Here is a 72,089-nt window from a genome sequence, read left to right as displayed (position 1 = left end):
AGATGACAAGGAAAGCTTATCTATGTCTATGTCTACATCTATATCTAGCCATATTTGCTTCTTGTTGTTTAGTCACTAAAGTGAAAGTGAAGTTGCTCAGTTGTGTCCGACTCTTTGCGAACCCATGGGCTATAGCCTACTAGGTTCCTCTGTCCATGGGATTTTCCAGGCAAGAATACTAAAGTGGGTTGCTATTTCCTTCTCCAGGAGAGCTTTCTGACCCAGGGATTGAACCCGGGTCTCTTGCATTGTAGGCAGACACTTTAGGCTCAGACGGTAAAGTGTCTGTCTACAATGTGGGAGACCTGGGTTCGATCTCTGGGTCGGGAAGTTCCCTGGAGAAGGAAATGGCAACCCACTCCAGTACTCTTGCCTAGAAAATCCCATGGACGGAGGAGCCTGGTGTCCATGGGGTCGCGAAGAGTCGGACACGACTGAGTGACTGACTTCACTTAGTCACTAAGTTATATCCAATTCTTTTGCAACCCTATGGACTGCAGGCTACCTGGCTCCTCTGTCCATTGGACTTCTTAGGCAGGAATACTGGAGAGGGTTGCCATTTCCTTCTCCAGGGGATCTTCCCAAATCGAACTTGCGTCTCCTGCATTGGCAAGAAATTTCTTTACCGCTGAGTGAACAGGGAAGCCTGTCTTTCTCTCTATCTATATATCTCAGATTATAAACAAAGAATAATTATAATATCACCACTTTGCAACTCTAAATGAATTACTGCATGTAGGCAACGATCATCAATGAGAAGGAACAGCCAGACAGAAAGTGTTGTGTATTACATGTTCAGGCACATGTTGTCTGGTTGTCTCTCTTTTGATGATTGTAAATATCATTGATGTTTCCCTTTTACTACTTTTGCTTGATTTTCCTACTTTGTGTGTGTGTGTTAGTTGCTCAGTTGTGTCTGACTCTTTGTGACTCCATGGACTGTAGCTTGCCAGGCTCCTCTGTCCATGAAATTCTCCAGACAAGAACAGTGGAGTGAGTAGCCAGCCCTCCTCCAGGGGATCTTTCTGAACCAGGAATCAAACCTGGGTCTCCTTCATTGTAGGCAGATTCTTTGTCATCCGAGACACCAAGGAAGTCTTTTTTCTACTTTATAATAAAATATTCTAGAGCTCTGTCTTTGAATATTCCTTACATAAACTTATTCCAGCTCATGACTTTAGATGCCATTGATATAATGATGGTTTCCAAATTGATACCTTCAAATCAGGTATCACCAAGCTAGTGTAACCAACTGTTCATTTAATACACAGTCATGAATGTTGTATTTTCAAATGTAACATATTTGCAGTTGCTATAGGTTATATTTTGTCCCATTCCCCCCCACCCCCCAAAATATATATATATATAAATGGCTTGGACAGAAAGTTCGTTCAGGTTTTCCCATAAGATATTATGGAACAAACTTTTTGGCCAACCCAATACATATAAAAGTGAGAAAGGTGGAAGTGTTAGTTGGTCAGTCATGTCTGAATTTTTGCGACCCCATGGACTGTATCAGGCTCCTCTGTCCATGGATTTCTCCAGGCAATAATACTGGAGTGGATACCCATTCCTTTCTCTGGAGACTCATCCTGATCCAGGGGTCAAACCAGTCTCTCCTGCACTGCAGGCAGATTCTTTACCATCTGAACCACCAGGAAAGCCATATATATATATATATATATATATATATATATATATATATATAGCAGCTCAGTTCAGTCATTCAGTCTTGTCCAACTCTTTGCAACCCCATGGACTGCAGCACGCCAGGTTTCCCTGTCCTTCACCAACTCCCAGAGCTTGCTCCAACCCATGTCCATTGAGTTGGTGATGCCGTCCAACCATCTCATCCTCTCTCCTCTCGTCCCTTTCTCCTCCTTCAATGTTTCCCAGCGTCAAGAGTCTTTTCCAATGAGTCAGTTCTTTGCATCAGGTGGCTAAAGTATTGGAGTTTCAGCTTCAGCATCAGTCCTTCCAATGAATACTCAGGGTTGATTTCCTTTAGGATTGACTGGTTTGAACTCCTTGCAGTTCAAGGGACTCTCAGGAGAGTCTTCTCCAACACCACAGTTCAAAAGCATAAGTTCTTCAGTGCTCAGCTTTCTTTATGGTCCAACTCTCATATCAATACATGACTACTGAAAAAAACATAGCTTTGACTAGACAGACTTTTTCATCAAAGAAATGTCTCTGCTTTTTAATATGCTGTCTAGGTTGGTCATAGCTTTTCTTCCAAGGAGCAAGCATGTTTTAATTTCATGGCTGCAGTCACCATCTGCAGTGATTTTGGAGCCCCCAAAAATAAAGTTTGTCACTGTTTCCATTGTTTCCCTCATCTATTTGCCATGAAGTGATGTGATGGGACCAGATGCCATAGGACTGGATATATATAGATATATATGCATGTGTGTGTGTGTATATATATCTTTATGTCATCACACTCAGAATGTCACTGAGTCTGTCACACAAATGTTTCCTATTTGGAAATAGGGTTGCTGCACATAAAATCAGTTAAAGTAGGGAAAAGTAACATGAAGTTATTATGGTGGTATGACTGGTTTCCTTATAAGAAGATGACCATGTGAACTCACAGAGATACAGGGAGAATGCCACATGCCAGGAGACAGATTGGAGTTTTGCTACCACAAACGGAATGCCTGAAACCAGAAGCTGGAAGAGGCAAGGAAGGGTCTAATAGAGGCTTTGGTGAGAGGATTGCCCAGCTGATACCTTGATTTCAGACTTCTAGCCTCCATTGTTGTGAGAAAATATATGTATGTAGTTTTAAACCACCCTATTTGCACTACTTTGTCACAGCATTCCTAGTAAAACAATGATGATGATGTAGTCTCTCAGTTGCGTCCGACTCTTTGCGACCCCGTGGACTGTAGCCCGCCAGGCTCCTCTGTCCACGGGATTCTCCAGGCAAGAATACTGGAGTGGGTTGCCATTTCCTTCTCCAAAGGATCTTCCCAACCCAGGGATTGAACCTGGGTCCTCTGCATTGCAGGCAGATGCTTTATCCTCTGAGCAACAATACAACAGTCTAATTACTGATTTTCCATTTTCCCCAAACCTGCTCCTCTCTTAGTCTTCAATTTAGTAACTCCGATTCCCCCCCCGCCCCTTCATATGTTTAGGATCAAAACTTTGAACTCATGTTTGATTATCTGTTTTACATCTACCATGTTTAAACCATCAACAAATCCCAGTGGTTTAACCTTTTAAATATGTTGCAGGGAAGAGCTAATTCTGACTCCATGATGGATCTATTTCTTTAACTTTGTTGTTGCTGTTGTTCTGTTGCTAAGTCATGTCCAACTCTGTGATCCCTTGAACTGCAGCACGCCAGGCTTCCTTGTCCATCTCTATCTCCTAACTACCTTAGAATAAAGTCAGACCATGTCTTTCACTGCTCAAGGTCCTACAATGGCTTTCCAAATTAGACAGAAATTAAAGCCAAAATCCTTACCATGGTCTAGATGGTCATTCCTACCACTTCTTATACCTCTTAGACCTCACCTCCTACTAACTTTGTCCCCACTCCAACAATGTATGATACAAAGCCTACTTGTTTGCTCTTATCTATGTCAAATATTCTTTCTACATATATCACACAATTCATTTAAATATTCATCTGTTTAAATATAGTCTTATCTCTAAGACCTTGCCCGACCTCCCTTTTTCTATTATAACAGCTTTACTCCTCCTCTTCCTCCTTCTCTGCCTTATTTTTTTTCACAGTGAAAAGTGAAAATGTTAGTCTCTCAGATGTGCCTGTCTCTCTGCGAACCCATGGACTGTAGCCTGCCAGGCTCCTCTGTCCATGGAATTCTCCAGGCAAGAATACAAGTGTGGGTAGCCATTCCCTTCTCTAGGGGACCGTCTAGACCCAGGGATTGAGCCGGGCTCCCCTGCATTGCAGGCAGATTCTTTACCGTCTGAACCTCTCCAACTGGCACAATATAAAATTTCTTTATTATTTTTCTTCCACTAAAATGTATCCCTCATTGAAGCACATTTTAATCGTTTATTCACTGCGGTATCTCAGATTCTAAAAGAAAGCCTAAAACACAATAAGTATTTTATAGATACTTGTATAAATTAATAATTACAAGGGAGACATATCATTCATCAATCTGAGCAAACAAGCTATTTTAAAAGGCTATGTATATTTATTACATGCATGTGAGATAAATATTGTAGCTATAGATGACATGTTTCTTCATCTAAACTTGTCTATCAAGACCAGTTTTTGGAATGAAGCAGTTTGATTTATTTCCTTATTTAAAGTGATAAAGCTGTATTTTTTTAGTGATAAGATTCAACATTTCACTATATCATATCTTTCCTTTAAATTATGCAATTGAGTAATGATGCCAGGGTATTTGTCAAGAATTCTCTCTAATCTAATTAAATTTCCTTTTGTCTAAAATAATGCATTAGAAATATGTAAGATTTTATCAGTGATATACTCTACTCTCTCATGCATTTTCTTTGTATAAATTGTGTTGCAAAATGAAAACATAAGCAACTCTGAACCATCAACTCACGAATAATCTATCTTCCAATTTAAAATGTGATATTTCTATTCAGTAAACTTAATACTCTTGACTATATAAGTATATTAAATAATAATATCTAATTACCAACCATTTCATATTCTTATGAAATGTCTTTGAAATGTCGAGTTTTCATGCAGAGTAGATGTCTATTGTATTTTACTGCCAAAATAACATGTTTCAAATAGTAAAACGGCAGGGGAGTACTGACCAAGCTATTAATAAAACACACCAGCTTTTAGCTGGCATAGCAGGCTTCTTTCCATCAAACATGTCTCAGCCTTTAATAAAGAAACTCAAGTGGTGTAGGTGAAAAATTACTTTTCTCACCCGGTCATCTGTCTGTCATGTATTATTCAGGTCACCAATGTTTGTCCTGAACTGTATCATTCTGTAGTTGTGTCAGGTATGAGATATGTTCAGTGTAATTCCATCAGACTTCGTGAAGTTGATTAGAACAGATCACCTTTCGGCATGGGCACGAGTTATCTCAGCAGATTGAGTGAAAAAGACTTATTTATCTTTGACTTATAATAAAGAAAGAGATGAGCAAATTTATCCATTAACTTGAAAAGAGTCACATATTTGGTGTGAAAACAAACTATAGTCAGTAATTCTATTGAAAACACTATAGGGCATGGATGTTCCTTCTGGAGAAAGAAAAAGCTTATAATGGAGTCTGCATTTGATAGCATGACTTATTTAACCAAAGCACATGCATTTTATTATATTCTTTAAAATGGTAAATCTTTATCCCTGAACAAAATGACAAAATGAAATAAAATATGCCAAACCTTTGATGGTTTCCATTGCCTTTTATCCAGCATTTTTTTTGCAAAACAATTTGCACTTTGAGTTTTCAAAAAATAATCTTCAAAGTTTATGTAATCATTATACTATTATACTTTGATAATACATAGATTGATTTTTGCTAAAGGATTCTAAAACTTTTCATAACTCAAAATATTTGTGAAGAGGTTTGGACTAATCAAAAGATATGCAGGTTAGGTGTAAGGAAACCTAAGATCATGCCTGATGTGACTTGAGATCCTCATTGTTCCTCATCTAGCAAATGAATAAGTGAGTAGGACTCACGGATCCTGGAGGCAGAGAGACAGCAAAATGATATATATGTGATTATACAATAGAGCTAAGTTTGGGTTCAAATTTGAACTCTGCTATTTACTAGAGTCATGATTTAGATAAGTTTCTAAATTTGTACGTGAAAGACCATATGGTAGCATATCTAGCACATAGTAACATTTGTGTATGTGTACGTATGTATGGGCTTCCCAGGAGGTTCGGTGGTAGACTCTGCCAGCCAAGCAGGAGACACAGGAGACCTGGGTTCGATCCCTGGGTCAGGAAGTTTCCGCTGGAGAAAGAAATGGCAATCCACTCCTGTATCCTTGTCTGGAGAATCCTATGGACAGAGGAGCCTGGTGGGTCACAGTCCACGGGGCCACAAAAGAGTCAGATATGACTTAGCGACTAGACAAAAATGACCATACTCATCTGACTTTACGTCCTAAGAGACAAGTTTTTAAAATTGTTTGAAATCCACTCATAGACTTCTAAGTTCTCTCTGTGAATTATGCTATGAGATCATTCCTTTTATCTTTTATGGCTTGAAACTTATTAGTGATCTAAAGCATCCAAACCACATCTCCTCCATTGTACCTCTGGATTACCTTTGTGTGTGTGTCTGCTCAGTTGCTCAGTTGTGTCCATTTCTTTGTGGCCTCATGGACTGTAGACCATCAGGTTCCTCTGTCCATGTATTTTTCCAGGCAAGAATACTGGAGCAGGTTGCCATTTTCTAATCCAGGGAATTCTTCCCAACCCAGGGATCAAACACTTATCTCCTGTGTCTCCTGCATTGGAAGGTGGATTTTTTACCATTAGGCCATCTGGAAAGACCCTTCCTCATTTACAAAATATAAATAATAACAATATTTTAATGACTTTATTAAACATTAAATTACATTTTAGCATAGTGTAACCTTTTTAACTTATAATAAGCAATCAAATAAAGATAACATTCATGATATTTAAAAATGTGATTAACAAATTTGACTGAATAAACATAAAATACCAATTATAAATTTGGGATATTTTAGTCAATTAAAAATATTAAATCACTGAATGCTTGGGAAATAATCTATTTTTTAAAATGCATTATTAAGAGAAGAATTTACAATAGAAAGTAGGAAATATTTTGATTAAATGATAATGAAACTATGATAAAATATGTAAGATTCAGATAAAAGTATGCTTTAAGACATACGCTGTGCTGTGCTTAGTTGCTCAGTTGTGTCCAACTGTTTTGTGACCCACAGACTATAGCCCACCAGGCTACTCTGTTGATGGGATTCTCCAGGCAAGAATACTAGAGTGGGTGGCCATGTTCTTCTCCAGTTAAAATATATAAATGCATATATTAAAAAAAGGAAGAAATCAATAATCTATGCTTCTAAAACATTGTTAGCTAGAAAACATAATTACAAGCTAGGAAAAAAGAAAATATTAAGGATAATATCTGAAAAATATATCATGTGCTTTGATTAAAGAATTAGTAGTATGGAAAATGTCAGCTCTCCTTAAATTAATATATACATTCGGTGTAATCCAGTATCAAAGGCTATTTTTATGTGAAATATGTTTTCCATTCTCTTGAGTATATACCTAGAAATGGAATATTTTGGTCATTAAGGTAACTCTATATTTAACATTTTAAAGGTGGGCCCAATTATTTCCCAAAATGCTCCCTCCTTAACAATTCCACAAATAATATATTATTGTTCTGATTTTTCCACATCCATGCTAACACTTGCTATTGCCTATCTTTTCCTTTTTTGGGTAAACTCCTTAGTGAGTGCAAATTTATATCTCTTTATGATTTTGATATGTGTTTTCCTAATGACTAGTGATGTTGAATATTTTTATACACATTCATATAATCTATGTATATAATCTTTTGAGAAATATTTATTCAAGTAATTAGCTTATTTTAAATTGGGTTATTTGTCTTTTAATAGCTGAGTTGTGAGATTTCTAAATATAAGTCCTTTACAGATATGTTTTGCAAAATTTTTCTCCCATTCTGTAGGTTTTCTTTCACTTTTTTTATTTTGTCCTTTGAAGCACAACAGTTTTTAATATGATGAAATCTTATTTATCTGTTTTTTGTCACTATGAATTTGGTGTCACATCTGAGAAACTTGTCTAATTTGAGAATACAAAAATTCAATTCTAAATTTTCTTCAGTTATAACTTTGCTTTTACAGTTAAGCCTATAATTAATTTTATAGTTTAAATATAGTTATTATCCTATTTGATGTTTTTGAGGTTCTTGGGTATGCAAAATTATTTTTTTAAATAAAGTTTGGGAAGTTTTTGACTATTATTTCTTTAAATTTTATTTGTCCTCTTTCTAGACTCCCATCAGGTATTTGTTGCAACACTTGACAGCGACCCACAGGTTTCTGAGGACTCTATTTATTTTATTTGCTTGTTTATTCCTCAGACTAGAGAGTCTCACCTGACCGTTATTTACTTCGCTGATTTTATGTAATTTTCTTGTCCTGCTTTTCGAGCCTCTAAAGTGAAGTTTTCATCTTATTTAATGTACTTTACAAACCTGAAATTTCTACTTGGTTTTTCTGCCTTGTTGGTCGGTGTTTGGTAGGATGTAATTCTCACATTTTTCCTTTAATTCTTTAGACATAGTTTCATACTTAATATATGTTTAAATTCTCTGTCTAGTAAATCTAATATTCACAGTTTGTCAGGTACAGTTTCTATTTTCTGCTTTTCCCAGATGTATGGGATTTAATTTTCTGTTTTTTGTTTTTTTTCCTAAAGCTTTGCTAAGGTGTTCGGTATGCATTTTGGGCCTTGCCTTATTCCAGAAGGCAGTTTACAGTTCTACTTGCACGGAGTGGGAGGTGAGCTGCATGTGAGAGACTATGCCTTTCTCAGTCTTTCCTTGGTCGTGGGCATCACCCTGCACATGCATGTGCCTCCTGCTGCTGCTGCTGCTGAGTCGCTTCAGTCGTGTCCAACTCTGTGCAACCCCAGAGACGGCAGCCCACCAGGCTCCCCCGTCCCTGGGATTCTCCAGGCAAGAACACTGGAGCGGGTTGCCATTTCCTTTTCCAGTGCATGAAAGTGAAAAGTGAAAGGGAAGTCGCTCAGTCGTGTCCGACTCTTAGCGACCCCATGGACTGCAGCCTACCAGGCTCCTCCGTCCATGGGATTTTCCAGGCAAGAGTACTGGAGTGGGGTGCCATTGCCTCTCCTAGATTCCCAGAAATACTTATTACTTTTTCAAAGCCTACCATGGACATTTTATTTCCCAGATTTTCTTTTCTGTTTGTTTGGTTGGTTTTTGTTTTTTTTGGCCACAGCTGTGCAGCATGCAGGATCTTAATTCCCTAACCAAGGATTGGCCCCATCGCCCATGCAGTAGAAGAATGAAGTATTAACCACTGGACCACCAGGGAAATCCTCCCCAGTTTTGTTGTTTTTTTTGTACCTTTTTTGGTTAGCCTCTTATTAACCCTAACGTATCATTGTCTCAGGCAATTGTAATGTTAAACAATTTTCTCTAATTATTTTTGAACAAATCATATAGGAAAATGGTTGTTCCCACAGACAGAGATGTGAATTGGATAAATAAAATTAGTCCTGAGAAGGGAGTATTCAGTGAGCTGTCAGGTCAAACAGTAGTGGCTTTCCAGAAATGTAACACTGGGGTAGCTCCAACTCCAACCTATTCTGTTTTCTTCAGTGGCTTGTAAGGGTATTGGTTTTCAAGGCTACTGAAAATTTGGATTAGGCTGATTGAAATAGGGCAAGTGATTCATCTTGAGGTTTGACAGAAAACAGCAAAATTCTGAAAAGCAATTATCCCTCAATAGAGAGTAAATTAATTAAAAAAAATACTACTAAGCTCACTGTTCTTACCATGATGCAGCTATTTTTCTTGAACAAATGCTTCTTATACAAGCCTTTGTTAATTTACAGAATTCTGATAAAGTTAAAACTAATAAAAAAATAAGATAAGTGATTAAACACAAAAATATTAGGTATAACAAAATATATGCAGTCAGAATATGAAGAATATTTTAAAATTTAAAGTGTATAAGTTATAATAATTTATGTTAAAAATAGCATTCTTATATTTAGTCTTCATAATGACTCACACAGTAGGTATTTATTTTCCCTACTTTCTAGATAAAAACCAATGAGACTGAGAGAGTACTAGTCATTTGCTTAAAGTCATAGTTAATAAATATAGAAAAAGATACGTAAATCCATATTAATTTAGCTGTCTTAATTTAATTAACATCCATCATTATGATACATGTGTATATGTGTCTCATATAACGCCTAATATTTATTTTAAACCTACTATGTGTCAGAAGCAGAAGATATTAAGAAGAGGTGGCAAGAATACACAGAGGAACTGTACAAAAAAGATCTTCACAACTCAGATAATCACGATGGTGTGATCACTCACCTAGAGCCAGAAGCCTGGAATGTGAAGTCAAGGGAGTCTTAGGAAGCGTCATTATGAACAAAGCTAGTGGAGGTGATGGAATTCCAGTTGAGCTGTTTCAAATCCGAAAAGATGATGCTGTGAAAGTGCTGCACTCAAAACACCAACAAATCTGGAAAACTCAGCAGTGGCCACAGGACTGGAAAGGGTCAGTTTTCATTCCAATTCCAAAGAAAGGCAATGCCAAAGAATGCTCAAACTACTGCACAATTGCACTCATCTAACACACTAGTAAAGTGATGCTCAAAATTCTCCAGGCCAGGCTTCAGCAATATGTGAACCGTGAACTTCCAGATGTTCAAGCTGGTTTTTGAAAAGGCAGAGGAACCAGAGAAAAAGTGCTAACATACACTGGATCATCAAAAAAGCTAGAGAGTTCCAGAAAAATATCTATTTCTGCTTTATTGACTATGCCAAAGCCTTTGATTGTGTGGATCACAATAAACTGTGGACAATTCGGAAAGAGATGGGAATACCAGACTACCTGACCTGCCTCTTGAGAAACCTGCATGCAGGTCAGGAAGCAACAGTTAGAACTGGACATGGAACAACAGACTGGTTCCAAATAAGAAAAGGAGTACGTCAAGGTTGTATATTGTCACCCTGCTTATTTAACTTCTATACAGAGTACATCATGAGAAACGCTGGGCTGAAGAAAGCACAAGTTGGAATCAAGATTGCCGGAAGAAATATCAATAACCTCAGATATGCAGATGACACCACCCTTATGGCAGAAAGTGAAGAAGAACTAAAGAGCCTCTTGATGAAAATGAAAGAGGAGAGTGAAATAGTTGGCTTAAAGCTCAACATTCAGGAAACTAAGATCATGGCATCCAGTCCCATCACTTCATGGGAAATAGATGGGGAAACAGTGGAAACAGTGGCTGACTTTATTTTTTTGGGCTCCAAAATCACTGCAGATGGTGATTGCAGCCATGAAATTAAAAGACATTTACTCCTTGGAAGGAAAGTTATGACCAACCTAGACAACATTTTTAAAAGCAGAAACATTACTTTGTCAACAAAGATCCATCTAGTCAAGGATATGGTTTTCCCAATAGTCATGTATGGATGTGAGAGTTGGACTATAAAGAAAGCTGAGCACTAAAGAACTGGTGCTTTTGTACTGTGGCATTGGAGAAGACTCTTGAGCGTCCCTTGGACTTAAAGAGATCCAACCAGTCCATCCTAAAGAGATCAGTCCTGGGTGTTCATTGAAAGGACTGATGTTGAAACTGAAACTCCAATACTTTGGCCACCTGATGCGAAGAGCTGACTCATTTGAAAAGACCCTGATGCTGGGAAAGATTGAGGGCAGGAGGAGAAGGGGATTACAGAGGATGAGATGGTTGGATGGCATCACCAACTCAATGGACGTGAGTTTGGGTAAACTCTGGCAGTTGGTGATGGACAGGCGTGCTGCAATTCATGGGGTTGCAAAGAGTAGGACACGACTAAGTGACTGAATGAAATTGGACTGTGTGTCAGGGGCCTGACAGATACATTCAAGGCATGACCTTATGTAATTCTCATATAGACCTGAAAACTTGAAAAATTAAGTTACTTTCCCTGAAATTAATCTCTGCAATTAAGAAATTTTAAAGAAACTTAAACAATTTTTGGAATGGACCATCTTTAATATATAAAATCATTTTAAAAAATAAATAATGATTTATTATTATTTATTCTTGGGTTTTCAAGAACATTAGTAAATGTAAACATCAAAATATATTAGCTCTTTATAATGAAAACATACATCAAAGTGCCTAGGGTCAAACTGATGGCACCAAGGAGAAAATACCCAGAAATTAATATGACAAATATAGTATATCAATAAAGCCATGGCAGATTGAGTATTCAAATTGTTTTAAAACTCAAGTATGATAAAATCATTATCAATAATTTAAAAGGCAAATAAAGACCTAAATATATAGCTTTCATAGATGAAGGAAAGATTAAATGAATATAGATGTAATTGTTCTACTTTCAGGAAATAAACTTTCATTTACACAAGTGATTACCAAATCGTGTTTCTGTAAAAGTCCTAATACCATATTAGGCTTTGTGTACCACAAAGTCTCTGTCCTATCACTCAATTCAGCCACTGTAGCAGGAAAGCAGCTAGGGACAGGACACAAGTCTGTGGTGGCTCCTACAGTAAAGAATCCGCCTGCAATGTGGGAGACCTGGGTTCCATCCCTGGGTTCAGAAGATGCCCTGGAGGAGGGCATGGCAACCCACTCCAGTATTCTTGCCTGGAGAATCCCCATGAACGGAGGAGCTTGGCGGGCTGAACTCCATGGGGTTGCAAAGAGTCAGACACGACTGAGAGACTAAACACCCATGCACGTCTATATTGCGATTAAACTTCATTTACAAAAATTGTCACGGACAAGACTTGATCCATGATATCAGAGTTCAGTTCCTGACTTGTGTCAGTGAGAAACTACTGTTCTAAAATTAGTAAGCTGGTAAAAATAAACAACAAAGTGAAAAATTTTATTTGTTGTAAAGGCAAGAATAAAAGGAAAATGTGCTGCTGCAGTATATATGGTGACATACCTAAAGTTTAAATTTTCTTTATATTTGGACTCAGAAATTCTAAATTCTAGATTTAATCTAAGGAACTAGCAATATTTATTATCTAAATCTTATTATTCACCTCTGCAATTGATGTGGTGTAGGGTCAGGCCACTCTAGAGGACTGGTCTCTTGGTCTCTAAGCATCCTCTGCCCAATGAGTGCCTGCTCCACTTTAATCTTATGTACCTTCCTGCACTCTTGATCCAAGCCTCAGCTAGTTTTTTTCAAAGGGGCAGTGAGGGCATGTTCTTCTACTAGTTTCCTTGGTAACTAATGAGCCTACGTGATGCCATCAATTGTTAATTCCCCTATAACTGGTAGTATCCACTTGCCCATGTGAAGACTGCGATCATGTCCCATCCTGTCTGCTATCAGCTGCACAAGGTGGGGTGTTGGTCCAGGACCTCGTTTCAGAAGTGTGAGCTTCTGCATCCATTAAACTGTGGATGTTTCTGTTGCTGACTACCCACTCTTTTCTTCCATCTTGAGGGCTTGTAGGCCTGCAGGGTACAACCCAACACTTAGGTTTTGCATCTGGTAAAATGAAAAATAGAAAAGGATGAAAGTGAAACATTTGGGGATGAAAATTTTTGGCAGTGTCTTTTTGAGAAATTTTCCCACAATGCTTACGTGCACTTGGAAATTCTCAATCCTTATATGTAACGGCAGGAAAGAAAAAAATGTATTAAAGATTTCTCTCTTTAGCTTAGAATAACCTAGTAGAAATCAGTACAGCTAACTCTGATTTTTGCTTGTTTGTTTTGTTTTTCCCAATAAGAAAATTCATCCTATGACTTGTTCCACTTTAGTTTCTTGACCATTTTGCATGAGTGAAATGATATTGACCATCTTTGTTCTTTGTTTACATAAATAAGACCATGAACAAAAATACTAACTGAAATATGTTTAATTTGTAGTTCTTAAGACAGAGTTTTCTAGTTGACATCTTTCTTAGTTGGTTATCAATTCTGCAAGATGCATTAAATTTTTGCATGCTAAGAAGTACCCTGATAACCTACATGTGATGGCAGTTGATGAAAATCCACATGAAAAAGCAAAGGGAACGTTGAGGGAAATCATGTCATATATGTGGCTTTCATTTACTGCTCTCTAGTGGGCAAGGTTGTTCAAATGCACAAAAAGCCTGATTCTTACTTCTTCACAGGAAAATGAGAAGGATTGATCCTCTTCAGTGTGCTCCAGAATTCGGAATCAATTGGGTCCTCAGAGCTGTCACTTCCAGGCCAACTGTCAATCTCAGGCATCTGAAACTTCAGACACCTCAGGTCAATGTTTGCTTGTTAAGGTATTTCCACAGTCTATGAGGGTAGTTGCTTAGTCAGATAACCTTCAAATCTTCATAGCATTCTACTTTCTTAAAAAAAATTTCTCACCATTCCTTCTTAATGCCATAGTCCTAAAAGCACGCACTGCTATACCTATGATTAGATGTAGCCTTGTCTTTCCTAATGGCTCCAACTGACCTCCAAATAGCAAGGGAGATCTGGAAAATAACCCTTTCAAGTTCTCAAGAAAGATCTGATAAACTTATCCACTCTCAGGGTATAAGTGACTAATAATACCATGTTGTTGTTGTTCAGTTGCTCAGTTGTGTCTGACTCTGCGGCCCCATGGATCGCAGCATGCCAGGCTTCCCTGTCCTTCACCATCTCCCAGACTTTGCTCAAACTCATGTCCATTGAGGTGGGGATGCCATCCAACCACCTCATCCTCTGTCGTCCTGTTCTCCTGCTCTCTGTCTTTCCTAGCATGAGGGTCTTTTCCAATGAACTGGCTTTTCACATCAGGTGGCCAAAGTATTGGAGCTTCAGCTTCAGCATCAGTTCTTCCAGTGAATACTCAGGGTTGATTTCCTTTAAGATGGGCTGGTTTGATCTCCTTACTGTCCAAGTGACACTCAAGAGTCTTCTCAAGCACCAAACTGGGGAAAAAAATCATAGTGAATCCTAGAGATCTGTCACTTTAATGGCATTTCTAAAATATGAAGAGAGGAATAAATAAGTGAAGCAAAACATCAAGATTGTTATGATTTAGCAATATCAAATGTTATGCAGAAGTCAAATACCTTTGTACCTTAAAAGAGGAAATGGGAAAAGACTTGAAGGAAGAACTGTCTTTGACTGGTGGGAGCAGAAGGCTGATGACAGAACATTGTGTTAGTTGTTTATTATTTTAGATCATATTTGTGAATGGAAAAAAAATCTCAGTGGCTTTTATCTACCACTAACAAAGACACACATAATGTAACAGAGCTTTAGTGCATATAATCTCCTGCAACTGTCTAAAAAATTAAGACAGTGATTTCTATTTTGCCCTCAGTTTTAGGGGAGCAGTTTACCAGCATGTGGGCAGGAGTCTCTAAGGGCTTCCCCGGCAGCTCAGTGGTAAAGAATCTGCATGCAGTTCAGGAGACAAAGGTTTGATCCCTGGGTTAAGAAGATCCCCTGGAGAAGGAAAAGGCAGCCCACTTCAGTGTTCTTACCTGGAGAATTCCATGAACAGAGGAGCCTGAACAAGACTTCGCAACTAAACAACAGCAGCAGGAGTCCCTAGGCACTTCCTCCCTGACCTTTTCTTTTTCCTTGCTAAGCTTAGAGCTGAAGCAGGGTCTTCACCTGTACCCATCTTCAGACCAAGGTTTCCATGGGAGTGAAACCAAACCTACTCCCACTCCTGGATATAAGTATCTGTACTGCCTGTGTGTGTATCACACTATGTGAGAGACTGTATATCACACTATGTGAGCCATGGTGAGAAGAAGAATTGATTTGGAGACAAAGAAATTTGGTCTCTACCCTAGGACCTTTGTTAGGAAAATTCATCCATTGTATTTTCTATTATTATTATTTTGTTTATCTATATAATGAGAAGATTGGTGAGAAGGCTACTGCAAATTTCTTATAAATTTTATATTTGGGGATTCTGCAGGAAAAAAGCAAATCACTTTTTACTGCTGATGGCTTGATATTCCTTAGACTATGAGTATGTAAGTATTACAAAGTCTTGGTAATACAAATATGTGAGCCACAATATGCATAGGGAATATTTATTTTTCTAACTCTATAAAAAGTTTGGTAACAGTGTGTAGACTCTTTTGAAAAACTGGTCATTCTAAAGATTAAGTAAATTTCTATGCTATTTTGAGGAGATAAATGTGTTTGTCCCAAAATATTTATATATACTCCTAATGGATTATCAACCCTATACACACTTCTCGCTTTGCAGGAAAATGTGAAGAGACACCCAAGGGATAGGTGATTTCAGTTGCCTTCTTTCAATTTAGTGACTGTTTCTCCTATTATATCAACCATTTTCTGTTTATATTTTTCCCTTGAATTCCCTTTAAAACTTTTAGTCATTTTGACCTTTTAGACCATGTTGGGTGCAGTTACCCAAACAGTACCTTGATAACCTTCAAGCATAATGCTACCTCACTGATTCTCTCACTGGAAATAATGCATTTGGTATAGGAAGAATAAAAAGTTTCTTAAATGGGAAACATTGCCTTTGTGCCAATTGCCATGGTCTTTTAAAGATTAACATTTAGGGTGAGGAAATGTTTTAAGTGAGAACACTGAACAGGTTTTATTGTAATTAGCTTCTATATTCAGATTAATTCATGAGTTCATTGTCAACTACTGAAATGCCCATACTAGATAAGGTAATCCATCCCTCAGGGGAAAGAATTAATTCAAAGTGTCATGGATATGAACACAGAAAGCACATGGAGAGAAATATTCAGACTGATGGGGGAAGGGTAGCAGGGTTTATTTTTACACTTTTTTTATTTTAAGCACTGAATACCTTTCTATCTTTTACCTACAAGCTTGAGAGACTATTGTTTGTTTTTAAACCATCTATTTTTTAGCAGCTTTGATGCAGTATAAATTAAATGGTAAAACAAGTTTATATGATATTGCAGTGGGAGCTTGTCTTTCTCTTCTTACTTAAATCTTGGATATCTTTATATTTTTAGCTACATATCTGGGAGTCTTTTTCTTTTCTTTTTTTTTTAATATCTGTTCTTTAGCCATTTTGATTAAAAGCAAAACAGCAGGAAGATGTGGAGGGGTGAGAGGATGGGGAAGTTTTTATTTTTATCTTGTTTTAATTCTGGAATATCCATTATTTTTACCTATATGTTTGGAATGTCATTGTATTTTAATCGCCAACTTTTAAGCCACTTGATTAAATGAAAAAAAAAAAAGAAAAAAAGCTTCTATTATTTGTGCTTCTGTTGAGCCACAAATAATTAAAAAGCAATTCCACTCCTTGGAGAAATGCAGTCTGCTTTTACAGCACATGCTTGTGGCCTAAAACAGACAAAATAATGTGCTACTACCAGAGACAATTTGAGTGGTGCTTAGAAAAATGTTCATCTTCACAATCTATTCTTTCTTTTCAGGCAATGATCTTTTCACAACATGTACCCTGACAGCCTAATGAGTATGATTTTTTTTAAACCCTATTTTCTTCCTTCTGCTTAGTCTAAGAAACCAACGACTTTTTTGCCAAGCCTGAGATCTGATTGAGAAGTCACTGCCCCGACTCTTATTTGGATGAGAGTTTGAAAAAATTGAGCTTGTTTGTTTTACTTCTCCTGCGTCTTCTACCTGTGTTGACTTTGGGATTTGTGGCATTTGTTCTCAGCATGGGTTCAGCATCTTTAGCAGAGCTGCTCAGTTGTCTGGTACCATACAGAAATCACTAGCTCTTTTGAACTAGCATTTGAGTCTCTAAGGTTAGAAAGCAGGCTCACATTTCTTGACAATGACCTTTAACTTGTATAAGTACTGGCGGAAGCAGTGGAAACAACAGAACAAAATAACTGGGCATATGAGAAAGACATTTTTTTGGTTGATAATATTTTTAAAAATCATCAGTCATTGTGTTTGTGTGCTGTGTGCTCAGTCACTCAGTTGTGTCTGACTCATTGCGACCCCAAGGACTATAGCCTGCCAGGCTCTTCTGTCCATGGATTTCCCAGGCAAGAACACTGGAGTGAGATGCATTACTTTCTCCAGGGGATCTTTCCGAGGGTTTGACCCACGTTCTAGGATCTTTCCAACCCAGGGGTCTCCTGCATAGGCAGGTGTATTCTTTACCACTGAGCCTCCTGAGAAGCCCTCCCTGTGTGTATTTGTAATCAAAATATATTCCTTTCAGATATTTGTATAAACTTGTGTTTTGAATGGACTAAAACATACTATTCTGAATCTTCCTTACAGCCAAATTCAATCATACTTGTTTCTTTCTAGGCTTCCAAATTGAGATTTACTTAATTAAGAATATTTCATGAATGATGGCCTCTGGATTGAACTCATTTCTCCAAACTAAATGACAGCATGGCTTTTGTGTTTGCATTTCACTTAAACTTATTCTTTGTATTTCACCTGCCTGCATCTTTAGCTTCTTCTCCTCACTCATTTTTGTTTTTTTGAACAAACAAATAAAACTTGATAATTCAGGTACAATTATAGATGTTAAGTAAAACTATGAAAGTGTTATTAAATTTCACATCCTACAGTATTCTTTCATTTTGTAACAGACAGTATAACAAAACTATATATGTATAAATATTAATATTGTATGCTAAAATGCTTACCACCAATAGCCAGATGGCTTTCAAATTTGATGTTTAACAGGATTATGATGATAACAAGAAAATAATTTTACATAAGGAAAGGAAACTATTCAGGAACATTTTTATAAAATTTGTTGTGAAATTATCTTTCAATAGAGGCTTAATTCCTTAGCTTTAAAAGTAAGACTCCTTTTTTTTGCTTAACCCTGCACCCATATCTGCACAAACATGTTTGGATAAATCCCAAAATAAATTCTCTGAAATATAAGTAGTACCGTGTTTATCCATTCTGTGTATTGATGTTACTACACAATAGTCTTCTGGAAAGATCAGGTTGTTGATCCTATAAAACAGATTATGCCCCCTGATTGTCTCCTAAGTGAACGATATTCATGGGACTCTGCATAGTCTATGAAACCACGTTTTTGAATTTAAAAATGGGTATCCAAAATCCTTAATTCCAATCTTGGCAAATGTATTGTTGACTTCCCCTTGCAACCTCATTTCATTTAATTTACTTACAATTAGCTTAATTACTTTGGTTTGCCTGTTGAAATCAGAGCATTTGCAAACTTCATGAGGGTGCCATGTAATTAATGCATTGAAATTGTGGATTAAATAATAATGAAGTGCTTCCAGTAACTGAAGTATTTATATAATGGTTACTTTGTCGGGTATGTATGCACAAATCCCATCTCAGGGGATGTATCAGTACTCATTAGTGGCTGTTTAAAAGCTCTCTTTTGATACCCAAAAAGAACTCAAGTGAAGAACTGAGTGTAGTGGGTTGACATTCACAGGAACTGTGCACTGAATGTGTAACATTTGAACCCTTAGTAGCTGGTAAAAAATCAGAGGTTTCTCAACTACATTTTGTAGATGGTTTTAGCAGGTTATCACCAAACAAGACACAGAGCTGAGTGGACTTTCTACCACATAAAAATGCCAACTGTAAAAGAAAAACTGGTTTATTTTGCTATATAATTACAACTGGATAAGTATTAATACTGTGACAGCAATCCAAAGATGATAATATAGCGCTACTCAAGCCTTGCCAAGTGCGTAACACATTTACAGTAGTGGACTTGGTAGATCAAGGTTGTATCAGTTGTGAAGAACAAAAGAAACCTCCACCTTGAGCAAGAATCCTCAGGAAGGCTTTTTAGGTATCCTTTACTCTTTGGAAAAGAGAAAGCTGAACACATTTCCTGCAAAATGCAACTGCTTTCATTTAAAAATAATTAGAAAGGTAAGCAAGAAACAATTATCGCAGTGCTATTTGACACAACTGAATAGTTGCATGCACTAATGAAAAGCTCCTTAGCAGTGTGGAAAAGCCATTGGCTTTGGAATAAGATGCTTAAATCTGAGCTTTGGCTCGGAGTTTTCTCCCTCTGTGACCAACAGACAAGAAATTTAAATTGTTTGCACTATTACTTCCTTGTCCGTACAATGGGAATGTTAATATCATAAACACAGGACTGTTCTAGGAGTTGATGTGAGGTTTGAAGAATTTTTACATTAACTGTAAAACATTTTTGACACATGCTAATTTTTGTTAGTTATAAATTCAAGCCACACTGGAATTTCACACTTTGACTATTCACATTCCTAGTGTGGAGGTTCCATGTATTACTTAGCAATACACTTCAGAATATGATGTTTTTATATTTGGAATCCTAAGATATTACATATAAAAGCATCATCTCTGGTTATTCAGCATTTTCATTTACAAGTGAGGATATTAAATGCCAGAAACGATTAAACTGACTTACTTTAAGTCACTTAAGTTTTTAGTAGGAAAGCAAGACTGGAATCATCTGTTAATGTTTGGGTCACTGTTCATTTTTTGTACACTGCCATTCAAGAAGTGATTATTCTGTCTCTGAAAGAGCTTTGTCATCAGAACTTGATAAGCTTTAGCTGGGCTACTTTCAAGAACAATAACAAAATCAAAAATTAAAAATATCAATATTTAAATAGAAAGTCAATATCAGTTTAAAAATAGAAAAATTCAAATAAAAATCTATAGATTGTTACTTAAATTCTCACTTATTTGTGATTTTTATATACTTTTATTTTTAGCAGTGGTATTTTTAATCATTAATTTTGCACTTAGAATGTTCTAGCAGTGATAGTTCAAGTTACAGGTATCCTTACAGTCTGCAAATATTTCTAACTTGAAATTTTCTGTTTTGAGTTGAATTTTTTTTCATGTTTTCAAGACTGATTCACAGTGAACAGCTGTTTTTTTTGTTTGTTTGTTTTTTCTTTCAGGAAGTAAGCATCCAAGTCCTGGAGTTTGCTAAGAAACTGGCAGTGATGTACATCCAACTCAGTATTGTAAAGTATGAGAGATGTGAGCCAAATTCAGAGGAAAATCAGTTTTTCTAGTCTGATGTCTTGCAGAGCTGAGTTAGGTGCATAGTTCTCATCTTAAATAAATTTGGGAATTCCCTAACTAAACAAAGAAAAACATATTTTTTGACTGCACTGCTTTTCAGAGTCTATATAATATAGTGCATGAGTGCTAAGTTACTTCAGTCATGTCCAACTCTCTGTGACCCTATATACTGTAGTTGCCAAGTCCCTCTGTCCAAGGAATTCTCCAGGCAAGAATACTGGAGTGGGTTGCCAAACCCTTCTCCAGGCTCTCTTCCTGACCCAAGGATTGAACCCACATCTCTTATGTCTCCTGCATTGGCAGGCGGGGATTTTTTTTTTTTTTTTTACCACTAGTGCCACCTGGGAAGCCCACATAATATAGGTATATATTATGAAACTATAACAAGGGGGTCGTCAATCTTTAAAACAAAAATGTAAGCAGTGTAGCCAGCAAAATCAAGTTTACTCCAGAAAAGCCTAGGGATGGTAATTTGGGATTGCAAACTATGGTGAAGTTTATGGAAGCCTGGAGAAAAAAGGAGAGGCAGATTGTTTTAGAAGAAAGGAGGAATTTGGGCAGGGATGTTTTGAATGAAAGTCCATTGGAGGACAGCAATAATTCAGAGTTGTGATGACTTCCCACTGGCTGAGTTATAGGGTGTTCTCATTGGGTGGGTTGTTACTGAGCGAGGAGAAAATCTTTCTTCTTCCTGCTGGGTTTCTGTAAAGCAAATTGAGAGGAGTAGCATGTGCATGAGTTCTCACCTTTCAGGGGTTCCCAGTTCCATTTTGAATTGCATTCCTTTATTTATTTTCACAGAGATATATCCAACATTTTTTTTGTTTCATTTGACCATTGAATACTGTTTGTTAACACACCCCTATTTCAAGATATGGTCAGGTCAACAGATACTTTGCAAAAGAAAGTTGCAATGACGTCAAGAAAGATTGCAGTTTTATCATTTTATTATATATTATTCCTGCTCCCAGATGCCCCATTTTTATTTTGCCTTATTTATCCTTGTAGTGTCATTTAAAAAGTTGTTTGGTACCTTTCAAAAGAATGAGTAAAGACAAGTCGAGTACCTGTCTTTTGATAGTCTAACTGCTATGCTTCACATCCCTCTAATGGAATTCCCAGGTGGCTCAGTGGTAAAGAATCTGCCTGCGAATGTAGGAGACCCAGGTTCGATCACTGGGTTGGGAATATCCCCTAGAGTAGGAAATGGCAACCCATTCCAGTATTCTTGCCTGGAAAATTCTATGGACAGAGGAGCGTGGCAGGCTAAAGTCCAGGGGTTGCAAAAGAGTCGGACATGACATAATGACTAAACAGCAACAGTGCTGGTAATGTCAGTTGAACAGATCATTTTACATGCCCTCTAAGGAAGAAGGCAAGAAAGAGGCTTTGTTAAAATAGGATGAAGTACAAGCCTTAGTAAAATAAAATTTTTGGAGAGAAGCACCATATATTAGCTAAACCTCTGACATTCAAAACTGAGTCATAAGCAAATTCAATTAATTTCAGTTCTCTAAGCACTTCAGTTCCAAACTCAAATAACTGTCGCTATGAAGTTTAAAGCTTTGCATAGACTATTTACCCCCACTAAGGTATGCAACAATAATTCACCATTGTCATACTGTAGTTAAATTAATATTTGGTATTGGGAATTTTGTTGTTCAGTTGCTCAGTTGTGTCTAACTCGTGACTGCATGACTGCAGCACACCAGGCTTCCCTGTCCTTCACCATCTCTGGAGGTTGCTCAAACTCATGTCCGTTGAGTGGGTGATGCTCATCCAACCATCTCATCCTCTGTGGTTCCCTTCTCCTCCTGCCTTCAATTTTTCCCAGTATCAAGGTCTTTTCCAATGAGTCAGCTCTTCGTATCAGGTGGCCAAACTATTGAAGCTTCCATTTCTTCATCAGTCCTCCCAAAAAATATTCAAGGTTGATTTCATTTAGGATTGACTGGCTTGATCTCCTTGCTGTCCAAGAGACTCTTAAGAGTCTTCTCCAGCACCATAGTTCAAAAGTATCAGTTCTTCAGTGCTCAGCCTTCTTTATGGTCCAACTCTCACATCTGTATATGACTACTGGAAAAACCATAGCTTTGACTATATGGACTTTGTTGGCAAAATATGGTATTGGGAATAGGCTGTAAAAGAAGAAAGGATTGAGATAGGGTGAATGGAGACTCCAATTTAAATAATGTAGTCATGTGTTTTATTAGCACATGCACTAATTATAAGTTTATTTAAAAAAAAAGATGGTGAAGAATTTATTAGACTTTTAAAAGTATAGTATTATTTTCTTTTTTATCCTTAAGTTGCTCACTCAGTCGTGTCCAACTCTTTGTGACCCTGTGGACTGTAGCCTACCAGGCTCCTCCATCCATGGGATTCTCCAGGCAAGAATATTGGAGTGGGTTGCCATTTCCTTCTCCAGGGGATCTTCCTGACCCAAGGATCTAACCCAGGTCTCCCACATTGTAGGCAGATGCTTTAACCTCTGAGCCATCCTTACCTATAATTAAATAAATTGTTTGATAAATATCAGTAAGACAGAAGACCACATGCAACTATTCAAAATAATTAGGACCATTAAGATTTGTGCCAGTAAAATAAATAAATCTTTATGAACATAAAATACAGCATATGCATTTGAATTCTTGTTGTACCTTCCAAAATGATCACATATTACTTTACTAACATTGCCAAACTTTTATTATAACTTTCTTATTTGTGTATACTAATAACATTCTTCAATAACATCTGGCATTAGAAAAGCAAAACATGTTGGCTAGAGTACAAGTAGATAAATTGTTTTATCTTGTCACTAGCCCATAAATAATCATTAAAAAAATAGATTACCATCCCCTTAATGTAAGTTTTAAGATATTTTCATATAGGGAAATATCCCTATGGGCATTAGAAAGTCTCCTGCCTCACTTTTACTACAAATAGACAATGCACATGAAAATGAAGCCTTTAACTTGTGGACAAACCTGGGGAAGGAGAAGGTAGGATGAATTGAGAGTAACACTGAAATATACATATTACCATATGTAAAACAGATAGCTAGTGGGAAGCTGCTGTATAACACAAGGTACACAACCAGGTGTCTGTCACAATTTAGAGGGATGAGGAGGGGAGCAGGGTGGGAGGGACGTTCAGAGGGAAGAGATATAAGTATAGATGACTCATGTTGTACAGTAGACACCAACACAACACTATAAAGCAATTATCTTCCAATTAAAATAAAATTTAAAAAGAGGCCTTTGTAATTTTTAAATTATAATTTGTTATAAGACTTAGTAGGCACTCAAAACATAATTGATATTTCTGGTAACTTAAGTTTTATTTGGCAAATGTTGAAGGCTTCCTCATACTTATGACAGTGAAAAATGAATAGAATTAAGTATTGGAAACTTTTGTGATGTTACATTTATAATTATCTCTATGAATATTCATGGATCTATTTAGCAAAGAGAGGTCAGGTACATGAAATCATGTAATTCAAAGTACAGGATGAACTTAAACATTTGCAGTTTTTAAACTATCGAGGCTCCTAATAGGATAGTTTCTCTGGTTAAAAATATACAGCAAAAATATTTTCAGGTTTGCCATTCCCTACACAGTACTTTGGTCACCTCATGCGAAGCGTTGACTCATTGGAAAAGACTCTGATGCTGGGAAGGAATGAGGGCAGGAGGAGAAGGGGACAGCAGAGGATGAGATGGCTGGATGGTATCACTGACTCGATGGACGTGAGTCTGAGTGAACTCCGGGAGTTGGTGATGGACAGGGAGGCCTGGCGTGCTGCAATTCATGGGGTTGCAAATAGTCGGACACGACCGAGTGACTGAAATGAACTGAACTGAACTGAACACTGGCTTATACTGGAAATTCTTGTGAACAAAAATGTTAATTACCTTATGAATGATTATGTAAATCTATCAGTACTGAAAACTATAATTTGAATAGCAGAGACTCAACAAAATCATTAACAGTACAGAAGACACGCCAAGGAAAAAATTCTAAATACCCTATCACATCATTAAAATAGATGCCATTATTTGTTTTGTTTTGCTTTTCTCTTTATCAGGCAATGCAAAAATAAGTGTGATTTTTTATTTTAAGATTATAATTAATATCGATGTCATTATTTAGTGATTTACAGCTTACTAAACATTGTCATAAGCATACCTACCCTTCAGGTAATTTTCACACTCAATCTTGTTGTTAATATTAAATCTGTTTTCCAGAGATTAAACAGTAGATGCCAAATTACACATCAAGTAATGGGTGGAGAGCCAACTCCACCCATAATGGCCCCACTTTTTAAATCAATTGATTGATAAAAACATTATTAGAATCTACTTTGGGCCAGATTCTGTGCCAAAACATGGGAATATAAGGTGAAGGGACAGCCATGGTTTTCTTTACAATGGAATTTACAGGTCAGCAGCCAAATTCTGCATTTTTTCTTTGTACTATTCTCTCCTATTCAGGTTACATTGAATCCCTCATGTTAGAAAGCCATTTTAGTCATGAAAAATAGAAAGTGATCCTCTTTAATAGGCAAAAGATATTAAATTTTTATGAAAAAGGATATACTTCATTTCAACAATTTCATTCATCAAATATATCTACGAGGTGGGCATTCACCTGGGTGCTGGAGAGAAGGGGATGAATAAAACACGAGCCCTTCATTAGAAACTAATGGGAAATACAGACAGAATAATTTGAGTGCTAAAAGAAAATACAGGTACTTCCCTATGGGAGAGTCGAAGACTACGAGTTTCCCATGTTTATATCCTTGGGTCTTTGAAACGTGCCACATAGTAGTATTTTAACAAGGATTTGTGGAATTAAAGTAGCAATAATTTCTTTATAAGGAGAGTTAAGGAAGAGCTTAAGGATAAGTTGGCATATAAACTGGCATCAAAAATGTAAAATGTTAAAATAACATCTCATCTATATCTAAGACTAAGAATGTAAAAGTCGACTAACCAGGGATATTTGTTTTTTTTTTTTTCACTTTTAAAGTAAAATGTTTCAAATCCTAAATTGCCCATAATCCAATAAACAATCAATATCCTTTCCTGAAAGAAATAAAGAAATGTCATAAACCTTAAGAAATGACTGACTTATAATACAAACTTTGTGTTCCTCATTCAGCAGGTGTATAGTTTTATATTTTTATTGATTTGTTTTGGTTAAATTCAGTGATCATAAGGATTTTAAAAGTGTTTTCTGGAGACTTTCCTGGCAGTCCAATGGTTAAGACTGCACTTTCAGTGCAGGGGTCAAAGGTTAGACCCTTGGTTGGGAAACTAAGATCCCATATGACATGGGCATGGCCAAAAAAAAGAAAGTGTTTTCTAATATTTGAATTATCTTATTAGAGTCTGTCTCAAAATAGAAAAAAAATTAAAATTTCAACTTTCAAGCTTTTTTTTTTTAATAAGAAAACACTCCACATTAAATTATATTATTTTGCTTGTGAGAGCAAAGAGTCTACAACATTTTCACTCTCTTATATTCCCAGAATTTTTCATAACAAACTTTTTGTGTTGGTCCACAAATACAGAAGAGCTTCCTGGGTGGTTCAGCATAAAGAATCTGCCTGTAATGCAGGTGATATAGGAAAGGAGGGTTCAGCCCCTGAGTTGGGAAGATCTCCTGGAGAAGGAAATGGCAATCCACTCCAATATTCTTGCCTGGAAAGTCCCATGAACAGAGGAGCCTGGTAAGATATAGTCCATGAGGTCACAAAGAGTCAGACAGGACGTAAGTGATCCAGCAGGCACACATGCACAAATACAGAAGATACTTAGCATTTATGAATTTCAGTTTAATGGAAAGTTGATCAGAACAAGGTCAGGTTCAATCCTTCAGAAGGATTTCTAAATACAAAACGTTAGCTCATTTGGGTTTCTGACAAAATTTAACTTTGAATGCCATCAGCCTTGAAATAATTTGGTTTTGTTCCATTTATGACTATGGGCATGCTAAGTTTCTTCAGTCGTGTCTGACTGTTTGCAACCCCTTGGACTGGAGCCCACCAGGCTCCTCTGTCCATGAAATTCTCCAGGCAAGGAGAGTGGAGTAGATTGCCATTTCCTTCTTCAGGGGATCTTCCCACACAGAGAGGGAACCTGTGTCTTTGCCTCCCTTGCATTGGCAGGCAAGTTCTTTACCAACAGTGCCACCTTGTTTTTGTTACATTTATGACTATAGTGAAAGATCAATTATTTTTCCCCAACTTATCTTGCTTCCTTTTGCTCAAAACTGTTAAATGGAAAGGGGTGATAAAGCTGTTTAGTTTCAACAAAGATGATCTAGCTATTTTAGACGAAGAAGCTGGGCAGAAAAGTCTATGAATTTGTCAAAATCATGAGCACTCAGAATCTGACACTCCAGAGGCCTCTGTACACATGGAATAAAGAAACTATCCAAGCACAAGCTCACTTGTCTTCGGATCAAGGTGTTAATGGCAGTTTTGTTGCTATGAGTTGTTTTCAAAATCTTCATCAATAAACTTGATCAGTGACCTGCAAAATTCATTAAGAAAAATGCTTTCACTCAATTTTATTTTGCTTACCCATATTGTTGTTCATATTTCACTATTCCCACCACCCCTTTATACAGGTATTTAAAAAAAGATGATTTATAGACTGATTAGAAAATATATAATATTTTCCAAGTATTGGGTTTTGGGATTCTTAACTAGGATGATTTACCTCTAGCTATACAATTGGTCAAAGAAAAAGACATAACAAAAATGTGTAGCTGAAGAACATTAGAGTACATTGCAGCATAGTGTCTCAGCACTCCTCCCAGGGAATTCCCTGGAGATGGTCCAGGGGTTAGGGCACGGGCTTGATTCCTGGTCAGGGAAATAAGATCTATATACCAGGGGTATAGCATGACCAGGAAAACAGCAACAACAAAACAAACAAAAACTTCATTCCAAGACCATGTCATCTACATTATTACTGCAATAATTTACCCTGCTGCTGCTGCTGCTCTGCTAAGTCGCTTCAGTCGTGTCCGACTTTGTGCGACCCCAGAGACGGCAGCCCACCAGGCTCCCCCATCCCTGGGATTCTCCAAGCAAGAACATTGGAGTGGGTTGCCATTTTCTTCTCCAATGTATGAAAGTGAAAAGTGAAAGGGAAGTCGCTTAGTTGTGTCTGACTCCTAGTGACCCCAAGGACTGCAGCCTACCAGTTTCCTCCATCCATGGGATTTTCCAGTTAAGAGTACTGGAGTGGGAAGCCATTGCCTTCTCCTACATCCTTGCATTTTTAGCCAAATAACAAACAGTAAAGACAAAATTTATGATCTCCATTGTACAACAAAAAAAGATGCATTTTTCTAATTTCATAAGAACTTTGATGGTCAGCAAAAACATATACCTAGGACTTAAAATTATCTTCTAAATACTATTCACTGGCTTTTTTTCCCAACTGAATTATGAATTTTAATAAGACACAGACTAGGATTTAAATAATCTCTTTATTCCCTATATCCTGCCCAATTATTAAGATGTGTTCAGTAGATGTTGGATGAGTTGATATCCCAAGTTTCTTATCACTAAACTCCAATGCTCCTATATCCTCTCACAATATTATCTCCATGAAGAAGGGAGAAATAGATGAGAGCTGTTTTAATTTTCTTACTAGGAATTTCATCCTGTAACAGTTGGAACTGCTGAGGTGTGAGAAGTTGATTGTAGAGTCTAAAATAAGAAGTACAGTCTTTTTCAAACACATGTGCTTGTTTATTGGGCTTGCAGATAATATTAAAGGAATATTCTTTCTAGTTCTTGAAAGGATAATTTGGCATATAAGTATACATTATATAGGATCCCCTGGAGAAGGAAATGGCAACCCATTCCAGTACTCTTGCCTGGAGAATCCCACGGAGGGAGGAGCCTGGTAGCCTACAGTCCATGGGGTCGCAAAGAGTTGGACACGACTGAGCGACTTCACACAATCACACCATATATATAATATATATATATATTTATATATAAAATCTCTCCCACAGTCTGAAACCCTTTATAATGGTTTTGACTTAGAAAACTGCAGTGTTAAATGGTTATCAATAAATCAGCTGATAATTTGAGATTTGATTTCCAAACATGAGAGGAGAATTTGACTTGAAATCCCCTTTGCTTAATAGCTAATTCCTTAAGATATATAATCTGGCTATATAGTAAGAAGTTGTTCCGCAATAGAAAAAAATGAATGAAATCTATCAGCTGATGATCATCAGTTAGCCAACTTGATTCTTCTTCTGCATAATTGAAAGGCTTTTCTCAGACAATTTAGAAGCAGCTTCCTGACATAGAGTTACTTTTCTACTAAGGATCTCTGAGGTTGTTTTTAATCAGGGCTATAATTTTAAAAGAATGGGAGAGATACTGTTTGTAGAAATGCAACAGATGTAGCTGTTGAGTTGACCATTTCACGTGGTTCAAATTAATTAAAAGTTAAGTGTGGATTTTTTAAAGTTAGGAAGTACATTCTTGTTTATGGAGAATCATAAATTATGCATACTTATTTTCAAGTTACACATTGTTTTCAATATTACACACTAATATACAATTTGAGAACTAACCTCAAAAATATTCAGTACTGTATTTTGTATTTCAAATTTTAGAAATAGCCATTGATTTTAGTACTGTAAAATACTACTGAAAGGACTTCTGCCTACTCATACTCTGGCTTCACTCTGTCTTCACATGTTTATCTTCAAGGCAAGCTGTAATTTTGTCTCATGATATTGCAAGGCTGAGATGGGTAACCAGATATGTAGGACACGCAGTTGAAATTTAATCGGAGTAATACTGTTTCTATAAAGATTTGAATTTTGAAGTGAAATTTGTTGTGAAAAAAAAAGTGTTCTGCAGCTTAGAAAATAGTAATATAATGAATATTTTGGGGGGTAGCCAGATGTGAGCTACCTAAGGGTTCCACTTATCTAAAGATGAATGTCTTTTCCAAAACTATTAAATCTTGCAGTGTTGTTAATTCTTAAGGAAAAGAAAATATTGGGAAATTGGGGTTTTAAATTAGATAAACCTTATTTTCCTGATATCATCATTTATCATTTTGTCATACTCTCTGTTACTGTTGGTACTAGTAACTCCATTCTCTTACACAATCTGAAAATTATTCTGTTGTACTGATCATCTAATCCTATTAAAAGAGACAAGAAACTCTTGTTCACACCTCTCTGGTAGATCATTAGTGAAACATTTCATCAAAACAGTGCTGTCCAATAAAAATGTGTGTGTGTGTGTGTGTGTGTGTGTGTGCGCACTAAATGCTGAGTCACTTCAGTCGTGTCCGACTCCGTGATCCTATGAACTGGAGAAATTCTAGGCCCCCCTGTCCATGAGATTCTCCAGGTAAGAATAGTGGAGTGGGTTGCTGTGCCCTCCTCCAGGGGATCTTTCTGACCCAAGGATCGAGCCTACATCTCCTGTGGCTCCTGCATTGAAGGCAGATTCTTTACCACTGAGCCACCTGGGAAGAATGAGATTATTGAAAATTTTCAATTAGCCCCATTAGACAACAGAGATAAAGTTAGTTCTCATAGTCTATTTTATTTAAATCAATAGATCCTAAATAGTAATATCACTTCAACATATTAAAGTCTCATACTCTTCATAATTTTTGATTTAAATCTGTTTCAATAAACTTTAGAGATGGACTTTGAAATTTAGTATTAACCTAATTTTCATATGTTAAAAAATTAGATTCTTCTAAAATTTTTCTTAAGCCATTTAAAATATAAAAACTTTTCTTAGATGTTGAGCTTAGAAATGTAGGGAGGCCAGGTTTTGCTGTACTGCTCTTGCTTGTCCACCTCTAAGTTGGTACATTAGTAGGTACATAACTCAAAATAGCTTCTAAAGTCTGTCTTGACTCAATTTAATGCTAAAACTCCAGGAGTTGGTGATGGACAGGGAGGCCTGGTGTGCTGCAGTTCATGGGGTCTCAAAGAGTTGGACACGACTGAGCGACTGAACTGAACTGAACTGAACTGAATCAATAAGAATTGATAAGTATAAAGAATTCATGCTGTAGATAAACTGGAAAATTTCATGAACTATCACTTGTTTTTTGAAACAATGAATAAGTGAATAAATTCCATCAAGATTTGGGCATTATTCTGCAAAGTCACAAATGATCCTTTCTTTCAATTTTTGATGGCTCATTTCCACTAAAGGGTCAGCTAAAAGACACTAACATCTGGTATCTTTTTGCACAGTGTGTAGTATACGTTTTTATTTTCAAGAGAGAATACACTGTATCTAGGACTATTCATTGTAGTCATTCATTTTGGAAAGTTGTAGATGTGCATTTTGTCATGAAATACATTCATATATTGCATCAAACTAACTGATTCTAAACAAATTGTAGTCCTCATTCATGATTTTTAATTGATTTACCTCAGCATAATCAATATTGATCAGGTATAGGAAATATGCAAAAATGTTTCTAGGTAGTGTTGTCAATATTCTATCATCTAGAAAAATTAAAATCTCCTTCACCTTTCCATGACTCCCAAAATAAAGAAGAATTATTAGTATAATAATTGTGATACTATATAAATCAACCTCTTTATACCCACTTATTTAGATGTCCCTATCAATTCTCAGCGCAAACAAATGAAAGAAGTTGAACATTTAAATCATACTTTAATTTTAATTTTGAACTTTTAGAGCCAGATTTCTTTTTAAAGACTAAACCGCTTTAAAATAGTCATTAAAATATCATTTTTCTTTTTACCAACTATTTCTAGGTTTTGAAAGAGTCTAATAAAACCTCATAGATTAATTAGTCATGACCTGAAGTCATAATTTAAAATATTAGAATATTATGTTAATGTATTATTACATCAAAAACACATTTAACTGAAGTCTAAATGAAATGGATTATGCTCTATTATTAGAACTTTGGAATAATATCTTCAAAGTCAATGCACAATGTGCCATTTTAAAATACTTTAAATGTCATTTTAACTTATTCTTGGGAAATTGAATATATGATTCATTTCTTTTTACCTTATGCAGTGCAACATTCACCTTGGTTTCATAATTGTTTGGGGAAAAACTATTTAAATCATTTTTCTTCTTTGTTTATTCTCATTATGTCCAGCTTTATACTGGGCTTAAAGTTGATCTGTAATCTTCCAGAAATACAGGTTGTTGTACTATAAGGTATATTTTGAGTAATGTTTAATTTTTTCAAAAGCCATCTCACATACCACTTGACATACCTGGGACTCTTTATATGCACAATAATGGAAATGCCTTATGCTTCATGTTGCTCTTCTTTTCTTTTGCCTTAGTGAAAAAGTAAACAAGAAGATGAGTAGATCAAAACATTTGATTGTGAAATGGTAGCCCTTTTTGTACAAAGGAGATAAACTTGAAGACAAATTATATGGATTGAGTCTTGGAGACTCTGTAGCTACAAACAGACATGCTTACTGTTGACTCACATAAGTACAGCAGCTTTATAGTGAAGACAATGTGTAAATGAAATGAAGTGCTGTTAGTTCTGTTGAACACAAGATTCTTTCAAAAAGATAGCTTAGTCTTAAGGCAATAAGCAGAAACAGTATTAACGTTTAAGTTAGACATAGAGGATAAAAAGAGAGCTGCTTGAAACTGATTATTTTGCCCAAATCAGTGGGCATTCACGCTTTGTAATTTGAGACAGGAAAATGTTAATGTGTAGTACAATGGAGCTTAAAAAAAAAATTATCATTTGAGTATTCTTTCTTCTTTTCTTCCCTACTATTACTGAGTTTACTTTAAGAAAAACTCTACAACTATGGCTGCTGCTGCTGCTGCTGCTAAGTCGCTTTAGTGGTGTCCGACTCTGTGCGACCCCATAGATGGCAGCCCACCAGGCTCCCCCGTCCCTGGGATTCTCCAGGCAAGAACACTGGAGTGGGTTGCCATTTCCGGATGAATATTTGGTAATTTTAAAAGAGGAAAGAGGTTTAGCTATCAAGTAAAATATGTTACTTATCACATGCCAATCTGTCAAAAATAAAAATAGACAAAAGTGATATCTTGCAGCCACCTTATTTTATGGCTATTATAGAATTGTGGAGGCACAAAGAACAAAAGGAGCACAATCTGGAGAGTGGAGAACAGAGAAACTCTAAAAAAAAAAAAAACAAAAACAAAACAAAACAAAAAAAACCTAAGAATCTTCAGCTGTCGCTAAGGGAATCTGCTAATTCCAGCTACAAAGAGACTAAGATTCTTTGATGGCTTTAGATAGAGGACAAATATCCCAGTGGATATGAATTTGAGCAAATTCAAGGAGATAATGAAGGACAGGAGAGCCTGGCATGCTGCTGCTCATGGGGTCACAAAGAGTTGGACACAACTTAGCAACTCAACAGCAACAATTGAGGAGAAACTAGAAGAGATTTTGGTGATTATACAGGGCTTAAGGGGAAAAAAAATTGGAGACTGAAGGAACATCATACATACTGCTGTCGTAAAGAATTCTTAAGTTCTGAAGATGTGTGAGTTAGGAAGCCAAAGTACTGAATCAAAAATTTTTGACAGTATATTTCTTTTAGTTGATCAGCAGGAGATAATTTCATACTAGGTGTTCACTGAAACATGTGGAATTACATGCCCTATGAATAGGGCAAACTGGAAGTCACCTGCAATAAGCTAAAACTGGAGCTCAGATTTGATCCAGTTCAATTCATGTGTTGATTCAGGGTTTGGCCAATATTTTTTCTGCCTAAACAGAGGAATGGGCCAACTCTTTCTGTGGGAGTTTAATTATTTTCAGCCAATAAATATTTTAATACAATAAAAGCATAACATTAAGTGACTCAGATGCTGTAGTTAACACAAATGACTTTAAATTATGATTATGTTTAAAAACTAGAGATAAAGGTAGAAAAATATGGAGTAAAAAAAAGGTAGAAAAACATGGAGAATTGCAAAAAAGAATGAGAATATATATTAAAAAATAAATTGGAATTATTGAACTGAAAAATAAAATATCTAAAATTAATTGTTGGGTTTATCAGTAGATTGCATAAAAACAGAACAGGATTAGTGAATTGGAATGCATACCAAAGAAAACTAATTTTGAAGCACAGACAGAAAATATAATAGGAGAAAATCAGATGCTAGGGAAAGGAAGATAACCGAATGAAGTAGATAAAACCTAGAAATTTCAAAAACCACTTAAATTCCTCAACTCATCATTTAAGAATTTCAGTAAAGCCCAGGCAGGATAAACACAAAGAAAATACAATTTCGGACCATTAAATTCTAACTACCAGAGACCAAAACAATAATAATAAAACATGAAAAGAGCTAGAGAAGAAAACAAAATGCTAGTTTCCTCTCATCTGATCCTTCACAGAAAATATGGAAGCCAGAAGAGGGTCAAATGTAAACTATTGAAATACAAAAAGATCAATCTAGATTTCAGAAACATATTCTTCTAAAATGATATTAAAGATGATTTCAAATAAATAAAAACTGAGTGAAGATATTGCTGGCCAGCCCACATTAAGACAAACTGATATAAAAGCAGGAAAAACGTATCACTTTTTAAAAATTAAAATTAAATGTTTTCCAATGAAAACATGAGAAGCAAGAAAAGAGTGAAGAAAACCAGAAAATGATACACATGAAAGAAAGTGAAGGTGTTAGTGTCTGAGTCTTTGCAACCACATGAACCGTAGCCTGCCAGGCTCCTTTGTCCACGGAAATCTCCAGAAAAGAATACTGGAATAGGGTACTATTACCTTCTCCAGGGGATCTTCCTGACCCAATTATTTAACCAGGTCTCCTGAATTGAGGGCAGATTCTTTACCATCTGAGGCACCAGGAAAATCCATGGGTAAATATAAATAATATGAGAGTCAATGCATAACTATTTTAATAATCCCCCAAAATATAGGGGAAAAAATGAAAGTAAAATATGTGATTAAGTTGACATCAAAAGCAAGGGCAACAGAAGAAAAAATAAAATGGAATTGTATCAAAGTAGAAAGTTTCTGCACAACAGAGTGAAGTAAAAAGGCAACCCACTGAATGGGAGAAAATGCAAATCATATATCTGTTAATGGGGTAACAGTCAAACTATATAAAGAGCTTAGACAACTCAATAGCAGTAAAACCAAACAATCCAATTTAAAATTTGGCAGAAAATTAAATTTCAGAAAACTAAGATCATGGCATCTGGTCCCATCACTTCATGGGAAATAGATGGGAAAACAGTGAAAACAGTGAGACCATTTTTTTGCACTCCAAAATCACTGCAGATGGTGACTGCAGCTATGAAATTAAAGGACGATTGCTACTTGGAAGAAAAGTTATGACCAACCTAGGCAGCATTTTAAAAAAGCAGAGAGACATTACTTTACCAACAAAGGTCCGTCTAGTCAAAGCTATGGTTTTTCCAGTAGTCATGTATGGATGTGAGAGTTGGACTGTAAGGAAAGCTGAGGACTGAAGAACTGATGCGTTTGAACTGTGGTGTTGGAGAAGACTCTTGAGAATCCCTTGGACTGCAAGGAGATCCAACCACTCTATCCAAAAGGAAATCAGTCCTGAACATTCATTGGAAGGACTGATGCTGAAGCTGAAACTCCAATACTTTGGCCACCTGATGTGAAGAACTGACTCATTGAAAAGACCCTGCTGCTGGGAAAGATTGAAGGCGGGAGGAGAAGGGGACGACAGAGGATGAGATGGTTGGATGTCATCACTGACTTGATGGACATGAGTGTGAGTAGGCTCTGGGAGTTGGCAATGGACAGGGAAGCCTGACGTGCTGCAGTCCACGGGGTTGAAATGAGTCAGACATGACTGAGTGACTGAACTGAACTGAAGAGAGTGGATCTTAAAAGTTCTCATCACAAGAAAAATAATTTTTGTTTTAAAATATGAATGATGAAGAATGCTAACTAGACTTATTTTGGTTGTCATTTTGCAATGTATACAAATATAGAGTCATTATATTGTATGTCTGAAATTAGCACAATGCTATATGTCAATTATGCTTCAATAAAATCTATGTAGTCAAATAGTTAATGTATGATTATTTAAAAAAAGCTAATTGAAATAGTCAAAAAGAAAAAAAACTAATAAAACAGATGTCTGAAATAGAAAATACTTAAGATACTCAATATAAACAAATTTATATGAAAGATTACATTAATTGTAAATGTATAAACTCTTTCAAGACAAAAACCATCATTCTGGATATAAAAGCAAAATCTAGTGATATGTAGTCATATGACACACACCCAAGATAACAAGGTCAAAAAGATTGGAAGGAAAGATGTAAAAATTTATACCAAATAAACGTGTCAAATGAAAGTTCTATTAATAAAAGACAAAGTAGACCTTAAGTCAAGAAACAGTTCTTTAATTACTAACTCATTGCACATAAGGAAGAAGTTAAAATACATGCTAAAACAGACAAAGCTCTTCTTTACTCGTTTTCTGCCTGCTATTTCATGGTTCGCATGCCACACTACCACTCACGCTTTAGCACTTATAAAGAGCTGGCAGATCCGCAAAGAAGATGTGCTATTACATGTATACTAATGTTGCCCTTTCTGTTCAATTACAAAATCAATTTAAATGTTAGTTTTCCATGAAGATTTTCTGGACTGCCTTTGGTAAGACTGGTCACATAAATCTCTATACCCATATTGTACTCTATATAGATTGTTAGCACAACATGAAAAAAGCTTTCTTTCACTTAAAAATCTGCTTCTCTCCATTAAAATGATCAGGCTTATGGAGCATTTCTAACTCATAACTGTACTCATCAGTTCAGTTTAGTCGCTCAGTTGTGTCCGACACTTTGCGACCCCATGAATCACAGCACTCCAGGCCTCCCTGTCTATCACCAACTCCCGGAGTTCACTCAGACTCACGCCCATCGAGTCAGTGATGCCATCCAGCCACCTCATCCTCTGTTGTCCCTTTCTCCTCCTGCCCCCAATCCCTCCCAGCATCAGAGTCTTTTCGAATGAGTCAACTCTTCGCATGAGGTGGCCAAAGTACTGGAGCTTCAGCTTTAGCATCATTCCTTCCAAAGAACAGGGCTGATCTCCTTCAGAATGGACTGGTTGGATCTCCTTGCAGTCCAAGGGATTCTCAAGAGTATTCTCCATCACCACAGTTCAAAAGCCTCAATTCTTTGGGCTCAGGCTTCTTCACAGTCCAACTCTCACATCCGTACATGACCACAGGAAAAACCACAGCCTTGACTAGACCGGACCTTAGTCGGCAAAGTAATGTCTCTGCTTTTGAATATGCTATCTAGGTTGGTCATAACTTTTCTTCCAAGGAGTAAGCGTCTTTTAATTTCACATCTCTAACACATGACATGCAGCTGCTTGTAAATGTTTGGTGAATGTATGAGTGAATACCAAGGGCTAAATGTCTATATAATACTGCAAATCTATCAGTTAAACAGAACCATATGTTAAGTATTTCAAAATTTAAAAAATAGTACTTTTTAATCATTGACTATGACAGGAAACAAATTCTTCTTCCTCTTCTTTTTCTCCTTTTCCTTCTCTTTCTCCTTCCTTTTAATTTGTGTCTTATTCTGGGAATCAATAAACATGGCCGCCTTGAACTGAATAGCATTCTAGGTAAATCAACAGAGGGACCCATAGGAAGAATTGGACACCCAATTCAAGACTACATTTCTATGTCCTTTATTTTTTTAAACTTTTTATTTTACATTGGAGTATAACTGATTAACAATGTTGTGATAGTTTCAGGTGGACAACAAAAGGATTCAGCCATATAAAGACACGCATATCCATCCTCTCCCAAACTCCCTCCCATGCAGGCTGCCACATGATACTAAGCAGAGTTCCCTGAGCTATACAGTAGAGCTCTGTTGGCCCTCCATTTTAAGCATTTTAAATATACAGTGTGTGCATGTCAATCCCAAACTCCCTAACTATTCCTTCCCTCCAGTCTCCCACCCTGGCAACCATAAGTTTGTTCTCTACGTCTGTGAGTCTGTTTCTGTCTGATAAAAGATGTGGTACATATATACAATGGAATATTGCTCAGTCATTAGAAAGAATAAAAGAGTGCCTTTTGCAGCAAACTGGATAAATCTAGAGACTGTCGTACTGAGTAAAGTAAGTCAGACAGAGATGGAGAAATATTGAATGGCAACCCTTATATGAAGAATCTAAAAAGAAATGATACAAAAGAACTTACTTACAAGATTACATTTCTTAACCTCCCTTTTATATAGGTGTGGATATATGACTGTTTTGTCCAGTGAAAAATGAGCAGTAGTTATGTGTACAAGTTTCATAGTCCTATTCTATACAGTAAGGTACTTGCCTCCTCAGCCTATTTTCTTCTTTCAGGCTGATTGTAATGTGGATAGGGTGGTAAGAAATGAAACAGTCATTTTGTTCTAGGAAACTGATGTTCAGGAGGTCAAAGAAATAAAGCAAAAGAAGTCTGGTATGAAGAATCAGATAGACATGGAATCAAATATTGGCTCTTACCATCTTAAGCAGTGTAATATTCTATAAGTTCCTGAATTTCTTATTTTGAAAACAGGATAATGTTACAGTGAGAATCAAATGAGATTGTTATTGTTGTGTGGACTATTATATTGTGAGAATAAGATGTGGATAAGCTGCCCAGGTCATTGTGTAACTACAGAAAAATATTATTTCTCTCCCTTACTCTTTCCTATTTAACTCCAAGCACATGTTCCATTTAGTTTTTTTTCCAAACATTTGTCAGCAGATATGTGAAGCATATTAATTATGGAAGTGTAATTTCTTCTGTCTAATCTTCTGTCAATTCTATCTAGCGTATTTTTAAATCTCCCATGTTGAAGTGTTCATGTCAAGAAGTTTGATTTAAGTCTGTTAAAAATATAGATGTTGCATATCTCTACTTCATATTTTGAGCATGTGGAATTCAGCTATAACTGTTTTAATATCCTTTGCAAATTCTAACTTTTGTGTCAGTTTAAGATTCATTTTGATTGATGGATTTCCCTTCTCACTATAGGGTATATTTCCTTGTTTGCAACCAATACAAAAGTTCATTGAATGTCTCATGCTTTGTGCATTTTGCCTAGTTGGGTGTTAGATATTGTTTTATTTCTGTAAAGTTTCTTAGGTTCTGTTCTCAGATGTGGCTAAGTAGTGTAGAAAAGGTTTGATCGTTTCACCTCTTGTTTTTAAAATGTGTTAGGTGGTTCTGGAGAAGTGCTTTGTTGAGGGTTAGTTATTCCCTACTCTTAAGCAAGATCCATCTGTGAATTCTATCCAGTACCCTTTTCTAGTCTGGTTGATAAGCTAGGTAATATTCCTGTTTGTAGCTGAATATTCCAGGGGACCATCTGTGGATAAACAGAATTCTCTCTGTACATCAAGCTCCTCTCCAGTGGTTTATCCTGTGCATGGTAGAAGCTTGATTTGACTCTTAACTCCTCAACTCATGGGGCTTTACCTGAGTTCTCCCCTCTTTTTGTCACAGCAGGAACACTTTCTCAATGTACAGTAGGGCAAGCCTGGAGTCACCTTATTTTTCTCCTGCCTTTTAATGAGCTTTATTATTTGATGTTCAATGTCTTTAAAACTATTGTTTTATATATGTATCGTGTCTTTTTTGGTAGCTCTCTGAGAAACAAGACACATGGACCCACAATTAAAATGCAATATTTTAAAAAGCAACAAATCTGTAATGGGATATATACAAAACTTTTATTAGAACACAGAAAAAGGAGCTAACGTTTTTTTTTTTTTGGCTTTTTGTTGAATAAATAATGCAATTTTTAAGGAAAAGACTATTTGTATATATTGTTATTTAGTCACTAAGTTGTGCTCAGCTCTTTTTGACCCCATGAACCGCAGCACGCCAAGCTTCCCTGTCCTTCACTATCTCCAGGAGTTTGCTCAAACTCATGTCAATTGAGTTGGTGATGCCATCCAATCATCTCATCCTCTGTCGCCCCCTTCTCCTCCTGCCCTCAATCTTCCCAGCATCAGCGTCTTTTCCAATGAGTCGGCTCTTCACATGAGGTTGCCATAGTATTGGAGCTTCAGCTTTAGCATCAGTCCTTCCAGTGAATATTCAGTGATAATTTCCTTTAGAATTGACTAGTTTGATATCCTTGAAGTCCAATAGACTCTCAAGATTCTCCAGCACCACAATTTGAAAGCATCAATTTTTCAGTGTTCTTCCTTCTTTAAAGTATAGCTCTAACATTTGTATATGACTACTGGAAAAACCATAGCTTTGACTATACAGACCTTTGTCAGCAATGTGGTGTCTCTGCTTTTTAATAAGCTGTCTAGGTTTGTCATAGTGTTTCTTTTAAGGAGCAAACATTGATATGGAAATTGTATTTTATATAATCACTTTTTTGCTGCTCTGGGTCTTTGTTATGGCACTAGGGCTTTCTCTAGCTGTGGCCCCTGAAGACTTCTCTAGTAGTGCAGCAAAGGCTCTAGAGCTCACAAGCTCTCTAGTTGTGGTGCAGGGCTTAGTTGCCCCATGGCAGCATAGGAGATCAAAGTTCCCCAACCAGGGATCAAACTTACGTTCCCTGAACTGGGAGGTGGATTCTCAACCACTGGATCACCAGGGAAGTCCCTATATAATCACTATTTTAATACAATCTGAAAGGTAGTGATGCACAAGAAATCCACCCAAAATTTAGTGGCTTAAAACGTCAATCATTTTAGTATGCTCACAATCTGTGTACCAAGGATTTGGACAGGTCGGGAAGATCCCCTGGAGAAGGAAATGGCAACCCACTCCAGTATTCTTGCCTGGAGAATCCCATGGATGGAGGAGCCTGGAGGGCTACAGTCCACGGGGTCGCAAACAGTCAGACACGACTGAGGGACTTCACTTTCACTTCACTTTTCTTTCAGGCTTTGGCCACCTCATGCGAAGAGTTGACTCATTGGAAAAGACCCTGATGCTGGGAGGGATTGGGGGCAGGAGGGGAAGGGGATGACACAGGATGAGATGGCTAGATGGCATCACCGACTCGATGGACGTGAGTCTGGGTGAACTCCTGGAGTTGGGGATGGACAGGGAGGCCTGGCGTGCTGTGTTTCATGGGGTCGTAAAGAGTCGGACACGACTGAGCGACTGAACTGACTGACTGAGGCTGGATAGTGTTCTATTTCATGTAGCATCTATTTGGATCACTTGAGCATGTTCAGTTGATGATTGCACTGTCTGAGGGACCGAAATGACTATTTTTGGCAAAGGCTAAAGGGAGACTGAGTTCATCTAAATCCTTTTGCTTCTCTTCATTCTCTCAGGGGTTCTCCATATGATCTTTTACATGCAGATGAGTGAGTGTTTCAAATGTGTGAGCTTTAAGAGGCAGAGCAGATAAATCTAAGGAAAGATATTCCATGTTTGATTCCCTATTCATACGTGATAAAAATAAAAAATCTGTGGTCTCTTTTGTTCATAGCAATGGCCCAGGGAATAAGTAAATGTGCTAAAACTAAATTTTCAGAATCATTTATACCTGTAGGTAGAGGTCCCAAAATAAGTTTCACATAATGCTACAACTTTCCAACAATAAAAATGCTTTCTATTAAATATTCTAATTTGTTAAGGAAAGCATGTAACAATGGATATTCCTGATTTATAATCCAACCACTAAAATATAACATATTTGAAATGATCAAACTCATAGCACAGTATTTTAAAGGATAAATGTGATAATAACTTCTAGTGTCTTTAAAATAAATCTATTGAGGTAGTATAAAGCATAACACCATTAATTTTATAAAAACAATATAAATAATTAAAACTACAAAAAATAAAATATTCATTTTTAAACAGTAAATCAGGTGCATATGAAAGCTGAAAAGAAGATGGTAAATTTTGGATAGCCATTTCAAATTTGAAATTGCATGTAAAGATGTTCATACAGTCACAGGTTTAATACCTATTTTTATTCTTATGATTTGCATAAGTGCTTTCCAAACTTGATTTTTAGTGTGTATTACTATTGTAGATATGCTTGTTCCCTTCATAAATAAAAATGCTATTTTCCTATAACTGTTATTTCTCTATGTCCTTAAAGTGTTGTATTGATAGACTGAGCAAATTGTGTTAGAGAACAAAGTTCAAAAGAGATAGCAACACACACACACACACACACACACACACACACACACACACACACTTCCCCAGCAATTGTGAATAGAAGATGTTAGAAAAAGAAAGGTAACATATATAGTTCCCTTGAGTTCTATACTAGGGCCAATCTCATTTAGCTTCTGTATAAATGACCTTGAAATAGGAGTAAACCTGAGCATACCTTGCTTTGAAATCAGTAGACAGAGCAGAGTCCGGATAAAGCTACAGGGAAATCTTAATAGAATATAGCTGTGACTGGGAAGGTTACAGACAAAATGTAATGTGGCACGGTCTCATTTTAACATCACATGGGAAAATGCAAGCATGTGGTGGTGGGGGGAGAAAGAGTGCATATATTTAAAGCCAGAATACAGCTGTTTTTTGAGTCCAAATAATTTCCAAAATGCTACATGTCCTATGAGTGTACACACTGTAACAATTTGTATGTAGATTTTAGAAAAGTGAAATAAATGTATAGATGTTAGCTGTTAAAACACACAATCCTTATACATGAATTAAATACTTGAAGTTGTAATAATCACCTATGAATATATCAAGCTAGGGAAATTTCTGTCGCCCTCATTTTTATCGATAAGATAGTAAAAGCTCATGTAATAGGGTGACAATGAAGAATGAGGATGTATATGGGATATTAAAATTTTACTTGTAAGTGAAATTAGGTATTTGGTAGAACAATTTAAAGATCAGTTAGTGGGTGATTGTTTCTCTACCTTTAGCCAATGTTGTTTAAAATGTTATTTCTCCCCCTGCCCACCCCCTGCCACACCCCTTTAGTAGTTGTAGTAGATGTTTTTTGAGCCAGGAAAATACTTCTGTTTGTGAAGCAGTCTCTGGTAGGGAATTTTTCAGATGGTAGATGGCCTTTAAGGTCTTGCTGTTAAATTTTTCTTACTGTTGTTAAAATTTTCATAAATAAGTTTATAGCAAAACAACTCCAGTTCATTTCCTCTTTCAAGGCTGAATTTATTAATCAATAAATACCTACTTTCTTCATATATATTCTGAATTTTTTTTGTTAATGTGTTTTGGTGTTTAAAAGTGACCATACTACAAATCAGTCTTTGTCCATTTGAGGATTAGATTGGGGTAGATGTGAAAGTAGAGTGTGAAATGATCAGAATACCTAGGTTTATTTTCTTCGCTGTAGCCTCCAACAAGGTTAAGCTGGCTGAGAGGTAGAAACTATTATTGAGATGCTGGAAAAAATCTAGATACAAGTGTTTCTTTCATTACGAAAGCAAATATAGACACATTTTTTCCTAAGGAACTGAGTCTTCAACTTGCAGAGTAAAGCCAGGTCACTACCTTTGAGAATAGTTCAGAGGGCTTGTAACAATTCAGAGGGCTTCCAGGGTGAATCAGTAGTGGACAACCTACGTGCCAATGCAGGAGACCAGAGTTTGAGCCCTGGGTCAGGAATATACCCTCGAGAAGGAAATGGCATCCCACTCCAGTATTCTTGCCTGGGAAATCCCATGGCTAGAGGATCCTGGTGGACTACAGTCCATGGGTTCACAAAAAGTCAGACATCATTTAGTGATTAAGTGATAACAACAATTCAGAGTCTGGGTAACTGAGCTCTGTTGCAACTACACAGTTTCATGAGTACATGTGTGAAAGTTGGGGAGACAGTAACCCTAGTTCTTTAATTGACTGTTTCTTAGCTTAAGAGCTTTGGTTCTGGAGTCAAAAACCCTGGGATCAAGCCTTGACTCAAACACATGATCCTGAGAAAGTTATTTAACATCACTCTGCCCTGATTGTTTGTCTTTAATATGAGTAAGTATACATTAAACATTGCTGAAGCTGATAATTCTGCCTTCTTATCTATGTCTTTGCTCAGTCCCTCAGTCATGTCCAACTCTTTATGTCCCCATGGACTGTAGTCCAGGGAAAACCCCAAAAGATCTTGCAATATTTTGAAGAAAATAAATCATTTGTGAGTAGGAAATCTATCATACTCATCTGACAATTCTCCTCCTGTCACAGGGACTGTAGCATATAAAAATAATTTTTTAAGTAGTACATACATGTATAATTAAAGATACTATGATTATTAATTAAATCATTATAATCAATCCAGAAAGGATGAGGATTTAAAAAGAGTACTCTGAAATTTAAAGCATAGTCTCCTAGGTGATTCACAATCCTATAACCACCTAAAGTAGACATCTATTCATAATCGACTTTGTTGTTTTTGTTTTAGTCACTAAGTCATGTCTGACTCTTTCAAGACCCCATTCGCTGTTGTCACCAGGCTCCTCTGTTGGAATTTCCTAAGCAGAAATATTGGAATAAGTTGCTATTTTTTTCTTCAGGGGATCTTCCCACCCAAGGATAGAACCTGAATCTTCTGTACTGCAGGCAGATTCTTTACAAGAGAGCCACCAGGGAAGTTCATTAATACTGCACAAACCATGTTTTTTGTTTTTTGTTTTTTTCCTTCAGAAAACTGTTATCCTGAATATCCCATATTGTGAAGCAAAATAGGAGAAACATATAATTAAGTTTATTGGGAAAATATTATTGAATATAAGTTCATATACCTGTAAGGGTGCAGGACCCTAGGGGGCCTTCCCCTACAGGCTTAGCCCCATATCCTCTGCTTTAGCTCCTCTCTGAAGTACCTATATAATAGTATTTGACGCATATTTCCTGAGCTGTTTTGCAAATGTAAAAACACCTCCCTCTCCAACAAATGGAAGATGTTAACTACTTGATGAACTTGAGCACCTAGTTCGAGCCTCTTGGAGCCTGTAGTTATTATCATTCAGTCACTAAATCATGTTTGACTCTTTGCCACTCCATGGACTGCAGCACAACAGGCTTCCCTGCCGGGAGCCAGCGTGGAGAATCCCGCCTATGGCAAAGGTCATGAGGAAGAGGCCTGACGGGCAAAGGCGAGATCAGGACTCAAGGGACCCCCTAGACCTGCTCGAGCATCTACCCCCAAACCAGAATCTGTCTTACTATTTTATGTCTTTCACCAACTCTTCTGACATTAACAAGGGGCTGTCCCTGACCACCTTTCTCTGGAAAGAGTTAACTTAGGGCTCTAGTTGATAAATCTCCTGGGCATGAAAGGAGTGTTTCAACCCCCTTGTTAGCATTCTAGCTTACTTGGCAGGTTTATCCAGACTCTCGCAACATTGTTGAGTCTATGCTTGCTGCCAAGTTCTCACATCCCTTATCCATTGTGTTCCTGGGAGTGCATATAGTCAGGATGTAGTAGAAACAAGTAATAGCCTTAGCATTAGCAACATTAGACTTTGAGTTAATAAGTTCTTTCTTTGCTGTAACTTTGTTCCATAAAAATGTAACTCTGTACTTTAAGGGTGATGCAGGCTAGGAATTTAAGAAGAAACACTTTTAGGGAAAATTATTGTTCTGGCTGACCAACCTTTATCAAAAAGAGGTCATAAAATATCAACAGGCCTCCGGGCCAGAAGATAATGTACAAAAAATAAGACTCTTGCAGGAAGGAACCTGATATCGATAAAAGTTATTACTGATGGAATGTTGAGTTGACTCTGCATTTTTCACCTTGCTGTATATATAACTCAGGGTATAAAAGCCCCGAGGAAAATAAAGTAAACGGGCCTTGCTCACTGAAGTTTGGTCACCCCGTGTCATTCTTTCCTTATCTCTTTCTCTATCTTTCTTCATTCGCCAACGTTGTCCATCCTGAGAATATCCCTGGACTCTGCTGAGGCTGGACCTCGGCACTTCCCTGTCCTTCACTATCTCTTGAAGTTTACTCAAACTCATGTTCATTGAGTCAGTAATGCCATCCAATCATTCCATCCTCTGTCACCCTCTTCTCATCCTGCTCTCAATCTTTCCCAATATCAGGGTCTTTTTCAGTGAGTTAGCTCTTCACATGAGGTGGCCAAAGAGTTGGAGTTTCAATTTCAGCCATCAGTCCTTCCAGTGAATATTCAGGGTTGAGTTCCTTTAGGATTGACTGGTTTGATCTCCTTGTTGTTCAAGGGACTCTCAAGTTCGTCTCTAGCACCATAGTTCTAAAGCAACAATTCTTTGGTGCTCAGCCTTTTTGTTATCCAGCTCTCACATCAGTACATGACTACTGGAAAACCATAGCTTTGGCTATATGGACCTTTGTCAGTAAAGTGATGTCTTTGCTTTTAACCTAAACACAGTCTAGGTTTGTAAAGACTGATAATGTTAACCTCTGTGATACCATCCTGCTACTGTCAGTGCTCACCCAAAGCCTTTCTGGAGTTTGGGGCTTTTAGGGCATAAGCCACCCATGTCCTTGCATGGCCCTGAAATAACTTTTCTCTGCTCTCAACTCCAGTGTTTCAGTTTGCTCGGTCTCATTGTGTGTCAGGCATACAAATTTGTGTTAACATACCCAATGCACAGTTAGTGTGCCAGACACACAGTGAGGCCAAACAAACTGAAACATCAGAGTTTGGAGCAAAAAAAGATTTATTGCAACACTGAGCAAGGAGAATTTGTGGCTCATACACTGCAAAACCCTGAACTTCCTGAAAGTTTTCAGCAAAGCTTCTTTTAAGGCAGAGTGAGGGTAGAGCATCCCAGTGTATGTGATCAGCTCCTTCACAATTCTCTGATTGATGGTGATCAATCCTGAAGTGTCAGAAAGTCTGGGGGCTACTTACACATGATCAAATAGTTATTAAATTTATATCATTTTTTGCTATATTTTACTATGTGAAAAACTCAAGAAATATACATGAGATACTATTACCTGGGTACTTCACAGAAGAGCTACAGCAGAGAATATGGGGGAGGGGTCTGGCTCAGAAAGTCCCCACAAGGTCTTTTACAAAAAGATTTTCTATGATCACACAAAATGAGGAGAACTAAGACTAACAGAATTAAATGAGTTTTATATTTGGAGAACTTCTCAAACTATCACATATAGTAATGTGAATTGGCAGTATTTCTAAAATAGATTAGCATGTGCAATCCTTAACCCGCTCTAAGCATCTCATTAGATACTTGTCCTAAGAAACAAAGTATTCAATGGAAGACACTTAGGCATAATTATGTCTATCTAATACACAATTACACATAATAGGCAAATTATGCGTATAGCACAGTTTCAAATAAATGATATCAGGTCTTTTGCTGGTTGTACTGGGTCACTACAGGAATTCTGAGATTTGCTTTAACCTTGCTTTAATTAATGATTTTAGTTTATTACTGTTTATAATAATTTTCTCCTCTTGTTGGAGAAAGATGTTCTTAGAAGTTTCCTGTACTAGAAAATGAAGGAGATAAAGAAAAGGCATGTACTTTGGATTTCTGGAATAGCATTAAGGTAGCCATTTCCTCTGTGTGGTTTAAGTACAGTAAAATTACCACAATCATCAAGAGGCATATTTGGGGGTAAGAAGAAATTTTCAGTTACTATCCGAAGTTCTTCTGGCTTATCTAAGAATTCAACTGATATGCAGCAGATTAACAAGAGAATTTTTTTTTTGTAAGTTTTAGAAGTTTAGTTATATATATATATAACTTCATATATATATATATATATATATATATATATATATGGAAGAGACCCAGGAAAACTGAGTATCTCACCAAAATAGCTGAAACCTTCACCTTAAATACCATCTTCAGTTGAATAAAAATATGAGATATTGAAGGTAATGGTTTGGGACTTAATAAAGGGGAAGGCAATCTACAAGGAGATGCAGAGCAAATGTTTGATAAATAAATATTTGCTAGGTCATGCAGAGATGATGGAAAAGAGTGGACTTTGTTTTCCAGGCACCTTTGAGCTTTCCCCATCACACCTGGTTAATATTCTTTGTAGGTATCTCTGGTGAAAGGTCTATTCTGGGAACAGGCCCTTTATCTAGATTCTTTAAAGCAGTTATAGGAAGAGTTACAAGGAAAGCTTTTTGAGTCTTTTGTTTCTTAAAAATAATCAGCCTAAATTGATTCTTATGCCAAAGAGACACATTTTGGGGGGATGAATTTTCCTACATGTTCCCCTGGACAAATGGTTACCATTAGAAGTAACAATTTCATGGTATATCCTTATCCTTATATATTTGGGCTTCCCTGGTGGCTCAGATGGTAAAAATTCTGCCTACAACGTAGGAGACCTAGGTTTGATCTCTGGGTCAGGAAGATCCCCTGGAAAAGGGAATGGCTACCCACACCACTATACTTGCCTGGAGAATTCCATAGACAGACGAGCCTGGCAGGCTACAGTCCATGGGGTCACAAAGAGTCAGACATGATTGAGCAACTAACACTGTCTCTCTATGTCCTTATTTGAGCCTATATTCTTACTTAAAGCTCAGGTCTTGTCATTTGGAAAACTAAAGTCTCCTAGCAAACAATCTACTGGTTTACTTAGCAATCTAAGCTGTGAGTGTTTCAATTAGTTCCCTAGCCTTTGTTTTTAAATTAGAGATTTGTCAGCCTAAGCAAGAAAAAGTACACCTTTACTTAATTGATGAAAGGTTGGTTTAACCCTTACTCTGAACTTTATGAACTTTCAAACTGACAGAGTTCTCACAGTAATCTTTAAAATACATTTCTTTTCAGAATTTTCATGTTACATCAAGGTTTTAGCTTCCTTTATATGTATTTCTAATTCAGCTGAGGACATGGGGATCTCCCAGGAGGCTGAACATCATTTTTGATCATTGTAAATTGGTTACCAAAATTTAAAGTTCTAAAGATTTTATCTGAATATATGAATTTATTGTTACCCTTGAAAAATCTGACTATCTAGCCACAGTAGTTGTGAGTTCTCACATGGAAGCAATCAACTGGGACTGAGTTGTTTTTTTAATAAATATATATATATAACAAAAATGCTGAATGCTGAAGAACTGATGCTTTCGAATCATGGTGCTGGAGCAAACTTTTGAGAGTCCCTTGGACTGCAAGGAGATCAAATCAGTCAATCCTAAAGGAAATCAACCCTGAATATTCACCAAAAGGACTGTTGCTGAAGCTGAAGCTCCAGTACTTTGGCCACATGATACAAAGAGCCAACTCACTGGGAAAGACTCTAATGTTGGGAAAGATTGAAGGCAGGGGGAGAAGAGAGTGGCAGAAGATGAGATGGTTAGATAGTATTGCTTTGAGCAAACTCTGGGAGAGAATGGAGTGCTGGTGTGCTGCAGTCCATGGGGATACAAAAAGGCAGACATGATATAACGACTGAACAACAACAAATACATACATACATACATATATACATACATATATATATATATGTAATCTATTCCCCATAATATCTACTCTTCCCTAGTGTTTCTCTAATATTCCTAAAACTGAGGCCAAGTTTTACTTGCTGTTCATTAGTGGGCTTGATTGTTGTTCTGGGCTTGATTGTTGTTCTCTTGATAGTAAACAGAGAAATGAATAAAGAGACCACATACCTCATGCAGCCTATTCTTAAGTGTCTAATACTTGTGTTGTGTTACTGGCTAATGTATATTACTGAGATCCTGTTTTGGAGCAACTCTGGTACTCTTCTCTTGTTTATATTGCCTGCCTGATTTATAAAGTCATATTAGTAGCAAGAGTTGACTTTGGGACTTAGATTCAACAGTCAGGAAGTAATGAATATCTTATTTTTTTCTGCCATGTTCATGAAATTGTGTTGTTCTTTTACATTTGACATCTGACTGGAACCTACTCACTGGGGCTCCGCTTTTGTTAAGGATAAAAAATTGAACTTTGTTAACAAAGTAACTGCATAATTGAAGTCACACTTACGATCTTTTTTAAACAATATAGGCTTGAAATGGAGTACCTTAAGAGATTTGCAGAAATGCAGATGAATGGAAGACTAATGATGAATTTTAATAATGCAACAATTGCAGTGCCATATAATGCAAAGAATGTTGTACTAAGAATCAGGAGACCAAGACACTAGGAAACTCACTGTGAGTCTTTGAACAAACTACTTAATCTCCTTGGACAATAGCCTACTCATATATGAAATGAGTATTGTGAGATGTCTCTGTTAGAATGTTGTAGAATAAAATAATAAAGCACTTAAAATTATTCTAGACTAGTTGAATACTAGTTGTAAGGTTTAATAAACTGTTCCATAGAAAAAGATAACATATAAGTTTTAATTTCTTAATTCAAAGGAAGTGAGAGATAAAACAGCCCAAACAATTTCAGATTTAGAGAGATTTCAAAGCAGATTCTTCCCCAAACAAAATTCATCTTTGAGTTAGATGGTGGCCATCCTAATAGGTTCTTGTCTAGGTTGTGAAAAGAAGAGTTGGCAGTATACCACTGAGAACTAGATCCAAGTTACTGATAATTGAAAAAGATTATAATGAAGTGCCTTGGAATGTATTAACAGTGAAATCATAGAGCATGACCAACTGAACACATTAAAGACAGAGTAGAAAACACTAGGAAAAAGTCAGAGTAACATGTGAATCAGGAGAATGTAATATCATATTGAACATTTGTCCTTATTTCTACCTATTTTCTTATTCAGAAATAGCCTTTTTCATATTGCTCAGTGCTTAAGCATGTTTTGCATAATGCTAAGGTGTTAGTTCCAGATGTTCAAGCTGGTTTTTGAAAAGGCAGAGGAACCAGAGATCAAATTTCCAACATCCACTGGATCATCGAAAAAGCAAGAGAGTTCCAGAAAAACATCTATTTCTGCTTTATTGACTATGCCAAAGCCTTTGACTGTGTGGATCACAATAAACTGTGGAAAATTCTGAAAGAGATGGGAATACCAGACCACCTGACCTGCCTCTTGAGAAACCTGTGTGCAGGTCAGGAAGCAACAGTTGGAACTGGACATGGAACAACAGACTGGTTCCAAATAGGAAAAGGAGTACATCAAGGCTGTATATTGTCCCCCTGCTTATTTAACTTCTATGCAGAGTACATCATGAGAAACACTGGACTGGAAGAAACACAAGCTGGAATCAAGATTGCCAGGAGAAAGATCAATAACCTCAGATATGCAGATGACACCACCCTTATGGCAGAAAGTGAAGAGGAACTAAAAACCCTCTTGATGAAAGTGAAAGAGAAGAGTGAAAAAGCTGGCTTAAAGCTCAACATTCAGAAAACGAAGATCATGGCATCCGGTCCCACCACTTCATGGGAAATAGATGGGGATACAGTGGAAACAGTGTCAGACTTTATTTTGGGGGGCTCCAAAATCACTGCAGATGGTGACTGCAGCCATGAAATTCAAAGACGCTTACTCCTTGAAAGAAAAGTTATGACCAACCTAGATAGCATATTGAAAAGCAGAGACATCACTTTGCCATCAAAGGTCTGTCTAGTCAAGGCTATGGTTTTTCCAGTGGTCATGTACGGATGTGAGAGTTGGACTGTGAAAAAGGCTGAGCACCGAAGAATTGATGTGTTTGAACTGTGGTGTTGGAGAAGACTCTTGAGCGTCCCTTGGACTGCAAGGAGATCCAGCCAGTCCGTTCTGAAGGAGATCACCCCTGGGATTTCTTTGGAGAGAATGATGCTGAAGCTGAAACTCTAACACTTTGGCCACCTCATGCGAAGAGTTGAAACATTGGAAAAGACTCTGATGCTGGGAGGAATTGGGGGCAGGAGGAGAAGGGGATGACAGAGGATAAGATGCCTGGATGGCATCACCGACTCAATGGATGTGAGTTTGGGTGAACTCCAGGGTTTGGTGATGGACAAGGAGGCCTGGTGTGCTGCGATTCATGGGGTTGCAAAGAGTCGGACATGACTGAGTGACTGAACTGAACTAAACTGAAGGTGTTAGTTACTCAGTTGTGTCTGAGTCTTTGCTACCTCATGGACTGCAGCCAACCAGGCTCCTCTGTCCTTGGAATTCTCCAGGCAAGAATACTGGAGTGGGTTGCCATTCCCTTCTCCAGTGTATCTTCCCCACGCAGGGATTGAACCCAGGTCTCCTACATTGCAGGCCGATTCTTTATCGTCTGAAAGTGAAAGTGAAAATGAAGTTGCTCAGTAGTGTCTGACTCTTTGCGACCCGTGGACTGTAGCCCACCAAGCTCCTTTGTCAATGGGATTCTCCAGGCATGGGTACTGGAGTGGGTTGCCATTTCCTTCTCCAGGGGATCTTCCCAACCCAGGGATCGAACCCAGGTCTCCCACATTGCAGGCAGACGCTTTAACCTCTGCACCACCAGGGAAGCAAAGATGGGAGTGATAGGTCACCCAGTTAGGCCAGTCTGATCTTGTATCCCACAGTGAGTACTCTGATAATTAGCAGGTAACACAAACTGGATGAGAGGTTTCTTCTCTGAGGTATTTCAGTCAGAGGTTGAGGAAGACTTTTTAAAATTCTTCCTCTCTGGTCATAGAACCTACAGATTCAAGAACGAAACTGTTAGCAGTCACTTCTTTTCCCCCTTCCACATTTACTTAAATGGAAATAAGAAACCATGAAATGACAGAAGTGATGTGAGAACTAGTCAGAGCTTGAGAACGTTCAATTCTCTGGTTGGTAACACCCTTAAGGCCAACTCCACCCATTTTCTTGCTGTTTTAGTTCTCTGTTCCAATAAATGCCCCATATAATATGAGTGTCCAGTCATGTCCGACTCTTTATGGCCCCATGGACTGTAGACATGGCACCTCTGTCCATAGAATTTTCCAGGCAAGAATGCTGGAGTGGCTTGCCATTCCCTACTCCAGGGATCTTCTGGAGATTGAACCTGCATCTCCTGCAGGTCTCCCCTGTTTGGCAGGAGGATTCTTTATGTTTAGCACCACCTGGATAGCCCTATAATATGAGTAGCTTGAATATATATTGGTTACCAGAGAATGCAGGTACTGAAAATTATCATAGAAGATAATGACAAAATCTATTTTTAGGGAAGAATTAAATTGTAGTTTAAAACTCTCAAAACTACTAAGACTTTTAGGAAGGAAAATTGAAAAATTAGTTTAAAGACAGTTCCTCATTTACTATGTCAGAGCAAAAATTTTAACATCAGAAACTCTAGAGAACTGAAAGAAATTTACAAAGACAGTTGCACATTCCAATTGTTGCCACCAGAATAAAATTTGCTCTGAGAAAATGAGGGATATTTTTTCAAGAATTTAGAGATTTAAACTGCATAAAACAATACCCACCACAAAAAAACACCTACTACAATGGTATTTCTTGATTTTAAAAGGAAATAAAACCTTAAATTGTGCACATACTTAAGACTGAAAAATATCTTTTGAACACATACAATGGATATTTTTTTCTCATTCTTATCACAAGTCTATCCCCACTCATTTGAATGCAGTTTCCATCGTCATAACGTTCTGAGGTTGAGCGTATAGAGATTGTGTTGTGATGTCAAATTGCTATATGAAAACAATTTTGATAAGCACATAGACACCACATTATAATGACAAATTATAATGACAAAATGGTTTCTGTGTTTCCATGGAGACCAAATTACAGTGTCAAATTGATGGCAAAATGAGGTCAATACAAATCTACGCAGACCAGATTGGGATGTTAAAACAATGCGAAGCAATATCACCAGAGGTCTGGGCAGGCTCCGCTATGATGTCAAGATGATGGGGAAGCACTATCTAGAATGATGTCAAAACAGTTACAGAAAGGATGTCAGTGGAAATCTCAATAGCATCCTTCATTATGACAGTACAATAGAACACTATTATTAATGCAGATTTCACCAATGGTAAAATAAATCTAGTGAAACTGAGAAAATGGGAAATTTACACATTGATGAATTTTGACTCTAAACGTTTAATTTTGTGTTCTTAGGAACTAAGTGCTTAGTCATGGAAGTTAGAGTGAAAAAACTAAACTGCATTACTCAGAGGTGGAAGTTATTTATTGAAGAATCTGTTTAGATGTAAATGACTTTCCTCATTTACAACAGGACTGTGAAAGGACCCACAGGGAGACAGTCTGATTAATTCAGTCCTTTCTAGAAGGTGTCCCTGGCAGACTTTTCTCTTCAAATATCTTTGGGGCATGAATGCTCCTCCTCTTGGGATGGTTGTCATATCTTTTAATTCTTCTTTCCTAAAGATGTTAAAATATTTACAGTTGCATTTTTATATTTTGTAAATCATAAACCAAGTAGTTTAACACTTTCTTAAACCTGTCATTGTCAAAAAATAGTATGAAGCATGATGTTGTCTTCACTGCTGCAGATTATTCCCATTTGTTCTTAAATAATATATTATATTGATGCAATTTATCTTGAATAAGTGCAATAAATATTTTAACCTAATGCTAATGCTGATCAGTTAGTATGTTAAACGCAAATGGAATAGGCTACATTTATCATGGTTTTGCAATACCATATCCTTTCTTTTTTCCCTTTAAGGGTAAATCTGATTTCCTGTAGAAATAAAAGACAACAGGTTATAGGGTCATAAAACATTTTGATTATTTAAAAAATGCTTTCATCAAGCTACTAAAAGACAATGATATTTTGCTACACTATTTGAGTTTGTATTGTTTTTCCAAGTGTGAGCCATTTCAGGCTTGTGGTTTACCATTCTAGGTGGTGATTAAGACCATGCCTCAGTATGAAAACTCATTTAACCATGTTGACTAAATTAACTAGATGAGTAATTTGCATCTGACAGACATACTTTCATTGAATGCTATGTGCTAGATAGTAAGCAGGGTCAATTAAATCAAAGGTTTCAGAGAGTTGTTCAACAAGATTTACCAATTGGCTTAAAATGCTTATCATTGAAGTTGAATTGATCCATCAGCTTATGAACACAGGAATCTGATTTTAGGTTTTAGCTTTTTTTTCACTTTTTTTTTTTGTTTGTTTGTTTCTGCACTGTAGGTCATGCAGGATCTTGACCTGTATGGAATGAAACTCGTGCCTCCCGCAGTGGAAGCGTGAAGTCTTAACCACAGGACAGCCAGGGAAGTCTCCTGTTTTCTCTTCCTTTTTTAGGAGGAAAGAAATAAAAGGTATGAAAGGAAAGTTCCTTGAGAACCTTCTGTTCATAAAGCTACTGTGATGGACAGCAAACAACTCACTTCAAAAAATTATACACAGTTTTCATTAATTCTTCAGGGGTTGCAGAGTCAGAAACAAGGCATGCCTAGACCATGTCTAGGATATTCATCCACTTAAAACCAGTTCAAATTGAACACATGAAGAAGATAAGTAATACTAACAAATCAATAGCCTTCCTAATGCAGAGCTGTAGACCTTCAGTGGAATCCTAACTCTGTCACTGTGTGAAGTTTGCAGTCATTTATTTCCTTGAATCATTTTTTCCATTTTAAGACACTAGAGACAAATAGGAAACCATCTCTTTCTGTAAGTGGGCTTAAAAAGAACAGCACCTGTATTCCTGCAGCTGTGCTCTTTGAAAGTCTCAGAGGAGAATATAGAACTTTGTGACACCGTAGGATTCAGTCAACCCTAAATAGTCATTGGAAGGACTGATGTTGGGCTGAAGCTCCAGTACTTTGGCCACCTGATGTGAAGACATGACTCATTGGAAAAGACCTGATGCTGGGAAAGATTGAGGTCAAGAGGAGAAGGGGATGACAGAGGATGAGATGGTTGGATGGCATCACTGACTCAATGGGCATGAGTTTGAGCAAACTCCAGGAGATAGTGAAGGACAGGGAAGCCTGGCATGCTGCAGTTCATGGAGTTGCAAAGAGTCAGACATGACTTAGCGACTGAACAACAACAATGACAAGGATGTAATATTTTCTCCAATCCAAAGGGCAAATGGAACCCCTCTTAACGATCTTCTTTGTTATTCCATGCTGCTGCTGCTGCTAAGTCGCTTCAGTCGTGTTCGACTCTGTGCAACCCCATAGATGGCAGCCCAACAGGCGCCCCTGTCCCCGGGATTCTATAGAACACTGGAGTGGGTTGCCATTTCCTTCTCCAATGCGTGAAAGTGAAAAGTGAAATTGAAGTCGCTCAGTTGTGTCCAACTCTTAGCAACCCCATCATTACCAATTAAACACAATTTGTTAAAAATCATTGTCTATGATCATTTCCAAATTCTTAATTTTTGGTAAGATCAAATATTACCCAAATTTACAAATCAGAATACTGCAGATTAAAAAAAAAAAAGATACTGAATGAAGCAGAGGTAGTTGACAACACTGTGATGGAAACCATAAGGGAGAAAAAAATAATGTCTCCTCTACCATGTTATACATTTGGTTGAGACACCTCTACATCCCTGCTCCAACCTGGGTAATAAAATACAGGTTAGCAGGAAAAAAAATTAATAATAACATGTATTCTTCCCATGTACCTGGGAGATGGCAGGAAAACTGTGTAACTCATTAGATGGCCCAAACCACAACTTTAAATAACGTCTCCAACTAAATGCAAAAGCAAATGTTGGGGGTTAGGGAAGCCAGAGATGCCAAATTATCAGGAAAAGCATAGTAAACAAAAGTAAGTCTGTTATGCCAATTTAGATCCTTGCCTGGTAACTTCCTAGAGATTTATCATCCTCGTCTTCCTGGTGGAGAGAGATATACTCCCTTATACATGGATATAGCAGGGTTGAGATGTGTTTTATCTTTGTTTTTTACTGAAGAAGATTCTGTTGGAAAATAAAACCAGCCCTCATTCTGAAAAAAAAAAATATATATATATTTATGTATTTGTCTGCTCTGGGTCCTAGTTGCAACATGTGGGATATAGTTACTTGACCAGGGATCAAACAAGGAACCCCTGCATTGGGAATGCAAAGTCTTAGCCACTGGACCATGAAGGAAATGTGTAAATATCTCATAAAAGGAAAACTTTTTTCTGAGCTTTGCTTATCTGCTGTTTCTTAGAAATAGACAGCCTAAATAACTCTTATGCCAAACAGACATATTTTAGGGTGGCAAGTGCTGTTCCACTTCAAAATAACATAGTAATATGGTAGCAGTACAGATAAAGTCAAGAAAGGAGACTATAGCACTTAATATGTATTCTTATTCTTACTGTCAACTGTAGATTAGTACTTGCCATGGGCACTTGCCATTTACCTCTATAGGGATTAAATCACATACTTCTGCAGCTGCTGACCTTCAACACCCCCTGAAAGGCGTTCAGGGTGGAGAGCGAAATGAGGTACTTTGGGCTAAGGGAAAAACTGGAAGGACAGGTCTCCAGAGAGTTAGACAGTCTTTCAACCAAGGTTCTCTTCAGATGCCTTTGCCAAGGACTTTTTACTGGGGAAGAAGAGGGAAACATTGAATATGATCTTCCTGGCCACATCTAGCAGTCTGCTCTCCCCATCCCATCAATCTCAGAATCTATAAAACTACTACAGTGTTTTGTGCAGGGTTTGATCAAAAAAGTATGGAGATCCCTGTCTGCAGTGATTCACTTCACCCTAAACCAGCACCTGCTTTTACGGTCAGGACACTCAAGGTGGCTGTTCCCTTGCTCTCTGTCCATCCCCTTCATGACCAGTGCCTACTTCATTTATACCCCACTCATATGACTGATCTTCCCACATACTTGCTCCAGGCCCCAGCTAAGGATTGTTTTTTATCAAAGTTGCCATGAGGGGCATGTCCCTTTGCTAGTTTCCCTGGTAAACAATGAGCATGCTAAGTTGCTTTAGTCTTGTCCAACTCTTGGTGACCGTATGGACTATTGCCCACCAGTCTTCTCTGTCCTTGGGATTCTCCAGGCAAAAATACTGGAGTAGGTTGCCATGCCCTCCTCCAGGGAATTGTCTCCACCCAGGGCTTGAACCTGCATCTCCTGCAGCTTCTGCCTTGCAGGTGGATTCTTTACTCCTGAGCCACCAGGAAAGCCCCAACATGATGTCAATTCCCCCTATAACTCTCTGCCCCTCATCTCCTTGGACTCCACCTGACTTCCTTCTGTCCTGCATATGGGCTGTTGCTTCAGGACATTTCTTCAGATGTGTAAGATCCACTAAACCACAGCTGTCTCTGTCAATGACTCAGTGCTTTTTCTTCTAACCTAAAATTGGGCAAGTGCAGGCCTTGTGCATCCATGGGGTGCAACAACATTGTTCCAGGGAGGAAAACGGAATATGGAGGGATCAAGGCTGTCTCCAGCTTCAGACTTGCTTGTATGTGCATGCGTGCTAAGTCACTTCAGCCGTGTCCTACTCTTTGCAATCCTTTGGGCTGTAGCCCACCAGGCTCCTCTGTCCATGGGATTCTCCAGGTGAGAATACTGGAGCAGATTGCCATGCCCTGCTCCAGTGGATCTTCCTGACCCAGAGATCAAACCCGAGTCTCTTGTGTCTCCTGCATTGGCAGGACAGGTCTTTACCACTAAACCACCTGGGAAGCTGAGAAACAGGGAGGGTGGTTCCTAAATAAAAATTCTATCTTTTCTTACAAGAGAGTGAATGGATGGAGGAGAACAAACGATAAATGTCTCAAGAGGTTCTAATAATTGCCAGTGCACTTAAAAAAAAAAAAAAAGAACTTTCCAGATAAATCAAACCAATGTTTTAAAAACAGTTTTGTCTAGGCTTATCTCGTCATTGCATAGAAGATGTCTTAGTATTTGAAATCCACATAGAATACTGCTTTTTGTCTGTTGTTTTATTTATGAGATGAATAGGAATAGGAAAAAGAAAATTGGACACTGCTTTATTGCCATCTGGACTTCCCAGATGGCACAGTGGTAAAAATCTTGCAAAGATTCGGACAGAATGGAGTACACAGGCACACACTGTTTGCCATACAAGTGTCTGCTTTCCCTCCCTTTTTTCTTCCTCCTTCTTCCCTCACCATTTCCCCTTTATTTTTCTTATCTATTTCTCTTCGTTTCTGCTCTATTTCCTTCTCTTTTCCTGTTTCCTTTTGTTTGTGTTTTGGCCTTGTTAGAGTCGCTTCAGTCATGGCTGACCCTTTGCAACCCCATGGACTGTAGCCCACCAGGCTCCTGTGTCCATGGGATTCCCAGGCAAGAATACTGGAGTGGGTAGCCAATCCCTTCTTTAGGGGATCTTCCTGACCCAGGGATCAAAACCAAGTCTCCTACAGTTTAAGAGTGGAGCCTTAACCACTGTAGCACCAGGGAAGTCTCGTCTCTTCCTGTTTTCTTTTATCACTTTGTCTTTATTTTCTGTCTCTTCATTTCTCTCTCTCTCTCTTTTTTTAACCTTTATTTTTGGCTTTTTTTTTTTCTCATTCTTTATATGATGTAAGCTGTTCACTTTTCCTCTCTGAAATCCCTTTTCCATTTTTCTAAACTAAATAAGTTCTCAATGAATAAATTTCTCTGTGTAAGAAAAATGAATGACAGGCAGAGCAGACTCCCCATGTGTTCTGGGTTCAATTCTGTAAGTTTCTTACACATCAGTGAATCCTGTCACTCCTATATCTTCAAGCATCTTGAAACCGTTTTCCTTCCCTGGCAGACAATGGCAGTTGTTCTTACCAAGAGCACCAACTAAATTCAGTTGATCTACTTAGTTTTAGCTTAATATTAATTACTTTGTGATACTTCATGCTATTTCATTTATCCAAATTGGAGCACATTCTTTCTCAAATTTCAGCATACCGTAGTCTCCTCTATCTTAAATAGATATCTCCATTTATATGAAACCATATAATAATATAATAATAGTATAATAACTGCTGGTGATGTATTGACATATATATATTCTATACGTATACATACTTCTGTGGGTTGTCAATATTTAGTGTGTGTTTAGGATCTTTTCTTTATCTCCTTAAGAGGAAGAGACTATTCTATAAATATCGGTGTCCTGAGCCCTTGGCAGAGTATTTTATATAAGTTTCTGATGAATTGATTAATCTCTTCTCACCAAGAAAGTTTTATGAATGATTAATTATTAGGCAAGTAAAACATATGTGCAAGAAAAAACTAGAGTATATGAGTTTCTCTTTAGCAATAAGAAACAAAATATTATATTGTTCATCAATTATTTGTATTGGACTGAACTGAGATTTAAAATTTAGAACTATTTCACTAATTTCTATTCAAGATGCATTTTCTGAGCATCTACTCTGTGATTCTTGGGTCTAACACTGAAGTTATGAGTGTCTGTTCCTGGTGGCTCAGATAGTAAAGTATCTTTCTGCAATACTGGAGACCAGGGTTCGATCCCAGGGTCGGGAGGATCCCCTGGAGAAGGGAACAGCTACCCACTGCAGTATTCTTGCCTGGAGAATTCCATGGACCAGAGGAGCCTGCAGGCTTCAGTCCATGGGTTCTCAAAGAGTCAAACATGACTGAGTAACTAACACTTTCACTTTTCACTTATCTGGGTGGTTGAGAGCACAGGTTTTTTGTTTTGTTTTGTTTTGTTTTTAATAAAGAAGAAACTTGGCCTTAAGTCTTCACTTTACCACTTTTTCTTTGTGACCTTTTACGGTTGTTTCACACTTCTTTGTTTTGATTTCTTCATTTGTAAAACAGAGTTATTAAGATGTATCTCAGAGGATTTTTGTGAGGATTAAATGTGCTAGAGTACGTGTAACAAGTATAATGCTTTTGCAGAGCTTTCTGGTATAGACCCCGTTGTTGGTAAGCTAATCAGCCTTTTACAGTATTTTCTTTACAATAAGGATAAACTATGAGGCTGGATTTGGGAGGAAAGAGGCTGTTGTAAATTATTTTTGTGGTAGGTGTTAGTCACTCAGTCATGTCTGACTCTCTGGGACCCCATGGACTGTAACCTGCCAGATTCTGCTGTCCATGGAATTCCAGGCAAGAATAGTGGAGTGGGTTACCATTTCCTTCTCCAGGGGATCTTCCAGACCCAAGGATCGAACCCAGGTCTCCTGCATAGAAGGCAGATATTTAACTGTCTGAGCCCTTTTTGTGGTAAGCAGAATTCTAAAGATTCCACCTCTCAGAATTTCACCTTCTGCTTATTCAGTCAAGCACTTACCTAGGTACTGTTGTGAAGGGACTTGGAAAATGCAATTAAGATTACAAAGTTTAAAATAGGGAGATTTCCATGAATCATCCAGGTGGACACAGTCTAATCAGTTGTGCTTTTAAAATGAGATAAATTTTTCTGGCAGTTAGGAGAAATATGGCAGAGTGAGTGAGAGTTGCTCAGTCATGTCTGACTCTGCGACCCTGTGGACTACACAGTTCATGGAATTCTCCAGGCCAGACTACTGGAGTGGGTTGCCTTTCCTTTCTTCAGGGGACCTTCCCAACCCAGGGACTGAACCCAGGTCTCCCACATTGCAGGTGGATTCTTTACTAGCTGAGCCACAAGGGATGCCCAAGGATACTGGAGTGGGTAACATATCCCTCTCTAGTAGATCTTCCCGATCCAGGAATTGAACTGGAAGGAAGCAGAAATAAGAGGCAGAAAGGAATGTTGAAGAGATTTGAAACGTGGAAAGAGCTAGACCTATTTCTTACTGGCTTTAAAGAGAGAGGAAAAAGACAATAAAACAAGGACTGTGGATGCCTCCTAGAACCCAATGGCCATCAAAGAAACTGGGACCTTAGTCTCACAATCGCAGGAAACTGAATTTTGCAATACTGTAAATGAACTTTTGAGTAGATTCATTCCTACAGACTCCACAAAGGAATGTAGATCTGCCAGCTTGATTCTGACCTTGTGAAACCCAGAGACTAGATCAGCTGAATCATTCTGTGTCCTGAATTTTGACTTACAGACTTTGTAATTAGTCATGCTTTAGCTACTAAATTTATGATAATTTGTAATGACAACAGAAAACAGCTAATACCATTTCTTTTACATTTTTAATTTTTACTTGTTTTTAATATAGACATTCAGTTGAATTTTATATATTCATCTTGTATTTCATTTGTTAAATAATTTCATTTATTAATGAATTTTGCTAAATTCATCTGTTAATTAATTTGAATTTTTAAAGTAATATAATTATTTGTAAATAAGGGATAATTTTATTTATTTTTTAAATATGAAGTTTTTTATTTTTTGCTTTGTCTTATTGGGCTTTCTAGAGCTTTCTACTATACACAGAATAGAATTGTTGAAAAATAGATTACTTTTTCTTTCACAGATAAAGATTCTCAATATTTCATCATTAAATGCAATACTTGATGTGGGTGTTCTAAATTCTTATCAGACTAAAAAAAAAAACTCTCTGTTTTTCCTATGAATTCTTACATAAACTGATCAAATATGTTATCTTCATTTTGACATGACTTCTTTTTTTTCTTGGTTGGAAAGGAAACCTTGCTTTATTCACGAGGCTGGCAACCTGGGAAGGAGGCAGACTCATATATAAGAACCAACTCCCTTGGCATGACTATTTGATTTTTCTTCTTTTTTGTTAATGTGGTCAATTATATGCATTAATTTCAAAGTATTTTTCATGTTTACATCCTCAAATAAGTAAATTAGTAAATTATTTATTATCATTTATTATTGCTAGATTTTAAAAACTGTGTTTCTAAATAAAATATATGTTATTGCTCTATGATTTTCTTTGCTGTGATGTTTTCAGGTTCTGGTGGAAAAGCCATGGTACTTTTATAAAATAAGTTCTCTTTTTCTAGTCTCTTACACAGTTTACGTCAAATTGGTATTATAATATTCTTTGGTAGATTTCCTTTTGTTTGATGCTATTATCTTGGCTTCTGATTTCCTTTGTGGAATTTGAGAAATAACATTTAAATCTCTTTAATTTAAAATTGATAATTGCCAATATTAATTTTGTAAAAGAGGATATATAGTAATGTTTCCTTTTAATTTTTGATAATGATAATTCACAGTCGTGTTATTTGTATGTCTGATAAGTCTTCCCTGGTGTTTATAAATTTGTTCTTTTGTTGCTCTTTCTTGTAGATTTGTTTTCTATTTCATTATTTTTGTCTCTTATTCATTATCTACTTAATATATTCTTTGAGCTTAATGAGCTATTCTGTTGCTAATTTCATGTAGTAGATGCTGACATCATTGTATTTAGCCTTTGTTCTCTTCCAGGTCTTCCCTGGTGGTTCAGATGGTAAAGAATCTACTTGCAATGCAGGAGACTTGGGTTTGATACTTGGGTCAGGAAGATCCCTTGGAGAAGGGAATGGTTAGCTACTCACTCCAATATTCTTGCCTGGAAAATTCCATGGAGTCTGGCAAGCTAGAGTCCATGGGGTCATAAATAATCAGACCAGCTGAGCAACTAACACATTCAGTTTCATTCTGTTCCAATATATGCATTTAGGATTACAGTGGCTCCTCTAAATATGCATTATTATTATTAATTTAAAACATTTTCAAAATTTATTATTTATTTGCATTTTGCTAGATTTTAAAACTGTGTTTCTATGCCATCTGTTCAACTGAATATATAGTACTGAATTTCCAAACTTCTTAGGAGTCTTCATCTGTTAGCTACAATTTTGACTGTTGCCCTGAGAAATGTCAGTTATCATAAGGAGAAAAATAGTCTCAAATGCCAGTTTCATCTATTTTGGCCTCAAATTTTGGATCTGGTTCTGCAAATTTTCACTCTAGCTATTGTAGGTCATTCTTAAGAGATTTTGGTAATTCTCTGTTTTCAATTTGTTATTGTTACTAATATTATTATCATTTTTTCACTTTAATATTTTGTCTAATACTAGTTAGACATTGCCAGAAGTGTGTATTTTCTAACCTTCATTTACTTCATTTAACAAAAAGACAATGTCTAGATGAAACTGGCTCAAATTCTTGCTTTTCTTGACTATGGAGGGGAAAAGTTTTTTCCTTCCCTCCAGTTGGCTTTCAGAATTAAAATTAAAACAATTTCCAGCTACTCAGTTTAAAATAAATTGATAATCTTGCATAAAAGTATTGAGAAATCCAACCTAATCTGAAATTCTGTTTCTATCTAATCTAGCACTCTTAGCACTCTCAGATTTCATGCATACACACTCCCTAGATTTTTGTTCAACATAAATGATTCAGTTCAGTTCAGTCGCTCAGTTGTGTCCGACTCTTTGCGACCCCATGAATCGCAGCACGCCAAGCCTCCCTGTCCATCACCAACTCCCGGAGTTCACTCAGACTCGCGTTCATCGAGTCAGTGATGCCATCCAGCCATCTCATCCTCAGTTGTCCCCTTCTCCTCCTGCCCCCAATCCCTCCCAGCATCAAAGTCTTTTCCAATGAGTCAACTCTTCACATGAGGTGGCCAAAGTACTGGACTTTCAGTTTCAGCATCATTCCTTCCGAAGAAATCCCAGGGTTGATCTCCTTCAGAATGGACTGGTTGGATCTCCTTGCAGTCCAAGGGACTCTCAAGAGTCTTCTCCAACACCACAGTTCAAAAGCCTCAATTCTTTGGCGCTCAGGCTTCTTCATAGTCCCACTCTCACATCCATACATGACCACAGGAAAAGCCATAGCCTTGACTATGGCAAAGTAATGTCTCTGCTTTTGAATATGCTATCTAGGTTGGTCATAAGTTTTCTTCCAGGGAGTAAGCATCTTTTAATTTCATGGCTGCAGTCACCATCTGCAGTGAGTTTGGAGCCCCCCCCAAAAAAGTCTGACACTGTTTCCACTGTTTCTCCATCTGTTTCCCATGGAGTGATGGGACTGGATGCCATGATCCAGTTTTCTGGATGTTGAGCTTTAAGCCAACGTTTTCACTCTCCTTTTTCACTTCCATCAAGAGGCTTTTTAGTTCCTCTTCACTTTCTGCCATAAGGGTGGTGTCATCTGCATATCTGACGTTATTGATATTTCTCCCAGCAATCTTGATTCCAGCTTGTGTTTCTTCCAGTCTGGCTTTTGAGATATAAGGTTTATTAATTCTTTTGAGATATAAGGTTTATTATCATGGCCTTAAGTGTATAATTACCTCCTGGGACATGTAAAAAACTGATTCTACTTAAATTTCTAGGAACAATAGAATATGATATATGGAGTAAACAAGATAACTCACATATACTTCAAAAAGAACTATTTTGGTTACCTTCCTTCAGGTAAAATCATTATAGTATTGTCAGCCAAAGCAGGTCTATCCCATCAGACAGATGTTCTGAGAGACTGAGAGATATTCTGAGAGAAAGAGATGAGGGATTGTTTCTGTAGACAAGTGGAGTTTACATGTTTGGAATACTCAGAGCCATTTAAATTATTTCAAATGACCTGTTTCTAATTTTCTGGCTTCTACTCTGCATAAATGAGAGCCCTGACTCTTAAGTAGCAAATTTAACCTATGTTCTAATTTAGGAACTTTTGTGGTTGTTCAGTCTCTAAGTTATGTCCGGCTCTTTGCGACCCTATGGATTGCAGCAGACCAGGCTTCCCTACTCATGTCCATTGAGTCAGTAATACCATCAAACCGTCTCTTCCTCTGCACCCTCTTTCTCCCCTTCCCTCAATGTTTCCCAGCATCAGGTCTTTTTTTCAATGAAATTTAGGAGCTTACAGGATATATTCACCTACTTTTAGTGGTCTGACATGTTTGCCAATTCTGGTAAGTTTTTTAATCTGAATAAAATTTCCAATTTGTAGAATGGTTCCAGACCACCAAACTTGGACAAAAAAGAAGAGATTTTTCCAAGCTATCCCTAAACCAGTGAAGATTGATAGCTTACCTAAAATTAGATTGGCGTGTTAGATATTTAGGTAAGAACAGTTTCAAGAAAAGGCTATCAGTCAAAATTCTGGTGACATAAACAATATTGAAATAAATAGCTGATGAGACACACTCTGTTGAAATAAATATTCACTTCACTGCAATATGCCTCATCAGCCATTCATTGCAATACTATAGATGTGTGTAGTAGAAATAACAGAGTTTATAATAGGTTGTTATTAACCAACCTTATAAAAATATAAATTACATATTTGCTATGATAGGTCTTATAAATTAGTAAATATATGTGTATATTACAAGAGATAAGTATTTGTGATCGGAAACACTTTTGAAACTCTGAGTTAAGCAATGTATTATCACCTAGAATGAAGATATGGTTTATAATCAAATTTTATTAGTTTCTTTATCAGTGGTTCTAATGATACAGAATGCACACTATCTTTACAGCTATAGTCTTCCAGAAGTACCTTATTGTATTGGTAATTGACTGTGGACAAAATAACCAGTCTAGCACTACAAGATTTTGTGTTTTATTCTCCCAGCAGCAACAACAAAAATCACTTTAACCTTTTAAAAATCCATTTATTTTGTGGCCATTTTGAGTATCTACATTTTTTCAGACTTTGATATATTAATGTTATAGTGGAATAAACTCTGAGTGCAAAAATGTAGATTCAAGTCTCGGATCTCCAATTTATTGACATAAAAGAAAAAATCATTTGACTTTTCTGGGTCCTGGATTTCTCACATGCAAAATGAAAGGGGACAATTAGATACTCCTCAAATTTGTGCCAAAGCTAATGTAGTATAATTCTGATTGATTTTAAAAATATATCCTTTCACAAATTTGCCTTAAATGTCACTGTAGTGTTTCATAAAAAGCCTAAGAAAGAACTAGAGAAAAATCTTTTTCTCAAATCTACATTAGGAAAAATATTATCTTCCATTTAAAAGAAAAAAAAACCTGAAACATAGAAGTATTAAAATGCATATCATTTTTACAAATAGTATTAAACAATTGAAAGCCCCTGAAAACAACGTACGATTCCTATAAGACAGAAAATATAAATAAGTTTAACTCAGAAGTGAAGGATTAGACTACTCCAAGGGATACTATTCATTATTTACATAGAACACCTTTTAGGTTTTTTAAAGTTTAAAAGGTTGAAAATGCATAATATTAGTGTGAGTTTAGAGAATGAGGCATATTAATGTACAGAACATTAATCCTTGAAGGACAGAATTTGTTTTAAAATTATTTCAAAATTTAAATGTACATTTCCTTTGATTATTTTTACATCTAGGATTTTTATTCACAGGACACATGTCCACAAAGTTGTATAAATATGGATGTTCTTTCCACTATTGTTGAGGAAAATCAACCAAACAGAGAAAAGAAAGATTTAAATAAAACAAAGAAAAACAAATTAATTATAAGAAATTAAATTTCTAACAGTAGGGGTCTGGTTACATAGCAGACACAATATTATACAAATATACAGAATCATGGGCTTCCCTGGTGGCTCAGATGGTAAAGAATCACAAATACACAATTATTCCACCATCAAAGAGGTAAAAGGAGTCAAAATATGTGTACTGAAATGGGCAGATTTACAAGATATACTATATTTCTTCAATTTTAAGGTACATCTTTGCACATTCTAAAATACCTGAAATCGAGATAATGTCAAAATCCTATTTTCCAAGAGAAGGCTTGATGCAGTTTTATGACCTGCACAACAAAACACCAGGCTCAAACTTTGGAATGATGGTCAGCTGCCTGGAAGTGAAAGCTGGCAAGCTACACATAAGCCATTGAAATTAGAACACTCCTTCGCATCATATAAAAAATAAACTCCAAATGTTTTAAAGAGGTAAATATAAGACACGACACCATAAAACTCCTAAAAAGAGAATGTAGGTAAAACATTTCCTGATGTGAATCATAGCAATATTTTCTTAGATTAGTTTTCCAAGGCAAAGGAAATAAAAACAAAAATAAACAAATGGAGCCTAATCAAACTTGAATCTTTTGCCCAGCAAAGGAAACTATCAACAAATGAAAAGAGAACTTACAGAATGGGAGAAAATATTTGCAAGCAATGCAACTGACAAGAGGTTAATATCCAAGATATACAAACAACTAATACAACTCAATATCAGAAAAACAAACAAGCCAATTAAAAAATGGGCAGAAAACCTAAACTGACATTTCTCCAAAGAAGACATCCAGATGGCTCTTATTTTTTATGGCTTCTTTTAAGAATCGCTAAATCAAGCACTTGAAAGAACAAATACCAACACTGTGAGAAAAAAAAAAAAATACAGACTTTGGTGACTACAAATTTAAAAGTAATTTCAAGTAGGTGGTTTTGGAATATGAAATTGTAGGATATCTTAAAGAATCAAATTTTCCCTTTTTAATGCATGCACAAAAGAACACATTTTTGTTTAAATTCTAAATGATAAAAGCATCATGTTATAGTTTCACTGGTAGTATTTCTCTTTTCTCTTAGAACTTTAAATAATGGTGCATCTTCTAATAGATGATGTCTTAGATTGAATAAAATATGGTATTGTTAAGAGAAACAAAAGGATAATAGAAAACAGGGAAACTATATATTCTTATTTCTGTGGGAAAGAATTAAAAGAGAATTGACTTTTGTGTTCATATCCATGGAAAGTATCTGGAAAAATACAACAGAAATTTAAAAATGTGGACAAGGACACAGAGCCTGAGTAGAAAGTGGGGGTTTTTTTTCATTGAACTTCCTTTTATACTTTATTTTTTTGCCATGTGAAATTTTCATAACAATAAAATCAGAGTATCTTCACAAAACTACAGAAAGTATTGAATGAAGCCCAGCAATACAAAAAGTATTGATAAGACTGCCAAATGATTACAATTATAAACATTTACAAAGCATTTCTTATATTTCCACTTTTTTATATCTTCAGCTTGTATTCCTGGAAAAGTTAGAAAATGATGCATTAATTCTTAAGTAAAATTTCATGCATTACAATTTTCCTCTCCATTTTATCTCCCTTTTATTTCACAGTTTGCCCACCTCATTGATGTTCCATGATCATTTGACTATTGCCATTTCTCACATGGAAAGTAGGATGATAGGTATGACTCACTATTCACTCAATATTCACTCAAAAAAAAGCTGAAAGATGAATTTTTCTCAGCACCCTTTGGACCAAATTCACAATAAGAAATATTCAATTTTCAATAACTGAATTACCTTTACCAGGCCATGGATATGCTTACAGAGCAATGATTTACACAAAATGAAGTAATTAAAATGACAATTGTCATTTATGAACAATTGGAGAACAATGAATCTGATAAACCGTATTTGTAAGCAGTATCACTTATACAAAAAAATGTTTATTGCTTCTAAATTGTTAAGAAGCCATATGTGGCTAAGTATATTATTTCCTTATATATTAACTTAATAATGTGAACCACATTTCTAATATAAAGTGGTTTTTACAAATGCTGCACATCAATACTGGTTCTTCATTAGAGTAGGAACTTTTTATATTTATGAAAATATTGATGAGAAAATATGATTTCTGAAATCTGTGTAATGCCAGTAACTTTGAATCCATTGCTTAACATAAATTCATTTTGAATTCTAATTTCTACGTGAAGGCTTTGATTAATTGACTTCTAGGTAGAATTTGTGATATATATGTCTTCTTGAAATATAAAAACCTGGCTTCTTCACCAAAGTAAGTCATCTCCACTAACATTGTAAGTCAGAGTCCATTTGTCACAAGATGAACTTTCCATATACTAGATTAAGAAAGCTAGTTTTCTGTTTAAGATCACTGAGAGTATTGAGCAACATATTCAGCTTCTGATTTACTTAAATTAAAATGGACATAAAACTATAAGAGAATATTAAAACAGTAGTATATCCATGTGGAGGATGAAATGGCAGCCCACTCCAGTACTCTAGCCTGGAGACTTCTGTGGACAGAGGAGCCTGGTGGGCTGCTGTCCATGGGATCACACAGGATCGGACACGACTGAAGCGACTTAGCATGCATGCATGGATTGGAGAAGGAAATGCGACCCACTCCAGTGTTCTTGCCTGGAGAATCCCAGGGACAGAGGAGCCTGGTGGGCTGCCCTCTATGGGGTCTCACAGAGTCGGACACAACTGAAACGACTTAGAAGCTGCAGCAATTTCTAATCAGATTTTTAAAATTTATATATTAATTTACAAATAATTATTAAATTTTTATAAAATGGCCAAATATTTTATTTTGTAGATATAATGTCATTATGCTCTGAAACAGTGTTTAGACTCATATCATAAAAATCTATGGTTGATTAAAAATAATGGATACAATGAATCTTTATAATTCTTTATACCAGTGACAGCTTAAAAGCATGCTATGAGATAGGTCTTCTTACTAGTTAACTTAAATTTAGTACATATTTGAAAGAGAGACAATGTTGAGAAATGCTGATCCTTTATGTGTATATTAATGCAGAAAGTAAGGCCAGTTCAATAAACGTTTAGTAAATTATATTCAATAAAATAAAAGAAATATGAAATTTGGCATATGAAATAGTAACTTTCTATTTTCAGTTTTACAAAGTCAAATAATGACATTTAAAGTGAAAATATTCAAGAAAGAGTAGAATTAGCAAACTATTTAGAAACATGAAGACCCAAAACCAAACACCAAAGCAAATATGTGGGAAATTTGTTTGCAAACACTTTGATCAGTATAGTTTTCTAAGGTAGCAGTGTTGTCTCTAATTGAAACACTAAACTTCTGGCACTCTTTTTCTTTTTTTTTTTGCCATTATGCTAAGGATATATAATTTCTGCTGATTTAAGTATCTTATGTCAGGGCAGTAAGTATGCAATTAGCTTTAGTTTAAGTGATAGCAGCATGCTATAAATAAGATTCTTAATTGTGTTTGCAAGATTAAAATTCAGCCTCATTGTTTGTTCCCTTTATTTCTTTGGTGGCATTGTGGTATATTCGCATTGCTACCTCTAAATGAATGTCAACTTGCTTTACCTCGACTGCAGCCGATCGATACTTCATTAGGCTGAATTGTCTTGTGTCCATGCAACCTTGAAGCTGTGGCTTAATTACCACCCGTATTATGCAGTGGCTCAGAAAGCTGCACTCAACTGTGTCAGTTTTGGAAAAAAAAAAAAAATTTTTTTAAGCAATAGTGTTACCTATATCTTGGGAAAAATGACCAGTTGGTTTGAAAAATAGTAATATTTGATAAATGAAGCATTACAGATTTTAAAAAAATTCATTGAAATACACAAAAATAACACAAGTATAATATCAATTTTGAAACTCTTGGTATTTGACAAAACTCTTTGAAAGGAAATACAATTTTCATGATCAAGCCATTGTGCAGTTAAGATAATTTAAAACTAATGACAAAATTGCATTCATATGAAAGAGAGAAGAGGGGAAAGTGCAGTCAAATGGCAATCATGACAAATGACATCTCTTGTCCAAGAGTCATTTTTCCTCACTAGACTGATTTGTCATCCTCACTTTTGACATTTTTCATCCTGCTATGAAATCACACTGACAGAATAAGATATTTCTAGACTTAACAGCAGACCATAGAAGATGGTTTCATGCCTCCATTTATTTTTTGGTTGGCTGTTTCAACTTTTATTTTCAAGCAGCTAAAATCTGGACATACAAAACTTTGTTCTAACAAAATATTGTCAGTTAAACAACTCCATGTAAGAAGGCTATTTTAAAATAAAGTGTGAAATGATATGTAATAGTGCTTAATTGACAACAAATCTCTCTACTGGTCACATTTAAAATGTACCAAAATACCTAAAATTTTGTTTGGCTTGGTGTTTGATGAATCAAGTAACAGTTCCAGCAGTTTATGCCAAAGTCTTGAAATTGGAATAATCCCATGGAAAAATAATCAAAACAAGGAGATTGTTCATCACCTCACAGAACCACTACATTTAGATAGGAAATTGGCCTTAGAATTTGTATTAGTTTCCTAGGGCTATCATAATAAAGTACCACAGACTAATAGCTTAAAACAATGAAACATTATTGTCTCACAATTCTAGAGGCCTGCGATTCTAAATCACATGTTGGCAGGGCTATTTGCCCTCTCAAACTTGTGGAGAAGTATTCCCTTGCCTCCTCCTAACTTCTGGTGGGTTGCCACATCTTTGGCATTCTTTTGCCTGCATACCTCCAATCTTTCCACAGCCCTGGGGGAAATTCGGACTCAAGACAGTTTCCTGAGCTTAAGATGGGGCTTCTTTCTTCCTCTTTTCTTTGCTCCTTTCTTCCTTCCCTCTCTCCATCTTTTTCGTCTTCCTTTCTTCCTTTGAGAATGGCAATCCACTCCAGCACTCTTGCCTGAGAAATCCCATGGGCAGAGGAGCCTGATAGGCTACAATCCATGGGGTTGCAAAGAGTCGGACATGACTGAGCGACTTCACTTTCACTTTCACTGTATACTAAGCTAATACTTAGGGACGTTTGAATCCATGAATATTTACCCTTAAGTTCATCACAGTTTAGTTTACAGGTGGGGAGTAGGAGCAGAGATTGTGAATATAGAAGTTAGGAGAATTTGCTAAGTGTAAGAGAACTAACATTTGTTTTCTATTTTAAGAAGTCATATGAT

Source organism: Capra hircus, chromosome 14, assembly GCF_001704415.2.
Source record: "Capra hircus breed San Clemente chromosome 14, ASM170441v1, whole genome shotgun sequence".
Classification (NCBI taxonomy): domain Eukaryota; kingdom Metazoa; phylum Chordata; class Mammalia; order Artiodactyla; family Bovidae; genus Capra; species Capra hircus.
This window is presented reverse-complemented; position numbering follows the sequence as displayed.